Here is a 69,613-nt window from a genome sequence, read left to right as displayed (position 1 = left end):
TTTTAAGATTTTATTTATTTATTTGACAGACAGAGATCACAAGTAGGTAGAGAGGCAGGCAGACAGTGAGAGGGGGAAGCAGGCTCCCTGCGGAGCAGAGAACCCGATGTGGGGCTCGATCCCAGGACTCTGGGATCATGACCTGAGCTGAAGGCAGAGGCTTTAACCCGCTGAGCCACCCAGGCGCCCCGTGCTTTCTTACTGTTAATAATATCACGATGCCTGAGATACTGTTTTAGCTTTTGTCTTTTACTACATATCTGTGTATCCATACACCATATTTGGGTGTCTTTACTGGCCTTTTATCTTCACTTTTTGAAGTGTGTGTGGGGGGGATGTCCTCATCCCTGGGCGCCCTGCCTGACGTGACACCCGACTGGGAAGACACATTAAGTGGGATGAAAACATCCCAGTTTCAGCAGCTGGCTTTGGAATTCTCATCGGGCAAGGACCGTCTTGTGGGAGGAAGTTTGAAGAAGGGCGGAGGACAAGCGTCTTAAGAATTGATTGGTTGGAGCCCCGTGGCCAGGGAGTGAGTTTAGAGGTTTCGGATTCCTGGCGGGCTCAGTGGGTAGAGCATGTGACTTTTGATCTGGTCCTGAGTTCAAGTCCTACCTAGGGCATAGAGCTTACTTAAAAAAAAAAAAAAAAAAGGAACAGGAAATGTTTGGGGAGGGGGTATGGTGTGGGAGGACAGGGAGTTTTGGAGGGAACCTCTTGGAACAGGAGTCAGCCAAATGCAACTTTGACCTGCCCCTGCCATGTCTCTGTGTGGTTTCTGCCAAGTTAGTCAACCTCTCAGTTTTCCCCACTGGTAAATGGGCTCATAACTGCACCTAACTCCCAAGGACGTAGTACCTGTACAATGCCATAAGGGTGCTACTCTGCGCCGAAACCCAAATACAACACACCACCTTTTGGTAAGCCCGTGAGGGTAGTGGCTGGGTTTTCTGCTCACCTTTGAACTGGCAGGCTTTAAAGTCTCGGTAAGTCATTAGTAAGTTCCAACTCCTCACTCCTCCCAACCACTGGCTGCGTTAAGGAATCCCCTTGGAGCGCCTCCAACAAAAGGCACGAATCCTGTTATCCTCACCAGGCTGCTTTGAGGGAGGTGCTAAAATATTCCCGACCTCAGACGAGGAAATGGGCGCCCACTGTTCTGGGTTGTTTCTCCATTCCAACCCGTCTCTCCTTGTCCCCTCCCTGGCTTTGAGAGGACTGTTTCGCTCCATCCCTACTCCCGGTCTGCCGGGTACAGACACCTATGGCTCTGGCTGGAGATGAAGAAATGAACGAGTGAGCCCAGGGGGCCTTTCCGTATCCTGATGGGTCGCCGCGCAGCTGCCTCCGCCGCTCCACCAGGGGGCGCCCTCTGCCCCACGGGTCACTGCTTTGGGTTGGAGGTGAGGCGGGTGTGGAGGAGCTGACGGGGACTGACCGCTCCCTGCCCGGCTCCTCCTCTTGACTTGCCTTGTGTGGCCAGAAGCTACCTGGGTTCGGAATCCCGCGCTGGCCTGGAGCTGTATGACCTTGGGCGGGCGACTTGACCTCCCTCCGTTCTAGTTCTCAGTAGATTGGGGACAAGATGTTAGTGCCTCCCTGAGAAGATGAAGAGCATCGCCTGATTAATGGCCAACCCTGGCAGCCAGTCAGCGGGGTGCTACAGTCCGCCGCTGTCTTGCTCTGGGTGTTTGCTGTGAGCCGGGCGTCGCGCCAAACCGCCGGACAGCCAGCCTGGATGCAGTGCCTTTATGTCCTCTAATTTTTCATAGGTAGTCAATTATACACGTAGTAGAAGATTATGGGCTCATAAAAATTTCCAAGACTGAGAAAGGAGTCCCTTTCTCCCTTCAATTCGTGGCTCCCTCTTCCTGCCCGAGTTCCTAAGGTCACTGGTTGTCTCAGTTCACCTGCAGGAACCACCCAGGTCTGGTTCCATTGCTTTCTACCTCCCCACAAAGTGAGACCCACCCTTGGAGAGCTGACAAAAGGTGGAGCCCAGGGTCATGGGGTTACTGGCTCCTGGTGTTTGGGGAAGTCACATTCCCCTCCATGCATCCTTGTCTCCAAATCTGCAGTAAATTCCATCTGCACGTAAATCCCTGTTTTATTTCTTCCAGAATTAGTGGAGGTGATGAGAAGGTGAGGATACGGAAGGCCCCTCTGCCCCTGTGCTAGCTGCTGGAGGCCCTGGAGAACCCCGGGCTCAGCTCATTACATCCAGACTTGATGCCAGCCAGCTCCTGTGTCCAGGCCTGGCCGGATGATGCTGGGATCACAGTGGAGACAGACACAGCCCTGCCTTCATGGGGCCCACAGTGCAGTGGGAGGACAGATCAGTTACCATTTACTGCCCAGTGTGGCCAGGACTGTGATTGGGGAGCACAGGGGACTGCAGGAACCCAGAGTAAGTGCCTGCTAGCCTAGGAAGTGGGGGTGTCAAGAAGGGCTTCCTGGAATTAGGGCATAAATGAATCCAAAGAACGAGCAGAGGGAGATCATGGGCAGGAGTGTTCCCTGCAGAGGGAACAGCCTATTGGGAGGCTCAGAGGGTAGCGCTGGGGGATTAGAGGAGCTCAGGGTTGTTGAGGGTGGTTCCAGCACAGTGCGTTGGGGGCAGTTGGTTTCTTGCCTCCAGGGAGGGCAGGGCTTGGGCAGAAAGAGGGAGTGAACATTCCAGATGGGAAAACAGCTTGTCCTGAGACCTGAGAGGTAGCCTGGAGGCCCAAGAAGGCCTTTGTGGCTGGAGTGGGAAGGGAATAGGCAGGAGCCAGATGATGGCAGTTCTGGTCAACAGGCATAGGATTGGGGGTCCTTAGTATAGAGCCTGCTTTTAGGCAACAGGCTTGAGCAATGAACACTTGAGCAGGGCAAAAGGGCCCACAGGGACCACTGAACTAATGAAAACAGGCTCATTAAGCCATAAGCCCTCACCGGCCAACAGGCTACTTAAAACCAGGCACAGTTCCTAAGATTACCAAAAAAAGGGAAAATTCTACATATTTCCCATACTCCTCCATTGGACCCTGTAACTATAGCCCCACACCACTGCCACGTGGCACACAGACAGTCTCTCTTTTTCTGTCCTGCCCGCTGCTTCCTTGCAGTGTATCCAATAAACTTCTGTCTCCTTTGCTCTGCCTGGGTTGAATCCTTTCACTGCCTACACCACTGGTGCAGTGGGGATGCCCCACATTTAGTGGACAGAGGTGGCATTTGAAGGCTAGGAATGGCTAGACTCACCAGGGGAGAGAGAGACCCTGGGGGTTCTAGCCCGCAGGGATCCTAGCTTTTGGAGGTGGGTCAGAGGAGGAAGGGGGGATCAAGGAACATGGATAAGGGCCTAGGGGAGAGGACGGCCACCTGCCACCACCAGATAGAGAAACTTCTCAACCAACGCCCCAACAGAATTTACATTTTATAATATTTTTCAAAAACGATGTGTGGCTAATATTTATTTTGCATTCAAATTTATCTTTTTCAGGATTTTGTGGCAGCCTTGGAGATCACTGGAGATGCTTCTACCTTCATTTACTATTTTCAAGGACGTTTTTAACAATACTGTAAATTTTATAACCAGAGTTGAATATTGTTCAAAACCATAGCTTTGGGGATCCTGCTCTGTGAATCCCTGAATTTGATGCCACAATTTTGCCCGAGTTCCTTTTCAGATACCTGAAAAGCAATAGTCTTCTCACTGTTTTGCTTATGTAGTACATAGAATTCTTTTTAAAATTTTGTATCTTCACACTTTCAAGTGGATGGCAAACTTTTCCCCATCAGTTTAAATTGTTACCATTGGTGTATTGTAAATACGGACAATTTAAAAATAAAAAGTGTGCCACTTTTTAAAAATATAGCCAGTGGAGTCTTCGAGAAATGAGTTCTACTATTAACCATTTACAAAAAGATGTAAGCACTTTTTTCTTTAATTTTACATGTTCTTTTTTCTCTTTGAACTTGTATTTCTTTTTTAAAAAATATATAAATAAATATATATATTATATGTGTTTAGATTTTTATTTGTTTGAGAGCGTGAGCAAGAGAGAAAAGGAGCGGGGGTGGGTGGGAGGAGCAGAGGGAGAGGGAGAAGCAGACACCCCGCTGAGCAGGGAGCCCAACCCCAAGACTCAACCCCAAGACCTGGAGATCAGGACCTGAGCAGAAGGCAGACTCTTAACTGCCTGAGCCACCCAGGCGCCCCTCCATTGTGTTTTTAATTTGGGCTTCCCTTTTGGCTAATGAGGTTGACTATCTTTTGATATGTTCATTTACCACTTAAACTTCCTCTTTTGTAAATGTCTGTTGTAAATTTTGTTCAGTTTTCTTTTGGGTTGTCTGTCTCTTTATGACTGATTTCTAGGAATTCTTTTTTTTTAAGATTTTATTTATTTATTAATCAGAGAGAGAGAGAGAGAGAGAGGGAGAGAAGGAGCACAAGCAGGGTGAGGGGCAGAGGCAGAGGGAGAAGCCGGCTCCGCACTGAGCAGGGAGCCTGATGTGGGACTCGATTCCAGAACCCTGGGATCATGACCTGAGCTGAAGGCAGACGCTTAACCAACTGAGCCACCCAGGTGTCCCAGGAATTCTTTATACTTTCTGGATCTGAGCTCTTTGTTGGTTATTTATTGCAAATGTCTTCTTTACCTTATGGCTTATCTTTTTGCTCTTTTCATGGTGAACTATCTTTGAATGTTATCTCAGTTATCAATTTTTCCATTATTGTTAGTGCTTTTCTGTGTCCTAATTTGGAACGCTCTCTGTTCCTTGATGTACTCCAATATTATCTTCTAAAACCTTTATTGCTTTGTCTTTCATATTTAGATCTACAATCTACTTAAAGTTGATATTTGGTGTCATGCCAGGTAGGTATTGAATTTTCTTTTTCTGCATTACTTTATTGTCTCAGTCTGATTGAAAAGACCATACCTTTCCCATTGCTCCATAAAGCCATCTCTGACATCATCCAAATGTGGGTCCCTATTTTGGGCTGCCCACTCTCTTCCATCCATTGGTCTCTGTTCCTGCTTGTGGCAATGCCCCACCATCCTAATTACTATAGCTTCATATTAAATTTTAAAATCAAATAGAATAGATCTTCCCAACTTCTTCCCATTTAGGAGTGTCTTGACTTTTCTTTTTTCGTTTTTTTTTTTTTAAGTTTTTTTCTTTTAATTTTTAAATAATCTCTACACCCAATGTAGGGGTCGAACTTACAACCTTGAGATCATGAAGTCATGTGCTCCACCAACTGAGCCAGCCAGGCACCCCTTAAATGTTATTTTAAAATGCCATCTCTGGGGCACCTGGCTGGCTCAGTCAGCTGAGTAGCCAACTTTTGATTTCAGCTCAGGTCATGATCTCAGGGTTCTGGGATTGAGCCCTATGTCAGGCTCCCTGCTCAGGGAGAAGCCTGCTTCAGGATTCTCTCTCTCCCTCTGCTCCTCCTCACCATGGCTGTACATCTCCCCCCTCTAAAACAAATAGATACATCTTTAAAAATAAAAAAAAATACCATCTGCTAATTGTTGCTTTCATTTAGAAACAAGTATATTGATTTTGTATCTAACAATCTATGTTCACTTATCAATTTTTGAATTTATATGTACAAATTACATCATCTGTAAATAATGGCTTGTTTGTTTCTTCCTTGCCAACTCTTAGGCCATTCATTTTTCTATTTGTTTTACTGCACAGGCTAGGTGACCTAGCACAGTGTGGAAGAAAAGTGGTGAGAGGAGGTACCCTTTTCTTGCTCCCAATCTCAAAGGGAACAGTTGTAATGTTATTTATATTATATAACATTAGTTATGCAGTTTGCTACAAAAAACTTTACCAGATTAAGGCATTTATTCTTAGTTTGCTAGGAGGTTTTTTGTTTTGATTTGTTTTCAATAAAATCATGAATAGGTGTTGCATTTTTTTTTGTCAAATACTTTTTGGATCCATTGACATCATCATATAACTTTTTCCCTGTTAATTACATTAAATGATTTTCTAATGTGAAACCATCCTTTCTGGGACAAAGGCAACTGAACTGTGATATATTGTCCTTTTTATATTTTGCTAGATTCTATTTGCTCATATTTTATTTGTGACTTTTATATCTAAGTTCATTAGCGAGATTGACTTGTAAATTAATTGTCTTATATTGTCTTAGGCAGGTTTTGGTGTCAAGTTTCTGCTGACTGCATGGAAGCTACTCTTTTTGTTTTCTTTTCTTTTTAAAAGCAGGCTCCATGCCCAGTGTAGAGCCCAGCACGGGGCTTGAACTCATGGCTCTGAAATCAAGACCTGAGCTGAGCTCAAGAGTCAGATGCTGGGGCGCCTGGGTGGCTCAGTGGGTTAGGCTGCTGCCTTCGGCTCAAGTCATGATCTCAGGGTCCTGGGATAGAGTCCCGCGTCGGGCTCTCTGCTCAGCAGGGAGCCTGCTTCTCTCTCTCTCTCTCTCTCTCTCTCTCTCTGCCTGCCTCTCTGTCTACTTGTGATCTCTCTCTGTCAAATCAATAAATAAAATCTTAAAAAAAAAAAAGAGTCAGATGCTTAACCAGCTGAGCCACCCAGGCACCCAAGCTGCTCTTTTTCTATTTCCTGAAAGTCTTTGTATAAGGTTGGCATTATTTCTTCTTTAACTGTTTGGTAAAATTGACTAGTAAGGCTTTCAGAGACATTAGAGGGGAAAATGTCTAATTATAGATTCATTTTCTTTAATCATTGTAGGACTATTCATGTTTATTATTTCTTCTTATGTCAGTTTTGGCAAGTTCTAGTATCATTATTATTATTTAAAGATTTATTTATTTATTTTGGGGGCCGAGGGGCAGACGGAGCGAGAGTCTTAAGCAGACTCCACTCTGAGTGCAGAGCCCGACACTGAGATCGTGATCTGAGCTGAAACCAAGAGTTGGCTTCTTATGACTATGCCTCTCAGGCACCCCTTATTATTATTATTTTATCAGGAATTTGTCCACTTAGTTTATTTTCAAAACTTTTGGCTTAAGATTGCTCTGGTATTCTTTCTTATGTTTGTTTTTGTTTTAAAAACATTTCTTCCTTTCTTTCTCTCTCTCTTTTTTTAAAAAGATTTTATTTATTTATTTGACAGACAGAGATCTCAAGTAGGTGGAGAAGTAGGTAGAGAGAGAGGAGGAAGCAGGCTCCCCACCAAGCAAAGAGCCTGATGTGGGGTTTGATCCTAGGACCCTGGGATCACGACCTGAGCTGAAGGCAGAGGCTTAATCCACTGAGCCACCCTGGTGCCCCCCCCCCTTTTTTAAAACAGAAGAAAAACAAACAGAAGATTATTAATAGGTATATCTCATGGATATACCCCTTTCTCTCCCTTTTCAGGCAAGCGTGGAGAAAATGTGTTCACATCATTAAATAAATGGGAATCCAACACATATCATAAAGCAGTGTCCCTTAATTCTTTGAACCCTTAAACTGTATGCCAGAAATCAATTCTGATCCATCTCCAAAACGTAGTTTCATGATTTCTCAGCTGACAGTTTGTCCAGTCCTCCCCCAATTTTGTTGGATGCAAAATGTTGGAAGCAAAAACCTGAAAAGCAAAGATTTGCACAAGGATTCATTAACTAGTCATTAGAGTTCCTCCCTTTCTCAACACCAGTGTGAGTTCTAAACCTCTTTCTTTGGTCACCAGAGGATTTTCTGTCCCAAGAGCATGAACTGAGGATGGGAAGAAAGTCAGGTTTTTTCTTTTGTATTTTAAGAAAGTGGGTGAAGGATGGAAATAGGAAATGGCTAAGTCCTACACAACCAGGGACTTTCTCAGGCTGATGTGTTTAGGGCATTGTCCATTGGGAAGATGAGGATCTGGGCATTAATTTCCTTTCATTTGTCCCTGCGTCTGCCTGTTGGGTGGAACAGCTTCAGGGACCCTCAAGTGTGTATGGAGCCCAGATTAAGGACCGGTCTCCACCTTGAAGAGCAGTCAGTGTTTTCTGTTGTGCACTCTCTCTGTTGTGTGTCCTGGGTTGATAAAGAGTTGGCCACACTTACTATATCACAACCCAGAGCGTCCAGGACTGTGTGTGCTGATGGGGCCCCAGGTTGCTGGGCAGCGCCAGCACAGACCTAATTATAAATAACCATTACAAAGGATAGCAATGGCATACAAAGAGGGTGTGGTGCCAAGTACCCTGTTGTGCACTCAAGAGGCATTGCCTTCTTTAATCCCCATTTTACAAATGAAACTGATACTCAGGAGTGTGCAGTCACTTTCCCAAGAACACCCAACCAGTAACTGGCAGGCTTAAGGCTGGAGCTGTGGTCTGAACCCAAAGCCTATGCCATACTGCCTGGGGAACTCAAGGTTCTCACAACTGTGGAATTTTAATCTTAGAACCCCATTAGAGATGCTCTCACCCATCACCTTAGTTTTGCAAAGGAGAGCCTAGGACAAAGGAGAGTCCGAAGGCGGCTTGCACAATGTTCTCCACTCAGGCACTAAAAGGTACCCGGAGTTGGGGGATGGGAGCTGGAGGAATGGGTGGGAGCCTCACCCTGTTGACATTCTGATACCGAGGGCTTTGGCACAGTTTCTTTTTGAAGATAAATGCTTAATGGCAATAGCTGAACGAGTTCCTTAATCTCTTGGGAAATTCCTCTGAGAGGCAAAGGCATGGCTGAGGGGACTTCAGGGAAGCCCAAAGTAGATACTACAATAGCTTGGCTTCTCTTCCAGGGACTAAATGAGCAGGGGCTGGATAATCTTATCATCAGTGGGCATTCCAAGAGGGTAAAAGTTAGCAGAGTCCTGACCCCGAGGACAAACTAACTGCTGATCGAGGTCTCAGAATGAATCTGAATCCTAGATCTTCACTGAATCCTCAATCAGGCACGAGGGAATGGGGAGAGCCTGGGCAAAGGCCAGGAGGTGAGGCATATGCGGTCTGATGTAGGGACTAGGCTGTTTAAGCCAGAGGGACTCCCCATCTCTCTGTGGCCACAAAAGTCCACAGTAGGGTTATGGAAGGGAGGAGCTTGAGGCTGAGGATCCTTCAGATCTCCTCTTTCATCCCCTTTCAGAAAGATTTGATACTTGGGTGTATTAGTTTCTTATTGCTGCTGTAACAAATGACCATGAACGTGGCTTAAAACATTTATTCTCTTACAGTTCTGGAAGTCAGACCTCTGAAATGAGTCTTAGGGCCAATGCCAAGGTGGGAGCAGGGCTGGTTCCTTCTGGAGGCTCCAGGGAGAATCTGTTCCAGCCTCTCCTAGCATCTGGAGGCTGCTTTCATTTCTTGGCTCCTGGATGTATCCCTCCCCTCTGACTCTGACCTTCCTGCTACCCTCGTATGAGGACCCTTGTGATTACACTGGGTCACCAGGATGATCCAGAATAATCTCCCCATCTCAAGATCCTTAATTTAATCACATCTGCAAAGTCTCTTTCACCATGTAAGGAAGAACATTTGGGGATGAGGGCGTGGGCATCGAGAGCGGATATCGCCAGCCCTCCACACCGGGACAAAGCAGGTGCAGGGATTTCAGTCTTCTACGGAATTCCTTCTGGGACCACAACGGAATTCCTTCTGGGACCAGTGCTTGCCTTTGCAAGCACTCCTTCCCCTCCCCACAGTCCCTCAGTTGAATTTATCTCCATCTCTAGCTAAATCAATATTCAGTGTTTACATTATCATGACTGTGTAACAGAGTTCACGGATGGGCTGTGTTGTGACCTCCAGCTGCATTTTCCTTATCCTACCGGCTGTTTTTTCCCCAGAGTTAATAACTGCCTTGTCTTTCCTTTGCTTACCTTTCTAAGCCCTTGTTTGTATTTCCTCCCTAGATTCTAGATATGACCATACAACTCTAACTCTGATCAAGCGTATCAGAGAATTAGCATCCTCATCCTCAAAAGAACCTCACAGGTCACCTTTGAAGGGCGCCAAGGAACCAACTCATTATTTGAAAGTTGATAAAGCAATAGAAGAATCAAGTGTGTCTCTGGCTTTTTCAGGACCCCCTTTCTCTGAAGCTGAAGATCTTGGTTCTTAATGGGATTAACGCAGTTAACGGCTTTATGTTCTCAGAATCCCTGTATCCATTTATGCATCAGTATCGTATGTCTGTACTGTATTCACACCATCTCTATTTAAATTGTCTACCTCTATGTCATCTCCATCTACATAATTTATTCTTTTATGTACATTCTATGTCACCTTTATACTATATATGTCTATACCATCTATCTATATCAATACCGTCTGTATATACCTATGCTAATATTATATATTCATACCCATAGTCTGTATTTGTATCTATTATTATTATATATTATAATATTATTATGATATCATTAATAAAAGCCACTTAAGATGTTTTGCATTTCTTTTTGCTTTCAGGGAAGTATTTGGTCACAGCGTCCCAACAACACAGATATGAAGCTGGGGCCCAGACCCAGCGTTAATACTCCCTCTCGGAGAGACTTGCACACACCTGTCTTTCAGACTCAGAAACCTTCAGGTAGGTCTCAGGCTTTTCAAGGGCCCTTCACATACTACCTTACGGGGACACACCCACACGTTCACCGAGCTCCGACCCACGGAGACTCAGCACAGCGTGCACAGGGGACACCCTCTGTCCCACTCACATACCGTGGTTTCTTCCAGCAGTAACAGGTAAAGAACGTTCCAGGGCCCTATAAACCCTCTGCAGCCCAGCGCCCTCGAGTTTAACCGCACCGCGTCTTGCACTTGCCCCAAGTGCATCCGGACCACCAGATGGCGCTGCAGCCCACAAAGGAAGGCTCCAGGTGTAGGGCTGAGGCGGGAAGGTGGAGGGATGGGGGGCGGTAAAGTGGAGACAGAAATGGTCGGAGAGGTAGAAGGCAAGACACGGAGGGAGAGATAGTAACAATAATAAGAGGATCCCGTTTAATTCTCATAAAATCCCACGGGAATTACACTCATGACTCCGTCCCATCCTACCAAGAAGGAAATTGAGGCTCAGAGAGGCAATGTCTTGCTAAATCTTCACGTATTCCTGCAAAGTACGGAGCATTTTATTTGAATTTGCAGTAGAGAAAGTAAAAATTCAGCTCCTAATAAAAAAGTAAAAATCCGCGGGACAAAGCCAGCTGCAGTGTTAACAGGAAACAGTATTCTCTTAAGGTCACCCTGCAACTGGAAATGTCACAATGACTCCCCTTCTTGAGTGACTACTGCTTTCTTACTGAGAAAACCTTGTCCTTTAAGTCATAGATGATTGCAAGTGTTGCCGTTTGAAGTTAAGACGGGAAGAATGAAGCATTCCCCCCTGCCTTGTCTGGTAGATCTAAGGCACTCTGATATTGGGGAACAACTGTGGTTTCCAAGCCAAGTGCAGAACTTTGGGTAAGGAGTTTCTGAATACACAATTCTACATCTAACTTTCAGAGTTTCAGGTCAATAAAATCCTTCTGAGACCCTTCTCAGGGTCTCAATTTTTTTTTTAAGATTTTATTTATTTATTTGACAGACAGAGATCACAAGTAGGCAGAGAGGCAGACAGAGAGAGAGGGGGGGAATCAGGCTCCCTGCGAGCAGAGAGCCTGAAGCAGGACCCGATCCCAGGACCCTGAGATCATGACCTGAGCCGAAGGCAGAGGCTTAACCCACTGAGCCACCAGGCGCCCCTCAATTTTTTTTTAAAAGATTTTATTTATTTATTTGAGAGAGAGAGAGAGAGAGAATAGGGGTGGGAGGAGGGTCAGAGAGAGAGAGAGAGAGAGAGAATCCCAAGCAGACCCTACACTGAGCACTGATCCCATCGTGGGGCTCAATCCAGGACCCTGAGATCATGCCTGAGCCAAAGGCAGACGCTTAACAGACTGAGCCATCCCAGTGCCCCTCAGCTGTCTATGTGGGGCTTGATCCCAGGACCCCAAGAACATGACCTGAGCCAAAATCAGGAGTCAGCCACTTAATCGACTGAGCCACCCAGGAGCCCCAAATGCAAAGCTTTTAATTAAGCACACAGCTTAATGAGACACATTCATAATAGAATTTGTGGGGGTACCCTGAATGACTGTGTTTTGCCCTGTTTCCAACCAATACCCACCAAATGGAACCTCTTTACAGACCTCTGTTATCTAGAGTACTTCTGCCTGTTTGAAAACTTCACACCTATGGAATCATATACTATGTATAGTATGCATTCTTTTTCTAAATTCTAAACCTTTTGGGGTGCCTGGGTGGCTCAGTGGGTTAAGCCTCTGCCCTCAGCTCAGGTCATGATCCCAGGGTCCTGGGATGGAGCCCCATATCTGGCTCCCTGCTCAGCAGGGAGCCTGCTTCCCCCTCTCTCTCTCTGCCGGCCTCTCTGCCTGCTTGTGATCTCTGTCTGTCAAATAAGTAAATAAAATCTTTTAAAAAAAATTCTAGGGGCGCCTGGGTGGCTCAGTGGGTTAAGCCGCTGCCTTCGGCTCAGGTCATGATCTCAGGGTCCTGGGATCGAGTCCCGCATCGGGCTCTCTGCTCAGCAGGGAGCCTGCTTCCCTCTCTCTCTCTCTGCCTGCCTCTCTGTCTACTTGTGATCTCTCTCTGTCAAATAAATAAATAAAATCTTAAAAAAAAATTCTAAACCTTTTGAGAGGAAATAATTTCAAACACGCAGAAAATTTCAAGAATATATACGGTACAAATAACACCCATCGTACTCTTTACCCAGACTCACCTTGGGATAACATCTTATACCATTTCCAATATAATTTGTTCTGTCTCTCTCTCATCCATCTTATACTTTTTCTGAATCATTTAGGGTCAGTTACACACAACATGGCTGTTTACCCCTAAATCCTTCTGTGTTGTGTTTCCCAGAAACAGAGATGTTCTCTAACACAGCTGCCACAGTTATCAACTTGAGTAGAATTAACATTGATACAATACTTTCATCTCTATTCTTTTTTTTTAAGATTTTATTTATTTATTTGACAGAGAGATCACAAGTAGGCAGAGAGGCAGGCAGAGAGAGCGTAGGAAGCAGCTCCCCACCGAGCAGAGAGCCTGATGTGGGTCTTGATCCCAGGACCCTGAGATCATGACCCGAGCCGAAGGCAGAGGCTTAACCCACTGAGCCAGACAGGTGCCCCTTCATCTCCATTCTTTGTATTCTTTTTTTTTTTTTTTTAAGATTTTATTTATTTATTTGAGGAGAGAGTGAGAGAGCAAGAGAGCACAAATGAGGGGTGGGGCAGAAGGAGAAGCAGACTCCCGGGTGAGAAGGGAACCCAATGCGGGGCACAATCCCAGGACCCTGAGACCATGACCTGAGCTGAAGGCAGAGGCTTAACCGACTGAGCCACCTAGGCTCCCTCTACTGTTTGTATTCTAATTTTGGCAATTTGAGAAGCAATTTGACAACTTTGAAAAGAAATGACAGAGTTTTATTGTTGTCTGACTGATAGCACACTCCAGAGGCATCACCATAATTAAAAGTGAGGTCTCCTCACCGAGATCCCTGGGGTTTGATCCAACCTCTGCACCCCATCACCAAAGAGACCTTGGCCAGGTCATGTAACCTTTTGATGCCTCTGTTTCCCTAACAGTAAAATGGGGATACTTCTAAGGCTACATAACTAAAAATATTTATAGGCGAGTTGATACAATGTCTGGAATTTGTTTCAAAATAATCTGTGTTTTGGGGGTGTGTGGGGGAAGGGGCTGTGGTGAGAACGAGATTGGCCATGAGTTGATCATTGCTGAAATGAGTTGATGGGTATATTTTATATCTACCTTTGAATACGCTCTAAATCTTCCACAATGAAAATTTTTTTTTCAAAGAAAGAAAATAAAAAGAAATGTGGGGGAAGGGTGGAGATTATTATTAATCACCTGCCTTCGGGTAATCAATAACTGGGGTTAGGAGGAGGTGTTAAACAATTTAAATTTAAATTAAGCATTTAGAACACTGCTTGGCTAATGTTGTTAGCTAGTACTTTTTGTTTTGTTACCACCTGGTAGTGCTGTCTCCCACCTCCACAGACAGCCGGAGGTGGGGAGGGGGGAATGATGATTATTAGTCTTGCGTTTGAATTCTGCTCTGCCACTTCATAGCTGAGATCTAAGCATTGACTATCTCTGAACCTTTATTCATTTATAAAACGCGGGCAATCGTAGTATCAACTTCCAAGTTGTTAGGATGATTCAAAGACAATAATGTAAAATGCTTGATGAAGGGTCTGGTACCTTTCTTTCTGGACACCTGTTTCTGGGGCTGGATCTCCCTCTGGGCACAGGTTCCTTGTTTTTCCTGTGGAGATTCTGCTACCTGTCCAAGTCACTGCGAAAATCTGGAGAGGCTACAAAAAGGGTGAGAACTTTCTCCATTCCTGTTGCAGATTAGTCCCCCAGCCGTGAGATAGTGGTGGTCTTTCTAGAAGACGGGAACTTTTAGAAATCCAGCGTTCTTGAGATAATGGTTGAGACTTGAGATCCCGTGAATCAGACTGAGTTAGAATTCCCATTCCATTACCTGTAACCCACCTGACCTTACCAGTCTGCCCTTCAGTTTCCTCCTTTATAAGGAGGAATCATATGACAGTCATATCATGAAGACTCAATGTGATATTATAGGGGAAGCATTTAATGCAAGACTTGGTGAACAGATAGTGGCTCTTGGGGTGCCTGGGTGGTTCAGTGGGTTAAGCCTCTACCTTCGGTTCAGGTCATGATCCCAGGGTCCTGGGATGGAGCCCCACGTCGGGCTCTCTGCTCAGCAGGGAGCCTGCTTCCCCCTCTACCTCTCCCTGCCTCTCTGCCTACTTGTGATCTCTCTGTCTGTCAAATAAATAAATAAAATATCTTTTAAAAAAACCCAGATAGTGGCTCCTATCAACGTGAAAATATTAAGATAACTAAGCTAACATTTTGAGGGCTCATAGGTGTAAGGTATCTAATAACACCATGAATTCTCATGGTAACACCGGGAGATATGGTGAGGGAGATGGAGATGGATATGGTGATGGTGATGGTGATATGGTAATGATTCCCCCATAGGATCGGAGAGGGTCAGCGAAAAGTCACTTCCTGAAAGTCACACAGCTGATACATGGCAACTTTGGGATTTATTTTATTTTTATTTATTCTTTGAGCTGGATCTACGGAGAGAGAGCATTCCAAGCAGAAGAGCTAGCCAGTGCAAAGGCCCTGAGGCAGCTGGGCATGGTGTGTTCTCAAACAGCAAGGGGGCCCCTGCAGCTGGATTTGAGTAAGCAAGAGCGGGGAGAGGTAGGTGAGGAAAGAAGCCTCCCTCATCCAGATCTTTGCTTAAATACTCTCCTTCTCAAGGAGACCTCCCTTCTGCCCAGCATTTCCTTTGACCCCCTCCCTACTTCATTCTTGACCATAGCACTTACCACCCATCTCATGTACCATATACTTTGCTTGTTTATTTGTCATCTGTTTCCAAACACTCCAGACTGGAAACACTTGAAGGCAGGAAATTTGTCAGTTTTATTTGTAGCTCTTGTCCTAGGTACATAGTAGGTACCAAGTAAATTTGTTGAGTGAGTGAATTAATAAAACTGATGGAGGGGATGGATATTAAACAAAGTGTGGTCTAGCCATTCAAGAGAGTATGATTCAGCCTGAAAAAGGAAAGGAATTCTGCTCTCTGATCAGCGGGGAGTCTGCTTCTCCCTCTACTCTTCCCTCTTCTCCTCCCCCTGCTTGTGCTATCTCTCTCTCTCTCAAATGAATAAATAACTCTTTTTTAAAAAGATTTTATTTATTTATTTGAGAGAGAGCGAAAGATCACAAGTAGGCAGAGAGGCAGGCAGAGAGAGGGGGGAAAGCAGGCTCCTGTCGAGCAGAGAGCCTGATTCAGAACTCAATCCCAGGACACTGAGATCATGACCTGAGCCAAGGGCAGAGGCTTAACCTGCTGAGCCACCCAGGCACCCCAGTAAATCTTTTTTAAAAAGGATTTTATTTATATGAAGGAGAGAAGGAGCAGGGTGAGGAGCAGAGGGAGAAACAGACTCCCTACTGAGCAGGGAGCCTGATGTGGGGTTTGATCCTAGGACCTCGAGATCAAGACCTGAACTGAAGGCAGACGCCTAACTGACTGAGTGTCCCAGGTGCCCCTGAGCATTAGTTTTTGACATCAGTAAAGCTGAAATGTTAACTGTACCTCCTTCAAAATTAATGCACATAAGAATTAGTATAAGATACAGATGTGATGAAAAGAATGCACCCCAATTTCATAACAGCAATGTCTACAATAGTCAAACTGTGGAAAGAGCCAAGATGCCCTTCAACAGATGAATGGATAATGAAGATGTGGTCCGTATACACAATGGAATATTACGCAGCCATCAGAAAGGATGAATACCAAGCTTTTGCATCAACATAGATGGGACTTGAGGATATGGTGCTGAATGAAATAAATCAAGTAGAGAAAGTCAATTATCATATAGCTTCATTTACTTGTGGAACATAAGGAGAAGAGAAAATGAAGAGAAAATGAAAAAAGAGAAAATGAGAAAAATCAGAATGGGAGATGAACCATGAGAGTTTATGGACTCTGGGAAACAAATTGAGGGTTTTAAAAGGGAGGGGGGGTGGGCGGTTGGGTGAGCCCAGTGAGAGCAAGGATTGCATGGAGCACTGGGTGTTATACGCAAACAATGGATCATGGAACACTACATCGCAAACAATAATGTACTGTATGGTGACTAACATAACATTTAAAAAAAAAAGCCATAACTTTCTTAAAGATCCATCCAGGCCACATGCTCATTTCCTCTGATATACCACAGATGCTGAGTTCCCTTGGCTTTCCTCCGAATGGGGCAGAACTAAGAAATGGCATTTCTGCCACTTGGAAAAGCTGACAGGGTTACAGAGGCCTCTAGTGAGAAGGAAAGGGGAAAGGGCAGGCAAAGGCTCCCAGAACCACTGATATTGGTGCTGGAGTCCTCCCTCTCTTCCCTTGGACACTCACTGCCTGGCCCCATGCCCATCCTGCCATGGCAGTGACCACTGCTAAGGCTCACAGTGAATGAAAACCACTAAGGTGAGGCCCATTTCCTGGGTGCAGCAAAGGGCCTGGTCTAGGGGTCTGTCATTCCCATGACCGTAGTGACCCCAGGGACTTCTTCATTTCTAGCCCTGAAGGGGCCCCCCTGACACTGAGTCCAGAGAATTGTTTTTACAGAGGGCTCCCCCTAATTACAGGGCTGCACTATTACATTTTTGGGGCGGGGACTGCCAAAGCCATCCCAAAGGCCCTAATCTCCTAGGAGGAAATGTGCATTCTTTCTCTAGTTCCCTTGAAGATCTGACATCTTACTGAGTCTTTGAAATGTAAGCATGCTAGGAGGTGCCTAAAATTCTGCCCACAATGGGGCCTGAGGCAGAAGGAAAGAAAAAAAGAGGAAAAGAGGCCTTTTAAAATGCACACTGCTGTAAAAACTCTCTTACACGGGGACACCCCCGGGTGGCTCAGTTGGTTAAGCATCTGCCTTCAGCTCAGGTCATAATCTCAGGGTCCTGGGATCAGGCTCCCTGCTCAGTGGGGAGTCTGCTTCTCCCTCTCCCTCTGCTCCTCCCCACCCCCTACTCATGCACGCGAGCTCTCTCCCAAATTAATTAAAAACAAATTTTATTTTTTAAAGATTTTGTTTATTTATTTGACAGAGAGAGAGAGATCACGAGTAGGTAGAGAGGCAAGCAGAGAGGCGGCAAGGAGCGGGGGGCGGGGAGCAGGCTCCCCGCTGTGCAGAGAGCCAGATGTGGGGCTCGATCCCAGGACCCTGGGATCATGATCATGACGTGAGCCAAAAGCAGAGGTTTTAACCCACTGAGCCACCCAGGCGCCCCAATTAAAAACAAATCTTAAAAAAAAAAAACCTCTTGCCCAAAATCTAGTCCACAGCTTCCTTAAGATTGCTTGTCAAAAACAAATGCAAATCTTAAAAGTCTTCCACACAAGTACTAGTAAAAAAACGCTTTAGCCATTGAAGTGGATAGGCTTAACTTCTTGTTTGCCAGACACAATGTGGATTCAACTATAATTAACAAACTAGTGAGTTTTCTGTTGTACCTGATTTGTGGCTGAAATTTTGTAATGAAAGCTGTAATCTCTGTGTCTATCTGCACATATCTGTATGGATGTATGTTGTGTATAGGGTTTTTTTTTTCATCTCTACCTCTGATGGTATTGCCGATATTATTATTATTATTTTTGGAGAGGGAGAGAAAGAAAGAGGGGTGGGGAGGAACAGAAGGAATGGGAAAGAGAGACTCTGAAGCAGGCTCCATGCCCAGTGCAGAACCTGATATAGGGCTTAATCTCATGACCCTGAGATCATGACCTGAGCAGAAATCAAGAGTTGGACGCTTAATCAACTGAGACACCCAGGTGCCCTGCCAATATTAATTTGTAAAAGAGTGCTGTTTAATTGGCTTAAAGATAAGCACTTATGAGTTAAGTATTCCTAAAACTCAGAAATATAGAAATAACCTAAATGTTTTCCAAGTTCCTGCACTCTGGGATAATCTTCAGTGAATAAAAGCTAGTTTAAGGTTGTTTGTTTAGGGACGCCTGGGTGGCTCCGCTGTTGGGCATCTGTCTTCGGTTTAGGTCATGATCCCAGCGTCCTGGGATGGAACCCCACATTGGGCTCCCTGCTCAGTGGGAAGCCTGCTTCTCCCTCTCCCACTCCCCCTGCTTGTGTTTCCTTTCTCACTGTCAGATAAATAAATAAAATCTTAAAAAAAAAAAAAGAATTATGGGTGCCTGGGTGGCTCAGTGGGTTAAAGCCTCTGCCTCTTTGGCTCTGGTCACGATCTCAGGGTCCTGGAATTGAGCCCCACATTGGGCTCTCTGCTCAGCGGGAAGCCTGCTTCCTTCTTTCTCTCTGCCTGCCTCTCTGCCTACTTGTGGTCTCTGTCTGTCAAATAAATAAATAAAATCTTTAAAAGAAAAGAATTAACTCTATAGGCCTGGATGGAGTGATGAGGATGATTACAATATTTTATGACATTTTGAAAAATAGCTGGTTCTTTATTCTTTTGTTTTCCAGATTTAAGGACCCTTTTCCTCTTAAGCTAACTATGACCTCAGCAATTTGGTAAAGTATACTTTTGGGAACAAAGATGAGATAGTTATTTTTTCTGCCTACCTGTTCGCTCCAGAATTTGGAAACTCTCCGTGAACATTTTATTTTATTTATTTTATTTTAAATTTTTTAAATATTTTATTTATTTGACAGAGAGAGAGAGATCACAAGTAGAGAGACAGGCAGAGAGAGAGGGAAGCAGGCTCCCTGCTGAGCAGAGAGCCTGACTTGGGGCTCAGTCCCAGGACCCTGAGATCATGACCTGAGCTGAAGGCAGAGGCTTTAACCCACTGAGCCACCCAGGTGCCCCGAGTATTTTATTTTTATGGCAATATAGTTATTTACCTAAGTTAAGAATCTCTTCTTGTGGGACGCCTGGGTGGCTCAGTTGGTTGGACGACTGCTTTCAGCTCAGGTCATGATCTCGGAGTCCCGGGATCGAGTCCCACATCGGGCTCCCAGCTCCACGGGGAGTGGGCTTCTCCCTCTGACCTTCTCCTAGCTCATGCTCTCTCTCACTGCCTCTCTTTCAAATAAATAAATAAAATCTTAAAAAAAAAAAAGAATCTCTTCTTGTAACAGGACACAGTTGGAAACATTGGTTATATTACCAAAGCTTTTCTGGAATGTCATATTTGAGACACAAATGTATAGACTCAGATAGGACCAGATAGTCTTTTTTTTAAAAAATATTTTATTTATTTATTTGACAGACAGAGATCACAAGCAGGCAGAGAGGCAGGCAGAGAGAGGAAGGGAAGTAGGCTCCCCGCTGAGCAGAGAGCCTGATGCAGGGCTCGATCCAAGGACCCTGGGATCATGACCCGAGCTGAAGCCAGAGGCTTTAACTCCCTGAGCCACCCAGGCACCCCAGGACCAGACCGTCTTAAGGAACTAAGGTTGACTTTGTGGAGCCAACGAAACCCCTTGGAAAAACAGGCAGGTACTTTGCTTACAGGGTTCCCAGAACCTAAGGAAGGTCACTTCTTGGTCAGCCTAGGAGCCTCAGGATATTTGGGGGATCTCGAGAAGAGAGAAATTCACCCAAATGGATAGGTATTGCAGGCAAGTTCTGATGAGCCCTTGGCTTGGCTTCTTAGCCTCCAGAGACTTCTTTATTTTGTTTTTAAAATTATTTATTTATTTACTGGAGAGAGAAAGAGAGAGAGAGAGACTGAGTGAGCATCAGTGGGGGAGGGGCTGAAGGAGAGAGAGAAGCAGGTCTCTCCACTGAGCAGGGAGCCCAATGCGGAACTCAATTCCAGGAACCCGGGATCATGACCCGAGTGGAAGGCAGACACCCAACTGACTGAGCCACTCAGGTGCCCTCTTTTCCTTTTTGTAATGCAACTGCTTGACAAAAGATTTCATTTCTGAGGCAGCCACTTCAATATCTCTCAAATAAGCACAGTGCCAGCTACATGCCTAGAGTTAGGCCACCTTCCCCTACTCAGGCCCCTTGGTTTTAGAGATCTTGGTTGATTTTGATAACTGGCCATTTGGGCCACTTGGTTTTTCTCTCTTCCTATGCTTTAAATTTCTGCTCTAAATTCATCCAATAAAGACTGAACCCACAAAACCCTAGGCCACCACTCTTAGAATCCCCAATAAAAGTAGAACCCTAGGCCTATGGATTCCCTCTTTCTTCTTGCAACCTTGCTGTATGGCCTCAGGTGTGCTGTGTAATTCCCAGGTCCTGTAAGCAATACCTTTTTTTTTTTTTTTCAAAGTTTCCTCATGGTTACTGCTGAAAGGCATCTTGCAATCCTAATAAAACCCACCAGGGCCAGTCCAACCACAACACTGATTATTGATTGGCCGGGATGGACAGAGAATAGCAGGGCATTTCAAGTCCTGGCTTCCCCACTTGCCAGAGAGTAATCTCTGTGCCTCAGTTCCCTCAACTGCAAAATGGAGATAGCAGTATTCACCTCTTGAAGCTGTGGAAGGATTGAATTAATAACTGTAAAATATTAACACTGCCTGGCCCAGAGTAAGTGGTTAATAAAAGCCCCTTATTTTGGTTGTTCAAAGAAGCCCATGGTTCAACCTATGTATGATGTTAACTATTTACTCTTCTAGCCCCTAAATTCAATATTTCTCCCAGATAACTGGGCTGTAAAATCAAAGTACATTTAAATCCGAGGCCATATAATTTATTGTCTGCACCAGGATTGTTTTGAGAGCCAAGGAGATATTATTAATAATTAAGCCAGGGGATAGCTGGCCCGCTCAGTCAGTGGAACATGACCTTGGGGCTGTGAGTTTGAGCCCCACGTTGGGCTTAGAGATTGCTTAAAAATACGACCTTCTTTTTTTTTTAAGATTTATTTATTTGAGAGAGAGAGTTGGGGGGGGGAGAGCAGAGGGAGGGAGAGCATGGATCTTAAGCAGTCTTCCCACTGACTGAGGAGTGAGGAGCCCAAGGTGGGGCTCCATCCCACGACCCTGAGATCAGAACCTGAGCCAAAGCCAAAAGTCCGGCACTTAACCGACTGAGCCACCTGGGCGCCCCTTAGCGAAATCCTTCCCGATTTCCTTCTTGAACATATACCTTTGTTTCCCCTAAGCCAGGAGGCCACCTTCTCTTGTCTAGCTGTGAGGGCAAGTGGACAGCTCTGTCTGAGAAACGAAGCCGTGCCTCCTTCCAAGGAGGAGCCCACCAGTGGCACTTCTGCTGTCTTCCAAGAGTGATCACAGTTGAAGTGCTGTGGCTTCCAAAGACCACAGACAGACTCAGTCGTGTTTCAAATATGCTACAAAGTCACATGGGATACTATGGATTCGTGGCTACTGCTTTAGATCATACTTGGGTCTGAGTCCTTTTTCTTTCAATAGTGGTCTGTATAAGGAGGCAGTGGCTTCTTCAGCCAAGGGGTATGACCCAGATATCCTAGCCATTGCTCCTTCAGTAATACTCCCAGTTGTGACCCAAGTCCCATGCAGAAGGAGGTACACTGGACCAGGGGGAAACAATCAGATATCCACAACCAGGGGAATGAATGGATACATTATGGTTCATTCACAGTAGAAGGCCTTCAGTGTTAAAAATGGGTCAGAACTCTACGCACTGCCATGGTACAATGTCCAAGATGAGTGGTTGAATGAATGTTTGTAAAACACGTATTTTCAGGGCACCTAGGTGGCTCACTGGGTTGAGCTTCTGCCTTCAGCTCAGATCATGGTCTCAGGGTCCTGGGATTGAGCCCCACATCAGGCTCCCTGCTCAGCGGGGAGCCTGCTTTCCCCCCGCCCCCCGCCACTCCCGCCTGCCTCTCTTCCTACTTTTGATCTCTGTCAAATAAATAAATAAAATCTTTAAACAAAACAAAAACACACGTATTTTTGTATTTATGCTTGCATTTGCTTAGGCAAATTCTAGGATACACAAGAAGCCATTAACCGTGCTTATTGGTAGGTTGTAGGACTTAGAATTTAGGGAATAGGACAGGATCAAGGAGGAGGACTTTCCTTCCCTTTTATGTTCTTGCTCTACTTGATGTGTTTCTTAGCAGGTGTTTGCCTTATAAACACTTGAAAATCATTTAAATAAAAATATTAGCCAGTGTTTTCATAGCTTCTCAGATAGCTATAATAGAGGTGATCATTTGAAAGCTATTTGTTATTTTGGATTAAATGTGCCATTTGTTTTCTCTAGAACTTGGAGGATTAGACTTACTTTTTTAAAAGTTTCTGTTTTTAGCAAATAGAAAAACTTTTAAAGCTTTTTTTTTTTTTTTGATGTTTCTCACAGGACTGGTAAAATCCACAGTTGCATCTGCCTTCCATAACCTAGCCTGGCCTGTAGCATCTGCCTTCCGAACAACTTGCTTATGATAACGAGAGGGAAGGTATCTTCCTGAGAGCCACACAGCAGCCCCACCACCCCCAGGCCTGGGAACCTCTAGGGCTGGAAGGGAAAGGAGGGAGTCCTGGGCTTGATCCCAGAGGGCAGAGTGGAGCAGCAGGAACATCATGGAGCCCTGCGGGAGGGGCTGGTCCAGATGTTTACAGCTGCCCACCAGGGAGAGCCCCCAGAGGTGTACCTTTGGCACTGATGGCCCAAAGCTGCCTGGTCTAGTTGACCTGAGGAGCAGCAGGCAGTGAGGGGGTGGGGGGACTGCGGTCTCTGAATCCCAGCTCTGTCACTTCCCAGCTTGGTGACTGGGCAGGGGAATTCTCTCTAAGCCTAGGTGTCTTTGGCATGACAAGTACAGGGCGTAGCTGAGGTTTGAGACTAAGTCTGCCTGACTCTAAAAATTAGTGCTTTATTCTATCACATGAGCGCTTCCTAGAGTGTGTCCGTCAGAGTCCTAGACCTGGAGAGGATAATGCGTCTTCCGGCTCTCACTGTCTGCTATCTCTCTCTGTGTCTCTGTGTCTTTGCGTCTTTCTCAGAAAGGCAGTAGACGGAAGTGGCTGGATAGCATGTTCTGGAATGAGATGGGATTTGACACCTGATGCTACTTCTAGAGTGATATGTTACCTTGGGCATGGTCTTAACCTCTCTGGGTTTCACTCTCCCCATCTATAAAATGGGGATAACAGCAAAACCCACCCGAGAGGGTGAGGATTAAGTGAGTTAGTCTGTGTGAAGCACTTCACGCCTCCCTATCCTCGACTCCTGGGGCTGAATGAGGTCTCAGGCCCAGTGCTATATCACACAGCACAGCAGGAGCCAGGACATCAGGTCATGAAAGTTCACGGTGGGACCTCTCCAAGGTTAAGAAAGTACAGGCTCCACCCTTGAATTCAAGGTATCAGGATTGTCAGTCCCCTCCTCCTGGGTTAGAGGGATACGGTGTGGAGATGGCCCTGGCCGTTTTGACTTTCAGACCCAAATAAAGCATTGATCTTGCCTCACTCCCGTGCATGTGGGGTGACTCAGAAACACAAAGGTATATGCACTTCATAACTGAGCTTCAAAATACATTAAGCAAAAACAAACAAACTGCAAGGGGGCATAAACAAATTCCAGTTACTCTCGGAGAGTTGATTACCCCTCTTTTAATAACGTATAGAACAAGTGGGTGGAAACTCCACCAGGATATAGTAGCGGTGAACAGCACTCTATCGGCCAGTCTGACCTGAGTAACATTTATAGGACACCTATAAATATGTACGACCGCAGAGTACTCATTGTGTCTGTGCTTCGGCTATTGTAGATAATGCTGCAATAAATGGTGTGTGTGTGAGAATGTGTGTGTTTAGATATCATTTGGAGTTATTATTTTCATTTTCTTTTTTTTTTTTTTTTTAGATTTTATTTATTTATTTGACAGACAGAGATCACAAGCAGGCAGAGCGGCAGGCAGAGAGAGAGGAGGAAGCAGGCTCCCCGCTGAGCAGAGAGCCCGATGCGGGGCTCGATCCCAAAGAGCTTTCCAGCTCTTTCTACGGCCAGGTGAAGCCAAAGGTTCCGTGGGGGGGGGCGTAGGAATTGGGGTGGGTGGACCCTGGGCAAAAATCAGATGCTTTTGGGGCGCCTGGGTGGCTCAGTGGGTTAGGCCGCTGCCTTCGGCTCGGGTCATGATCTCAGGGTCCTGGGATCGAGTCCCGTATGGGGCTCTCTGCTCGGCGGGGAGCCTGCTTCCCTCTCTCTCTCTCTCTCTCTGCCTGCCTCTCTGTCTGCTTGTGATCTCTGTCAAATAAATAAATAAAATCTTTAAAAAAAAAAAAAATCAGATGCTTTTTGTCTTAACACTGATGCAAGAAGGCACCAAAGGTGATGAGTCAGGCTGGAGGTAGGAAATAGACCTTAGGAAAGGGAGGCCTATGAGAGAGGAAATCCCAGTAGAGGTAAGCATGATTGGGCCAGGGTGCACTCGTTCACACACCACTGAGTGTGTACATGTGTGCTTGTTTGCCCAACTGGGAGGCGCGCCATTCCCCAAGGCCAGGGGGGTGAATTAAGCCCTTTAGTTATTGCTGTGCCATGCAGGGCACAGCCTCAACCCTGCAGTACCAGCCCAGAGGCAACAGACTCTGGGAACTCCTTGCTTCCCTGCAGATGTTTGAAGTCTTCTCCGGCATCCTGAAATACTCTCCGGGCATCCACAGGGACGTGTACAGCAAAGTCCGAGAAATTGAAGATTTTGTCATTAAGAATATCCAGAGGCACCGGGAAATGCTAGATCCCAGCGCCCCAAAGGACTTCATCGATTCCTTCCTGGTCCGCATGGACAAGGCAAGGGCCAAGCTGGATGAGGGGTGGGTGGGAAAGAGAGCGATGGGCACACTACTGATTTCGAGCTAATATGTTTGGGTACGATGTATGTGATGTTTAAATGTTGAAATACTTCCCTGCGAATTGGTAAGAAAGCCACTAGTCCACCCTCCCTTCCCATCTCCCAGTCCTTCCTCAGCTTTCCCAGACTCTCCTGGAACGGTGGTCTGAGGTAGCAACTAAAAGAGCTAGCGAGCACCGGCCTCACACAGGGGGTCTTCAAGACCCTTCTCCACCTCCTCGCGTTCTAAATAGGCAGAGGCCTAGGTCTGTTCTGATTAGTCAGAGGCCAATTTCTGTTCTGATTGGTTGGAGGCCTGTGTCTGTTCTGATTGGTCGGAAGCCAGTTTCTGTTCTGATTGGTCAGAGGCCCGTGTCTGTTCTGATTGGTCTGGCAAGTGCGTAGCTGGTTATTAAGTATTTCAGTATCACCCCTGGATAGACAACTGCAAGGAAAGAGAGACACCCAAAGAAAGGATAACAAAAAAAACAAAACAAAAAAAATTAATCCCTAACATGTATGGAGTACTTACAAACATAATATCAAAACAACCCCAGACAACGAACTAAGGCACAGAGAGGGTTAGCTCCTTACCCAAAGACTCCTAACTAGTGAATGGTAGGACTTTAGTTTGAACGTAGGCAGTTTGGGTCCAGAGCCCACACTTTTGCTCCACTGTTGGCCTCGAATAGAGAAAAAAGGAAATACCAAAAAGAAGAAAGAAAGAAGAAACTGGCACAGAATAACATGGAGGTGGGTTGGAAGAAAAGATCTAGAAGCTGAGAATCTTTGCAAGGGGAAATGTTAAGGATTGTCTGTCACTATCCCCAGGAGAGCTCTGATCCTGAGAGCGAATTTCACTTTAAGGACCTTGTCTACACGGTCGTCTCGCTGTTTCTCGCCGGCACAGAGAGCTCCAGCAACACTCTCTTGCATGGATTTGTACTCCTTCTTAAGAACCCTGATGTTGTAGGTGAGCTGGGCATTGGTGGTCGAGGGCCAGAAAGAGCTGAGGGTCTTGCAGCCATACTGGAAGGTGGTCGTGTGATGGGTGAAGACAGACCACTGTGGTCAGCAAAGATCCACCCCTGGAGGGACTGGTAGCTTATTATAAAGTTTTGCTGAGAACAAAGCACTTTGGAGTTGACAGGGTAATTTGCAGTTTACAAAATGTTTTCCATTCAATGAAGCCCCTGTGGCTTGAAAGGTACTTTACTTTTATAAAGTACATAAGGTGAATTGTAAAATGCTTCATGGTTTAGGAGGGGTGCTTCAACCAGGGAGTATCATTCACAAAGCATTTTGCAGTCTACAAAACCACATGGCTCTTGACAGAAAGCTTTGAGGTTAACAAAGAACTTGACTCTTTGAAGTATATTGCTGATTTATAGCTAATTAGAAAGGCCCTCATTCAGTTCTCATGCTGACAGTCTGCAGATCAGACTTGGAGAAACTCTTATCTAATCAAATTCCCTTATTTTACAGGTAATCAGTTTGAGAGCCAGATTGGGGAAATGGTTTATTCAAGATCACATAGCAAGTCACTGGGACAAAATGATATGACACCAGTCCCAGCCATACCCATTATTAGTTAAAAAAGAAAAGAAAAGAAAAGAAAAGAAAAAGATAGCCTTAAGTGTTGAGTGAGTTTCCACCCTCCCATCATTACTCAACTGATCTCCACTCATAACTAGCGTGGAAACATCAGACAAGACTTCCCCACAATGAAGCCACTGACTTTCATTCATTGAAAAGTCAATGAATGTTCCTTTCATTGAGAAGGAACAATAACCCAACATCTGAGCAAATAGTTCATAAGACACCCCTTCTCCCCAGTCTGCAGATCATCTTCTGTGTGACTTTGTTGAGCCCACTATTACTGACATTCATTGATGTTACCCCCTCCTTCCATCCTTACCATTTTTAGAGAAAGTCCAGGAAGAGATTGACAGAGTGATTGGCTCACATCATCTCCCAGCCCTTGAAGATCGGGCAAAAATGCCTTACACAGACGCCGTCATCCATGAAATTCAGAGATTCAGTGACGTCCTCCCCCTTGGTCTTCCGCGTTGTGTCATCAAGGACACTCACTTCTGGGGATATCATCTCCCTAAGGTGAGACCACAGAATCTTGGTGTAGCCTTATGGTTCATGTCTCTGGTCAATGGATCACAATGAGAATTATTATTTCCAGATTTCTATGGGAAGGAGACAGATTTTTGAAATGTAGAAAAATCTTCTCCCTTCTGTCCTTTTTTTTTTTTTAACCTTTATTAGATGTTGGATACACTGGGGGGAAAGCATATACTTACTGAAGTATGTATTACAATAGAGCTGTTTTTTTTTTTTTAAAGCATTTTGTCATCTCCCCTACCTTCCTCTTTCATGAGAAGACATTCAAAGCTTTGTTTCTCTTTCTATAATTTCTTTAAGTTTACATGAACATGCACTCCATATATACACATAATAGATGAGCTTATTTTTTTAAGGGTTTATTTATTTATTTGAGAGAGAAAAAGCACATGGGGGGAGGGCCAGAGAGAGAGAGAGAGAGTCTTTTCTTTTTTAAAGATTTTATTTATTTATTTGAAAAAGAGAGAGAGAGAGAGATCACAAGTAGGCAGAGAGGCAGGCAGAGAGAGAGGGGGAAGCAGGCTCCCCACTGAGAAGAGAACCCAATGTTAGGCTTGATCCCAGGACTCTGAGATCATGACCTGAGCCGAAGGCAGAGGCTTAACCCACTGAGCCACCCAGTCACCCTATATTTTCATTTTCTTCAAATAAGTACCCAGAAGTTGGATCCTATTGTAGTACTTTTTTTTTTCCTTTTGCTTTTTGCTTTTTGCCCTGTTACTATTGCCCCTGAGGAGGCGCACCATTCCTGGAAGTACTACAATACCAGGTCGATGCGTGGGGTAGACAGAGCAAACTCCTGTTCCAGGTAGTTCTATTTTTAATTATTGGAGGCACGTCCATACTGTTTCCCATGCTGGCTGCACCAACTTACGTCCTCACCAATGGTACACAAGAATTCCCTTTTCTCCACATCCTCACCCCTCACCAGCACTTGTTGTTTCTTGTCTTTTTTTTTTTTTTTTTTTTAATAAGTAATTTCTATACCCAACGTGAGGCTCAGATTCACAACCCTGAGATCAAGAGTCGCATGCTCCACCGACTGAGCTGGGCAGGGGCCCTGGTTTCTTGTCTTTGTCATAACACCCATCCTAACAGGTGTGAGGTAATAACGTCATTGTGGTTTTGACTAGCATTTCCCTGATGGTGAGTGATGAGTGATGATGACTGGGGAGCTCATGTACTTGTCCTTCGTGTAACCGGCTAAGGGATGATGTCATTGGCCTACTCCCCATATGACCCAGTCCTTATTTTAATCCCATCTACAAAATGCCTTCTACCATATCAGGTAGCATTGACAGGTTAGGGGGATTAGGACAAGGACATATTTGGGAGGCCACTATTCAGCTAATCCCAAACTTCAAAATAATGATACAGAGTGGAAAGAAGACAGGCAAAAAAAAAAAAAAAAAAATAGTGCATACCCCATGACTTCACATAAAATTGAGGAAGTGCAAGCTAATCTCTAGTGACAACAGACCAGTGGTTGCCAGGGGAAGGGATTAAAAATGGGGGGAGGTGTTAAAAATGTCGTGAGAAAACTTTCAGGTGATTGTTACGTTCATCATCTCGTTTGTGATGATGGTTTCACAGGTGCGACATGTTTCAAGCCTGACCAAATTGTACTTTACATGTAGCTTATCGGATGTCAATTATATCTTGGGAAAACTATTAAAAATGAAAAAAAAGTAAGCATACTTTCACATATGAAAACCAGCTCTTTTCACCTACCCGGGTCTGCTTGCATCCCCCACAGACCCTCTCCTTGTGTCTGCATCTCTGCCTCTCTCTCGCTCTTCTGTTCTCTCACTGTCTCTTTTGTCCCCTCCCTTTCTCTGCCTCTAACCGCATATTATCATCCTCCTCTATTTCTTGGTTTCTCCCTGTCTTGCCTCTGCCTCTTGGCATATCTCTTCTCATTATAAGTCTTTGTAATCTGATGTGTACTTTGCATTTATGGACATCTTTGTTGAGACTCTGACTTCTCTTCGGAAATACTTGATTTGCGTTTAGATTTCATGAGATTTATAACTGAAAAAGTGGATTCACATACCCAAGTTGTTCCAAATGTACTTAGAAGTTCTCCAAGAACTCAACTACCGGTTTCTACTTAAAATTATTTTTCACATTTTCTCCTGGGCATATTTTGAGTGCTTTATAGTTGCCTATGGCAAGTGGGTACCATACTGAGCAATGCAGCTCCAACCTGCTGTGTGACTTTGGGTAACACTCTAAACCTCTCTGTGCCTTACTCTCCCCATCTATAAAGTAAGGATGATAGCCATACTTACCTCAAAGGGTGAGAAGTGAGTGAGTTACTCGATGTAAAGCCCTTCATGGGTCCCTGTCAGTATTCTCTGGAGCTGGAATGAGGCCCAGGCTCAGGACCAGGCCACAGGGCACAGCAGGGGGCAGGACTTGGGTCAGGAAAGTCCATAGTGGCACCTCTCCCAGGTCAGAAAAGTGCAGGTTCCACCCCTGAATTCAAGATATCAGGACTAGCAGTCCTTTTCTCCTAGGTCAGAGGGGTATGAGTCAACTGCTAGGGTCAGGGTCCTGGGTCCTGCAAAGGGTTTACCCAACATTGCAAGACAGTTGCTGCCTCATCTCCCCCATTCCCTTTTGAAGATTTACTCATTTATTTTAGGTTGAGAGAGAGAGAGCGCACGCACAGTGGGGAGGGGCAGAGGGAAAGAAAGATCTCATGCAGATTCCCCGCTTAGCACAGAACTATCTCAGACCCTGAGATTAAGACCCGAGGTGAAATCAAGAGTCAGACGCTTAACCGACTGAGCCACCCAGGTACCCCACCTCCCCATTTCCTCTTGAAGAAGAGGGACAGAGACAAGTGGAAAGCCAGGCCCAGGGCACGACCAGTGGATGTGGCCACTTTCATTCACACACTGGGCAAATATGGGACCAAGCCTACTAGACATCCAGAATGATGATGGAGAGCAAATATGGGACCAAGCCTACTAGACATCCAGAATGATGATGGAGACAGACAGGAGCTCAGGGCACGTCAACCAAAATGGACCAGTCTCTGTGCTCCTGGAGCTCAGGGTCTAAAGGCAGAAACAGAGACACCAAGACAGACAGAGAGAGCAAGAGAGAGACAGTCACAAAGAGAGGGTCAGAGAAACGTCCTGCCTTGTGAAGGCAGAGTCGGGGTCCCGGAGAGAAGCGCCTGGCTCTGCTCAGAGCCATTAGAGAGCCAATGGATGGCGGGGGGCTCTGAACCTTGCACCTGCAGGGCCTCAGTCTCTGTCTCTCTGTACCTCTGAGTCTCCCCAGTTCTGTGCCTCCTCCCCCCAACCCCATCCTGTTGCCCCATCACTCCCATCTGTGGCAGTCACCGAGGGAGGGCGAAGGATGGAGGGTGGCAGGTGAATACGGAACCCCGGAAGGCCCCCAGAGACAGGGACAGGGGGACGCACAAACACGTGGGCACACACGGACTCACACACAGGGACACACACTGCCATCGCCACCCAAAAGTAAACACACGCTCACGTATGAAGCGACATAAATACACATAAGCCCACTCACGCACAGAAATATGTACACGACCCCAGGCAGATTCATACGTGGAAACACATCAGCACGTTCCCGTCAATGCAAACAGCGCTTCACATACAAAATCACACGATCCCACAGGTGCAAGGAGGCATGGGGGAGTGATTGCTGGTGCATGCACACAGGGGGACAGGGCATGCCCACCGTGCCTGCGAGACAAATACAACATGCGGGCCACACACACACTCTCGAGGACTTTGGAATCGCAACCATATCATCTCCCCAGACCCATGGGGTTGCCCAAGCAGGAAGTATGGGTCTGTTAGTACCACTCTTTCTTTCAAGTTCTTGGCCGTGATGAGAGGAGAGGCGGGGAGGGGATGAAGTTACATAACGTGGTGGGGAGGCAGGCTCGGGATAAAAGGCTGCGCTCTGGGCTGCAGTAGGGAGGAAGGCAGCTGGACCCAGTCATGGAGCTCAGCGTCCTTCTCCTCCTTGCTCTCCTCACTGGACTCTTGGTTCTGCTGACCAGGGGCCACCCGAAGGCCTATGGCCGCCTCCCGCCGGGTCCCCGTCCTCTGCCCTTCTTGGGGAACGTTCTTCAGATGGACAGGAATGGCTTACTCAAATCCTTCCTCAGGGTAAGATACAGATTGGATGGGGTCTAAGGGCGGGTCCCTGTCTCTGTGCTGGGGGATCACTCACCAGAAGGCGTGAAGGCATCCTTTCAGGCTTGAGGGTGGAGGGAGGAAGGGGCATGGGGGTGCAGCACACTGGACGGTGGTCAGAGAGTCGGATGTCCCTGCTCAGTTGAAGTGTGTGGGTATGGTCCCTGGAGTGGGCAAGGGGGTTTGAAGAGGTGTCTGGGTGTGAGCCATGGTGTAGAATTTCATGTTTCTGCCACCCCTCGGTGGAGTCTCCGGGTACCTGCCGGGCCCTGGAAGAGAGAGAAAAGGGGGTGGTGTCACCCATCAAATAGATCTCTCCTCTGCCAACAGAAGAGGTCAAAGTCTGGTACAGGTTGGGGTCGGTGTCCGGAGGAGGAGGGGCAAAGAGTCCAGGAGGTCGGGCACGGAGTGCAGCAATAATGACCTTGAACGAGCCATAATAGCTAACGTGGGAGTATTTACCAGGCTCTGGATCACTGCTTTCCAGGCATGGTTTCTAGTCTGATGATCCATTCATTTATTAATAATGTTGTTCACACCCACGAACCCACTTCCCAACAGAGGAACTGAATGACCAACAGTAACTTCCAGCTGCCCCATGCTCCTCTGTCTGCTCCTCACGCCATGGCGACCACACTCCTGAATCTTGGCCTGCCATCCCTTTGCTTTTACTAAAGAGGATTTCCCCACATTTACATATTATGTAGTTCTCATTGTTTTCTACATATTATGTAGCTTCATTGCATCACAAGGGCACCGTGCTTTCCCGTAAACTCCCAGACTTGATGTCCTCGCTCAGAATTGTGAGGCTAGGGGCGCCTGGGTGGCTCAGTGGGTTAAAGCCTCTGCCTTCGGCTCAGGTCATGATCCCAGGGTCCTGGGATTGAGCCCCACATCGGGCTCTCTGCTCAGCAGGGGGCCTGCTTCCTCCTCTCTCTTTGCCTGCCTCTCTGCCTATTTGTGCTCTCTGTCAAATAAATAAAATCTTAAAAAAAAAAAAGAATTGTGAGGCTAGAATTTATTGGCATTGCTGTGGGAATTCGTCAGGGGCTTTCCGCATCCTCGAGGTATGGACTGTGAGGACACTTGTCTGCAGTCACACAGCTGGGATGGCACAGAGGGAACACTGAGCTCCAGCATGGAATACCTTCATCTCCAATGGCCTCTTGGGCTGAATGGCCAGCAATGTGGGGATGACAAAATCCTTTGAGAATTTAAGCTGTGGGCTCTACCCCCTTCAAAAGCCCACAAATATTTTTGCATATGATTTTCAGAGTTCCGAACCCCCTACAGTTCTTCTGTGGTTCTCCCTTCTCGTATCATCTTTGGAGATAGGAAAGGAGAGAACGGGCTAGTGGGTGTCATGATGGTACAGCTTGCCAAGGGTGGCCTGGCTCCCAGATCTTTCTGGAGTCAGACAGAGGTGGATTTTGTGTTCTAGATTCAGCTCTGACTCATTGGGTCTCAGTTCTCTCCTCTGAAAATGAGATGGTGATAAGAGCGTGTGTTTCATAACATTGTTGAGAACTGGGTGGCGCGATCCACTCATTCAGTGGATTTGATTCACTCATTCAGTATCATTTACTGGACACCTTCTGTGTGCCTGGGAATATTCTAGGCATTGATGATGTGACTTTGGACAGGGCATACAAGACCAACAAATAAGGAGATGTGAGGTAGACAAGCTATGACTAAAAGAAAGTGGGGTGCTATTTTAGAGAGTGATGGAGCTACTTTCGATTGAATAGCGAAGGAGAGGCTCAGTCCGTCTCGTTTTGTGAGCAGGGACCCTGAAAGATGCAGGAGGAAGGCACCAGCGAGAGGCAGGAGCAAGCCCAGCATGTCTGCGGGAGCACATGGAGACTGGATCGAGAGGATCCGGGGAGGACAAGCGGAGGGGTCATGGGGCCATGGTGGAGAATTCAGATCTTACTCTCAGCACAGTGGGAGCACTGGAGGATTTGGAGTAGTTAGGGGTATTAACTAATTTACATTTTCATGGGATTATTCTGGCTTCAGGGTAGGGTGGGGTGGGTGGTGATCCAGATTGTAGAGAAATGGGAATGAAAATAGGGATACCAGTAAGGAGGCTTTGCAGAGATCAGTGTGAGAGATTTTGCAGTAATCTTAGCCTTTTTGTGATTTCTTAAAAGCTTTAATTTGTTTGAGAGAGAGAGAGAGAGCTAACATGGCGAGGGGCAGAGAGAGAGCTAACATGGCGAGGGGCAGAGGAAGAGGGAGAGAAAGAATCTTAAACAGGTATCATGCTCAGTCCAGAGCTGACTTGGGGCTCGATCTCACGATGATGTCAGATCATGACCCGAGCTGAAATCAAGAGTGGGACCCTTAACTGACTGAGCCACCCAGGGCACCCCTAACCTGTTTTATGATTTTAAGTCAACTTTTATTGAGGTTTAACATCACCCCTAAAAGGGCACAAACCCTGTGTTCAGCTCAGTGAATTCTTTCAAAGGAACATACTCATATAATTGACGTACAGATAAGTAACAACACATTCTGTCCCCAGAAACCCACTTCCAGTCCCCTCCCAGTCACCACCCTCCCACTATCCTGACTTCATATAAACAGAATTATGGCCAGGGCGCCAGGGTGGCTCAGTCCTTAGGGCGTTGGACTCTTGATTTTGGCTCAGGTCATGATCTCAAGGTTGTAAGATAGAGCCCTGGATTGGGCTCCACACGGGGTGTGGAGTTTAATTAAGATTACATCTCTCCCTCTAAGCCCCCTTCCCCTCCTCCTCAAACCACCCCCCCGCCCCCCGCTCCCTCCTGCTTGCACCCTTAGGCTCTAACATAAACAAACAAACACATAAATAAATATATAAATAGAATTATGACCCATGGACACCTTCATGTCTTGTTGCTTTCACTTAACACTACCCTCTGACTTTCACTTATACTGCTGGCTGTAGCTCCCCTTCTTTTTAATTGCTAGGTAGTATTCCACAGCACGACTGTATCACTACACACTTATCCTCTAGCTGGGTTGCTAAGCTTCCAATGTTCCTGTTTGTATTTTGGCGAGCACGTGGGCACATTTTTGTTGGGCGTGAGCCTGGGAGTGGAGCTGTTGAGTCACTGAGTAGACCCGTGTTTGGTTTCAGTAAATACCGCCTAGCAATTCAGCAAGCTGCTCACTGACTTTATGGCTCCTCAGATTTCATGATCATCCCGAAGCCATTGTTTTCCCTTCATGTCTACCCAGTGGGTGATTCCGGGTAGCTCTGCAGGGAAATCAAGTCAGGAGGCAGAGAGCAGGTTGATGTCATCGGGTCACAAGAAGAATGACCCTTCGGTTTCAGTGCGGGGAGATCTAGCTGGACTCAGAGGTGGGGGCAGGAGGAAGGGATATTAAACCACCTGTACTGCTTAGGGCGCTGATCAGGCAGAGCCTGGCTGGGTCATGGGTTAATCCTTTAGTTGGTGGGTTCTGGGAAGGGGAAAGGCAGCCTGGGGCAGAGGGTCTTGGGGGGCGACAGAATCAATCCATACATATGTGTCTTTATGCTTTAGCAACTGGGAGGGCTGCATCAGGGCGAATGGACTAATTGCAACCCCGGGTGTGGATATGCTTCACAGCTCCGGGAGAAATACGGGGATGTCTTCACGGTGTACCTGGGGCCAAGGCCCGCGGTCATGCTATGTGGGATAGAGGCCATACGGGAGGCCCTGGTGGACCAAGCTGAGGCCTTTTCCGGCCGGGGGAACATTGCTATTGTTGAGCCGGTCTTCCAGGGCTACGGTAAGGGCCGCGAAGGCACCTGGAGGGGAAGGATGGAGAAGGGGAATTGGGGAGGATGAATCCGGGAAGAGAGGATAAGGGGGTGCAGAGGGACCCCGGGTCTCCTTCCAGTCTCCTCGGCAGCCCAAGCCTTCCTTACACCCCCAGGTGTGGTCTTTGCCAACGGGGAACGTTGGAAGGCCCTTCGCCGATTCTCTCTGACCACCATGAGGGACTTCGGGATGGGGAAGCGGAGTGTGGAGGAACGGATTCAGGAGGAGGCTCAGTGTCTGGTGGAGGAACTACGGAAAACCCAGGGTGAGTCCCGGGCAAGGCACGGTGTGTAGGGTGGAGAAACAGAGGTACAACTAGAGAATGATCCTGAGAGATCATTGGACAGAGGGACACACAGGGACGAGTAGGAAAGGAACCCAGGGAGCCAGAAGAGATGCAGGGTGTATGGTGTCGAGAATAACTCAAAGGCATAACTTAGATATTAGCATGCTATTTACTTGGATTCAGGGAAACCAACTCATGGATTAATTACATCTATCAAGGATGAAAATACGACTTAACCAAAAGAAGGCAAAGAGAGATGGGGGACATAAAGAGGACAGGGTCCCTCCACAAGAGATATTTTGAGACATCAGTATAGAGGCTGGGAGGGAGAGGCAGAGACATAGGGAGCAATAGAGGAATAGGGACAGACGACCAAGACAGATGGGAAGAAACAGAGTGACTCAGATGGAGAGATAGGGAAGGTGAAAGAGGCAGAAATGGAGGGACCAAGACAGAGAGAGACTGGAAGAGCCTGCGAGAGGCAGAAAGAAACCAAGGCAGAGAAAATTAGACAGATAGACAGGCTCAGGGAAGGGTCTGCTGGGGACAAGAGAAGATCGACAGGTGAGATCCGCAGAGAGAGGCTGATGCCATGTCGCTCCTGGACACACAGTCAGGGAGGCCAGGATATAGACAGACCTCAACTAGCAAATACAGAACAATTCCCCGGACACCTCGAGCCCTAGAGGCAGAGAGAAGAGATGAAGGGGGAGTGGCAGACAAAAGATAGGGAGAGCAGAGCTTTCTAATCTGCCCTTGGGATTTAACTCCCTGCTCCCAGGGTCAGAGCCAAGACCAGAGAGGGACTAACAGCACAGCCTCTGGAGCTGGGCTTCCCGGGGTCTGAAACCCGATCCTAGGGATGAGAAGCTGAGTTAACACTGATCAAATCACACAACCTCTCTGCCCATCTGTGAGATGGAAATAATAACAGAACGGCACTTTCCTCCCAGGGTTGTGGTGGAAATTTTTTTTTTTTTATAGATTTCACTTTTTTTACAATTTATTTTCAGATTTCACCCTTTTTTTTAAAAAAAAGATTTTATTTATTTATTTGACAGATAGAGGTCACAAGTAGGCAGAGAGGCAGGCAGAGAGAGAAGGGGAAACGGGGCTCGATCCCAGGACCCTGGGATCGTGACCTGAGCCAAAGACAGAGGCTTTAACCCACTGAGCCACCCAGGCACCCCTTGTGGTATTAATAAAATAATACATGAAGTGCTTAGAATAGGGCCTGGCACATCGTCAGGGCTGGTGTATGTTAGCTGTTCTGTCCCCCTTTCTTTACTGTCACTGGACGAGGGAGGGCAGACACGCAGAGATGGGGCAGTCGCCAAATGTTCCCAAGGCCTCTGTTTGAATCTGTGTCCCATGATCCATGCCTCCTCCTCCTCCTAGGAGCCCTCCAGGACCCCACCTTGTTCTTCCACTCCATGACCGCCAACATCATCTGTTCCATTGTCTTTGGAAAACGCTTTGGCTACAAAGACCCTGAGTTCCTGCGGCTGCTGGACCTGTTCTACCAGTCCTTCACTCTCATCAGCTCCTTCTCCAGCCAGGTCAGAGAGAGGGTGTGGGAGGGTGGACATGAGGTGGGCATCCAGGGCAAGGGAGAGGGGCAATCTGCTTTGGGGGCGTAGCAATGCAGCTTCGGGCTGGAAGGGGGGCAGAGACAACCGGAAGGGACAGGGACACTGAGAGCTGGAGGGCGGCGGGACGGGAGACAGGGACTAGAAAGCTGAGTATGATGAGACAGGGGGACAGACTATGAGTCAGGCTGTCAGCTGTCAGGCTCTCTCCTCTTCTGTCCCGGATTTCTCCAAACCTTCACCTCTGTCTTGAGCAAAGCTCCTTGCCTGAAGCAATTCAAAGGACACGTGAAAATAAGGAATGACGTTTCTTTGTGTTTGCCACTTCTCCTTCCTCTTTTTTTTTTTTCTTAATGTCTCCTGGATTATAAAGTAACATGCTCTGCTTTAATTTTTTTTACTTTTTAAAAAAGATTTTATTCATTTATTTGACAGATAGAGATCACAAGTAGGCAGAGAGGCCGGCAGAGAGAGAGAAAGGGAAGGAGGCTCCCCACCGAGCAGAGAGCCCAACTCGGGGCTCGATTCCAGGACCCCAGGATCATGACCAGAGCCAAAGGCAGAGGCTTAATCCACTGAGCCACCCAGGTGCCCCCATGCTCTGTTTTTAAAACAAAATAGTGTAGTTTCTCTTTCTCAACGAACCTGGAAATACCCCCAATTGTATATTAAGTTTAAAAAAATCATACTGAAAGCGTACCTGAGTGGCTCAGTTGGTAAAGTTTCCAACTCTTGATTTCGGCTCAGGTCCCGATCTCAGGGTTGTGAGAGGGAGCCCAGCTCAGGCTTGGCTCAGAGCATGGAGCTTAAGATTCTCTTTCTCCCTCTTCTTCTGCCCCACCTCCACTTCTCTCTCCCTCTCTAAAAAAAAAAAAAAAAAAAAAAAAAGAAAGAAAATTAAACTTCAGAGCACTATGCCTGTCTATGTTGGATATGTGTGTAGGACACAAACACAAATTCGTGTGACTTTCCTACCGGAGAGTCTGCTCCACAAATCTGGCTTGGGGCCCAGGATGAGTATTTTCTGAGAAGCCCAGCAGGTGATTTCACTTTTCTCCTCCTACAGAAAATCACAGAGAGAGAAAACTCTGGAAGGAGATTCACCAGTGTTACTGTTATCCCTAGAAAGAAGGATTAAGAATTTTATGTTGTACTCTCTCCTTTCCCACATTCTTTGCAATTATTTGCAACAAGTTAGGTGTTACATTAATCCTCAGATGATACTAGAAACATGTTTCAAAATAAATATCATCCGTCCTCAAAATAAATACCGTCCGTCCTAAGGAGTCAGTAGGCTCATCTTGCAGAAGCAACAGGTTCTCAACGTTGGGCACAGCAAGGGAGGTGAGGCAGGTGCACAGAGTCAGAGAGGTCTGAGCTAAAGAGATCAGCTGGCTGAAGTAGACAAGACAGGTGCAGAGAGGGCACCTGGCTGGCTCAGTCGATCGGTAGAGGCTGGGACTCTTGATCTCAGGGTCGTGAGTTAAAAGAGACCCACGTTGGGCGAAGAGGTTACTTGAAAAAAGAAAGAAAAAGGTCAGGGTGATTAAAGACATAGTAAGGCGAGGCACAAAGGAGAGAGTCGGAGAGGTGAGGCAGGGACCTCGTAAGATGTGATGATGAGGAGGAAGATGCCGAAGGAGAAAAATGGGAGAATGACGAATGAAAGGAAACTTAGAATCAGTGAGTGAGAGACAAAGACAGAGGGCAACAGAGACAGAGAGAGACACAGGGAGAGGAGATCCCCTCCTCCACCCCAGGTTTTAGGGACCTGGACAGCTCCCCTCCCTGGGACCCACAGCTCAGCCCCAGGACGACCTCACAGCCCCTTCTCTCCCACAGGTGTTCGAGCTTTTCCACAACTTCTTGAAGTACTTTCCTGGTGCCCACAGGCAAGTCTACGACAACCTGCAGGAAATCAGTGCCTTCATTGGCCGCGTTGTGGAGAAGCACCGTGAAACCCTGGACCCCAGCTCCCCCCAGGACTTCATTGATGCCTACCTGATCCGCATGGACAAAGTGGGGTTTGGGGGAGGGAAGTGGGAAGGGCGGGGAGGGAGGAAAAGATGGGGGAGGGAAGGAGAAGGGAGAGGTGAGAGGGAGGGAATGGGGAAGAAGGAGGGAAGGACACAGGGTAAGGATGGAGATTGGGAAAAGGGAGGGGAGAGGCAGAAGGGAAATGACAGGAAGAGGAAATGGGAGAAAGTCGGGAGCAGAGAGAGAGAGAGAAATGGGAAAGGCAGGACACACGAAGGACAGCAACAGATGACAAGACTCACAGAGGCCTGAAGTGGCTGGGAGCCAGGGGGAGACAAACATAGCAGAGAGCTGGGAAATGCACTGGAGCCGGGACAGAGTGAAGAGAGACGGGGAGGGATTCCTGGTTGCACGCACAGAGGGCACAGAAAAGTAAACTGGACCAGACCTTGTGAGAGCCTCAGAAGCGGGGGAGGGCGTCCCAGGGCACGAAGGCCCCCACCCACACCCGCCCCATGCTTCCCCTTGGATTCAGGAGAAGGCTGACCCCAGCAGCGAGTTCCACCAGCAGAACCTCATCCTCACGACACTCTCCCTCTTCTTCGCGGGCACAGAGACCACCAGCACCACGCTCCGCTACGGATTCCTGCTCATGCTCAAATACCCACACATCACAGGTGGGCAGGTGAGGACAGCCCATGGAGGGGGTCTTCTGACCCCTTTTGGGGCTGCAGGAGTTGAGGCTGGCGTCCTTCCTGAATGAGGCAGGCTGTGTCCGGTGTTCGTCTCTTATACCAGGGGCACTGCCCGTATTGAGTGAGCCCCTAACGAAGCCAGTCCTGTGAATGAACACAGGATGATGGATGGTCAGCGTGCTCTCCCACTGTTTCCTCCCATCCCGTAAAGGCAGACTCATCTATCCACCCCCATCCATTCCTTTACTTACCTATTCCTTTGTTAATTAATTTATTTACTTACTCTTCTATAGATCTAGCCTGCCATCCATTTATGTGATTTACTGGTTAATCAGGTTTGTCTATGGGCCATTTATTAATCAATGATGAATGATTCATTAATTCACATATTGAGTGATAAGCACATACATACACGCATTCATTAATGTTCTTCCATTCATCGATCTTTCCACTCATAAACTGATTGATTTCTGTATTCATTTATTTATACAGTTGTTCACGGGTTAGTCTGCTGATCTATTCCACTGTTTCATTCCTGAGGACCTAGCTCTGTGTGTCATCTCTAATACACACACAGTAATTATTAGCTCATTTTCAACTCCTTTTAGAGGGAGAATTTTGGCAGGCTTATAGTCTTGAGTTCTTAATCTGAAATTCTATGCAAAATTGTGGGGTGTGTGTGTGTGTGTGTGTGTGTGTTTATCTGTGCCCTGTCGGGAGAATTCAAAACATTCATTAGATTTCAAAAGGGGAGAATTCTTGCTTCCCCCTCCACTTCTTCCCCAGGCTCGTTGCTCTGAGGGATATCAATGACCTAACCATTTATTATGCCTTTTCTCTGGCTCACTGGGCCATAGAAAGCAATGTCCCTGCTGGAAGGTCTTTTTAAAATGAGGTTCCCTGATCCCACTCATCTGTGCAGAGAGAATCCACAAGGAGATTGACCAGGTGATTGGCCCACACCGCCTTCCATCCCTTGATGACAGAGCCAAAATGCCATACACGGATGCCGTCATCCACGAGATTCAAAGATTCGGGGACCTCCTCCCAATTGGCGTGCCCCATATGGTCACCAAAGACACTTGCTTCAGAGGGTACATCATTCCCAAGGTGAGGTCAGCTGGGCTCCCGCATCTCTCCAGTGTGGCTCATCTCTGCCCTTGACCTGTTTTTGTTTTGGTTTGCATTGGTTTTATCACTAGGACCCTCATTTTTATTTATTTTATTTTATTTTAAAGATTTTATTTATTTATTTATTTGACAGAGAGATACACAGCAAGAGAGGGAACACAGCAGAGGAAGTGGGAAAGGGAGAAGCAGGCTTCCCACAGAGCAGGGAGCCCAATGTGGGGCTCAATCCCAGGACGCTGGGATCATGACCTGAGCCAAAGGCAGATGCTTAACGACTGAGCCACCCAGGCGCCCCTTTTTATTTTATTTTACTTTTTTACGGGGTGCACTGAGGAAGGGAATGGCAGTATCTTTTGACCTTGTGACCCTCCCTCAGGGCACTGAAGTATTTCCCATCCTGCACTCTGCTCTCAATGATCCACGTTACTTTGAAAAACCAGATGTCTTCAACCCTGACCACTTTCTGGATGCCAAGGGGGCACTGAAGAAGAATGAAGCTTTTATCCCCTTCTCCATAGGTGAGCCTGGCTTCCACTCCCTTTCCCAGACCCCAGAGTGCCATCCCCACGCTGAGACAATCAGGGGGAGATCTTTGCTTTGTGAGCATCAGCGTGTGTGTGTATATGTATATGTCAGTTGCTTTACCCACTTTCATCTGTTCCATCTTTACTGCAACCCTAGAGGGGACTTAAGAAGTAAGATCATGTCCCAAAGGCACATCTTGGTGAGCTGGACCAGGGAAAATATTTTAACCTCTTTATACCTTGTATAAAATATCTATCAAGCACTGCTCTGAGCTCAGTGCTCATCTGGGGGCTGAAAATAATGTGCGGGACAATTCACGTTCAGACAATTCACACAGTTCCTGCCCTGGGAAATTTACAGTCCAGCAGGGAAGATGGGCATTTATAATCTGGCCACAAAAATAGTCCCTAATGAAATGAGTCGGTGCTTGTAATGTGCTTAGGGCTGCTTGCCACAAAGGGAGTGGTCACAGAGGTGGTGATTATTATCACGATGAATGGATGAATCGTGATTGTGATAAGTGCTCTAAAAGGGCCTTTGGAAACAAAATAGGAAAGACTGACTACTCTTGATGATTCATTGGGGAAAACTTCCCCTGAAGCCCTGGCCTCTATGCTAAGACTTCAAGGATGAGTATCAGTTGGCCTCTAGAAAGAGTGATCGAGGCAGAGGCAACAGCAAGGTCAAAGCCTGCAGGTGGAAACATGATGGCATATTTGAGAAACTAGATGAACCCTGTGAGTTGGAATGTAGATTATAGAAGGGGACAAGGGTGAAGAGCTCAGCTGGGGGGGCATGAAAGCTGGGGGTGTTTGGATTTATCCTGCTGGTGCTGGGGAACCAGAGAGGCTCTTGACATGCTCTGAATTGTCTCTGTCCACATTCTCCATCTTTTGGCCCCTTCTAGAGACAACCCCAATGCCCAGGGTCCTCATCCTTTGGGAGAAAGGAGGACCCTAGAGTCAAGACAGAGATGTAGAAAAAGAAGGACAGATACAGAAAAAGAAGGAGTGAGTGAGAAACAGAGAGAGGGACAAGGAGAGACAGAGACAGTAACAGGGGACGTAGGGACAGAAAGAGACAGAGTGAACATGAGACAATAGAGCGAGGAAGAGGAGAGAGAGAGACAGAAAAGGGGAGAGAGAGTGTTTCAGATGGAATCAGATGCAAATGGACAGAGACAGGGAGATTAAAATGGAAGAAAGTGGGCAAAAGAGGAGGGAGACAAGATACAAACAGAGCAAGAGACTGGGGCAATTTTGCCATGGCAGGAAAGAAAGACAAGCCAAGGCAAAAAGATAGTCAGACAAAAAGCATGCAAAGGTGTCCCAATAGACAGCCCAGGGGATGAAGAAGACAGGGTGGGAGTAGAGAGTAGAGCCAGGCTGTTCTGGAAAGAATTGGGTCAAAGAACCAGGTGTAGGAGAACTAGCCCCGAGCTCTGCCCTCGGTATTCCTAAGTTCGTATTTCCTAATTTCTAATGTGCAAAAAGATGTGGACATATTCCCCAGAAACCTCCACACAGGCCCAATGCAAGGTCTAGGAAACGTCTGGAATGGCCTTTCCAAGGTGGCCAGCTTGCAGATAAACAGGCCCTGACATAAAGGACAAGGCTTTCAGTGTCTCTGCCTGAGGGCTCCACTCCATGTGTCCTCATTTCTCATCAAGCCCATGCTCTGTAACCTACTGGGGAGCTCTCACGCCTCTGAGAGTCTGCTGGAAGCCGTAGACTCCCCTCTCACAAGTACCAGTCCCACTCACAGTTTTAGGTGCAGTTTGGTTTTTGCCCCAAACTCTTGAAGCCGGTGGCTCTCAGACTGAGATAAGATGACAACCCAGAGATAGGGAAACACGCAGTGCCAGATACACCCCCCCCGCTCCCCAGCAACCTCACACTCCCCACCACACACACACTCCATGCCACATACACCCAGAAGGAAACACAAAGCAAGAACCTTAGCATCCTTAGCAGAGGCCAAGTGTTAGTCTAGGAATTTTTACAAATATTCATTTCTTTAACCTCACAATATCCCTATTTGATGGGTACTCTTCTCCCCATATTAGAAATGAAAGACGTTAAAAATGTCAGAAATGTGCACACACCTACACAGTGGAGGCAGACAGACAGACAGACACACATACACACACACATCCAACCAGAAATGTGTCTTTATTCTCTGGGGGGACTGCTGGACCCTCTGGAAATCTAAGAAAAGAACTCTCTCCTGGGGGAAAAAAAAATGTGCAAGGCCTAAATGTTTACACTTTCAGAGGGCCCGGGAACCGCCAGGAATTACACCCTGAATTGCAGGTTAAAGGCTAATCCCATACACATCTGTTGCAATGGCCACAGATGTCTGGGTTTGCCATGTGAGAGGGCAAGGAACATGCATTGGCTCCGTGCCCATGCTGGTGATCTTGTGTGTCCACAGGGAAGCGCATCTGTCTTGGTGAAGGCATTGCCCGCATGGAATTATTCCTCTTTTTCACCACCATCCTCCAGAACTTCTCCGTGGCCAGCCCCGTGGCCCCTGAGGACATCGACCTCACACCCCGGGAGATCGGCGTGGGCAAAGTGCCCCCTGTGTACCAGATCAGCTTTCTGTCTCATGGAGGGTGCTGAGGGAGGCGGGGGGAGTCAAAGAATCCCAGGATCATGAAGTATCCCACCTCTGCAGAGTACAGCTCCTTGCCTCTCTCTGGGTCTTCCTGCCACGAAGAGACCCACAGCCAGCCAGCGCCCTCCCCTCCTTGGTGCCACCTCCCTGGGAAAGTCCTCTTTGCCACCTCATCTCAGCCCATCATTCTGCAGCTCTTGTAAAGACTCACTGGAAATGTTTTCTCTCCTTTGTTAACAGAGTTCTGGATGAACTGCATATATAAAAGCTGGGGGCTAAGAGGGGAGACGTGGCTCCCTTCTACCTCCCAAGCCACAGCTTCCCCCAGTGACTCCTCCCTTCCTCAGAACTACCACCCTCTCCTAGCAACTGTTTGCGCTCCATGATCTGTGCATACACGATCTCACTTGAATCTTCCTTCCAGGGTTTCCATGGGGGTGGGTGTGATGATCGCATCCATCTTACAGATGAGTAAACAAAGGCCAGGCACTGGCATCCGTTGTCCCAGGTCGTATGGCTGGGAGTGGAGGAGCAAGGTTCACACTCCATCTCCCTGGCTCTCAAACTCAAATTCTTCAGCTGGTCCCGCCCAACTGCCCCCAATATATTTTCAAATTGTGGTGAAATTAACATAACCTAAAACAAAGCGTTTTAAGGTGTATAATTTCATGGCATTGAGTTCATTTCCAATGTGGTACAACCACCACCACTATCTAGTTCCAAAAATTCTCATCTCCCAAGAAGAAAACCCTGTACCCATTAGCAGTCACTCTCCATTCCCCCTTCCCCTCAGCCCCCAGTAGCCACCAATCTGCTTTTAGCTCTATGGCTTTGCCTTGTCTGTGTATTTCATATAAATGGAATCATATAATATGTGCTCTGTTGTGTCTGGCTTCTGTCACCCAGCATCATATTTTGGAAGTTCATCCACACTGTAGACCATTGCTGTCCTTGTTCCCAAAGACTCTCCCTACTGCTTCCCTCAGGGCAAGGGTCTCCTCGGCCCACAACCCCCTGAGCTGCATGATTCTACACTGGGGCCTTGGATTCCCTGATAGTGCCCTTCAATCCCCCTGACACTCAAATAAACATCCAAAGCCTGGTCAGATGGGGATCCATGACATTCTATGTGAGACCCATCTATTGCCAGGTCACTAGGGATCTTTCTGGAAGGTGAGAATTTCTTCACTGCCAGGTCAGTTCCAAGAAGGCAAAATATTTGCTGAGGAATGAATGAATGAATGAATGGTTGAATCAGGCAACCCAAAGGCACCCCCAACATGGAGCTAGACTTTCCCCATCAGACCTTGTCTTTGTCTTCATATCTCATTTTCTTCTGATGACCAGAATAAGTTCCTATTCCCAAAGAACACAGGATGTACCAATTCTGCCTTCTAGCTATTCTTAGTCTCTCATGATGCAATGCCACCCTTTGAGAAAACTGGCCAAGAGCCATCCTTGTGGTGCAACCTCCCCTCACCAGCCTCTACATGTTCCACAGGCTAATGCCACTACCCTTCCTTCAGGAAGGTATTCCAAGTTCAAGGGCATTGTCTGCTAAGATATCTCTAGGCAGCCAGAGCCCAATAGAAGGCTAGTTTTGGGACCCGTGTGAGATGCTAAACTTCCTGGCTTCAGCAGCACCTGCCAACTTTGGGCTCCCTGTTGCTAGAGAGTTCCCAAGAGCTCTTCCAAGGTAGATTTATGACCCACCCGCCCCCACTAGCCCAAAAAAATGACAAACAACAGAGCAGCCTCCCTTTAAAGAGGGGCAGCAGGATGGAAGGCAGACACAGCCAGAACCATGGTGCTGTCAACCCTCCTGCTTCTCAGTGTCCTCATTGGCCCCTTGCTACTCTGGGGTCACCCAACCTCCCGGGGATGCCTCCCTTCAGGACCTTGGCCTCTGCCCTTCCTGGGGAACATTTTGCAAATAGACACCAGGGCTTTCTCAAGACCTTCCAGTCGGTGAGTTGGGGAGGGGGAAGGAGGAGGATAAGCAGGAGATGGGTGGACAGGTAAGAGATCACAAACAGCAAGGCAGTTGGGGTTCAAACTGTGGTTGAGACTTCTCAGGCCAGCTTGGGGATTATCTTCTTCCAGCCTCGATCTGTCATCTGGCCCAATATGTCCACGAGAGAAGCTTCTGGAATTCCTATAAGAAGGAATGCAGGGAAGGTAGACTGGAGGGAGAAATTATGATGGTAGACATGAAGCTTTGAGCTGTGTCCTGCAGGGTTTGGGAGGGAGAGGTACTAGAGCTTACATATGAGGAGTCACTGTCATTTTTTAAAAAGATTTTATTTATTTATTTGAGAAAGAGAGCAGGGGCCAGGGGAGAGGCAGAGGGAGAGGGGGAAGCAGACTCCCTGCTGAGCAGGGAGCCCGATGCAGGGCTCTATCCCAAATAAGCTACCAAGGTGCCCTGAGTCTCTGTCATTTTTAAAATTTGAAGCTGGGAGAGTTCTTGGAAAAGCTGAGAGATGAGAACATTTGGGGCAAGGGTGTATGAGGGAGGCTTGAAAGAGGCCACAGAGTTCGGGTCTCCCTTCTTCCTTGATAGGGATTCAATGGGGACCAGTGGTGGTGGTTAGGCTAGACTGGAGGGTGTGACCCAGGTATAAGGATGGAGACTCTTCTCTTGAGTGAGAGAGTGAGAGCTAGACCCCACCTCCACAGCTGCAGAAGAAATACGGGGACGTCTTCACAGTCTACCTGGGACCCCAGCCTGTTGTCATCCTGTATGGGTACAAGGCAGTGAAGGAGGCTCTGGTGAATCAAGCTGAAGCTTTCTCTGGCCAAGGACACATCGCCAGCATCGATCCCTTCTTCAAGGGGAGAGGTGAGTGGGGCACGGGGGTGGGGGTTGGGGAAAAGACTAGGGGATGCCTCCATGTGTCCTCCCAAACTTCCCTCCATGCCCCCCCAATCAGATTTGGTCTTTGTCAATGGAAAGCCTTGGAAGGTCCTTCGGCAGTTCTCTGACCTCACCATGAGAGAGTTCGGGATGGGGAAGCAGAGCATTGAGAAGCAAATCCAGGAGGAGGCTCAGCATCTGGTAGAGGAGCTCCAGAAATCCCGGGGTGAGCCCAGGAGCAGGGGCAGGGGGTGGATGGGCAGGCAGGGGGTGGGTGAGATGGGGACAGAACGACCCAGAGACAGAGACAGAGAGATGCAGAGACAAGTTCAAGGAAAGAGAGAAGTAGACAGACAGAAAGAGAAAGAGAATGAAGAAAACAGGGACAGAGAGAGGAAAAGGCAGAGAAAGCAGACAGAGAAGCAAGTCAGAGGGAAAACCCAGGACCCTCACAAAGACTGATCCAGAAGCAGAAACTGTAAGGAAAGGACATAGAAAGAAAAAGGTAAAGAGAATAGAGTCAGGGGAGAGGGCCAAGAAGATGGGCATGGGAAGAGAGGACAGAGAAGAAGGGGCTGAGTCTCAAACAAAGAGTCAGAGACAAGACCAGAGAAAGACAAAGGTGCACCAAGAGAGTCAGATCCAGGCAGAGCCCAAGAAAACCATGAGACAAAAGCCTGAGATGTCCAGGAAAAAACCATCAGAGACCCAGCAAAGGCACGCTGGCCAAGGGAAAGAGAAAGAGACCAACCAACCAAGCTGAGATGGCACTGCCCAGGTCAGAGCCTCCCAGAAGCACCATGTAGGGCCCTACCATGAGGGAACTCCTGTTCACAGGGGCCTATCTGGATCCCACCTTCTTTTTTCACTCCGCCATGGCTAACATCATTTGTACTATCATCTTTGGCCAGCGCTTCAATAACCAGGACCCTGGATTCTTACGGTTGCTACATTTAATGAATGATATCTCTGATCTCTCCAGCTCTTTCTACGGCCAGGTGAAGCCAAAGGTTCCGTGCGGGGGGGGGGGGGGGGGGTAGGAATTGGGGTGGGTGGACCCTGGGCAAAAATCAGATGCTTTTTGTCTTAACACTGATGCAAGAAGGCACCAAAGGTGATGAGTCAGGCTGGAGGTAGGAAATAGACCTTAGGAAAGGGAGGCCTATGAGAGAGGAAATCCCAGTAGAGGTAAGCATGATTGGGCCAGGGTGCACTCGTTCACACACCACTGAGTGTGTACATGTGTGCTTGTTTGCCCAACTGGGAGGCGCGCCATTCCCCAAGGCCAGGGGGGTGAATTAAGCCCTTTAGTTATTGCTGTGCCATGCAGGGCACAGCCTCAACCCTGCAGTACCAGCCCAGAGGCAACAGACTCTGGGAACTCCTTGCTTCCCTGCAGATGTTTGAAGTCTTCTCCGGCATCCTGAAATACTCTCCGGGCATCCACAGGGACGTGTACAGCAAAGTCCGAGAAATTGAAGATTTTGTCATTAAGAATATCCAGAGGCACCGGGAAATGCTAGATCCCAGCGCCCCAAAGGACTTCATCGATTCCTTCCTGGTCCGCATGGACAAGGCAAGGGCCAAGCTGGATGAGGGGTGGGTGGGAAAGAGAGCGATGGGCACACTACTGATTTCGAGCTAATATGTTTGGGTACGATGTATGTGATGTTTAAATGTTGAAATACTTCCCTGCGAATTGGTAAGAAAGCCACTAGTCCACCCTCCCTTCCCATCTCCCAGTCCTTCCTCAGCTTTCCCAGACTCTCCTGGAACGGTGGTCTGAGGTAGCAACTAAAAGAGCTAGCGAGCACCGGCCTCACACAGGGGGTCTTCAAGACCCTTCTCCACCTCCTCGCGTTCTAAATAGGCAGAGGCCTAGGTCTGTTCTGATTAGTCAGAGGCCAATTTCTGTTCTGATTGGTTGGAGGCCTGTGTCTGTTCTGATTGGTCGGAAGCCAGTTTCTGTTCTGATTGGTCAGAGGCCCGTGTCTGTTCTGATTGGTCTGGCAAGTGCGTAGCTGGTTATTAAGTATTTCAGTATCACCCCTGGATAGACAACTGCAAGGAAAGAGAGACACCCAAAGAAAGGATAACAAAAAAAACAAACAAAAAAAAAATTAATCCCTAACATGTATGGAGTACTTACAAACATAATATCAAAACAACCCCAGACAACGAACTAAGGCACAGAGAGGGTTAGCTCCTTACCCAAAGACTCCTAACTAGTGAATGGTAGGACTTTAGTTTGAACGTAGGCAGTTTGGGTCCAGAGCCCACACTTTTGCTCCACTGTTGGCCTCGAATAGAGAAAAAAGGAAATACCAAAAAGAAGAAAGAAAGAAGAAACTGGCACAGAATAACATGGAGGTGGGTTGGAAGAAAAGATCTAGAAGCTGAGAATCTTTGCAAGGGGAAATGTTAAGGATTGTCTGTCACTATCCCCAGGAGAGCTCTGATCCTGAGAGCGAATTTCACTTTAAGGACCTTGTCTACACGGTCGTCTCGCTGTTTCTCGCCGGCACAGAGAGCTCCAGCAACACTCTCTTGCATGGATTTGTACTCCTTCTTAAGAACCCTGATGTTGTAGGTGAGCTGGGCATTGGTGGTCGAGGGCCAGAAAGAGCTGAGGGTCTTGCAGCCATACTGGAAGGTGGTCGTGTGATGGGTGAAGACAGACCACTGTGGTCAGCAAAGATCCACCCCTGGAGGGACTGGTAGCTTATTATAAAGTTTTGCTGAGAACAAAGCACTTTGGAGTTGACAGGGTAATTTGCAGTTTACAAAATGTTTTCCATTCAATGAAGCCCCTGTGGCTTGAAAGGTACTTTACTTTTATAAAGTACATAAGGTGAATTGTAAAATGCTTCATGGTTTAGGAGGGGTGCTTCAACCAGGGAGTATCATTCACAAAGCATTTTGCAGTCTACAAAACCACATGGCTCTTGACAGAAAGCTTTGAGGTTAACAAAGAACTTGACTCTTTGAAGTATATTGCTGATTTATAGCTAATTAGAAAGGCCCTCATTCAGTTCTCATGCTGACAGTCTGCAGATCAGACTTGGAGAAACTCTTATCTAATCAAATTCCCTTATTTTACAGGTAATCAGTTTGAGAGCCAGATTGGGGAAATGGTTTATTCAAGATCACATAGCAAGTCACTGGGACAAAATGATATGACACCAGTCCCAGCCATACCCATTATTAGTTAAAAAAGAAAAGAAAAGAAAAGAAAAGAAAAAGATAGCCTTAAGTGTTGAGTGAGTTTCCACCCTCCCATCATTACTCAACTGATCTCCACTCATAACTAGCGTGGAAACATCAGACAAGACTTCCCCACAATGAAGCCACTGACTTTCATTCATTGAAAAGTCAATGAATGTTCCTTTCATTGAGAAGGAACAATAACCCAACATCTGAGCAAATAGTTCATAAGACACCCCTTCTCCCCAGTCTGCAGATCATCTTCTGTGTGACTTTGTTGAGCCCACTATTACTGACATTCATTGATGTTACCCCCTCCTTCCATCCTTACCATTTTTAGAGAAAGTCCAGGAAGAGATTGACAGAGTGATTGGCTCACATCATCTCCCAGCCCTTGAAGATAGGGCAAAAATGCCTTACACAGACGCCGTCATCCATGAAATTCAGAGATTCAGTGACGTCCTCCCCCTTGGTCTTCCGCGTTGTGTCATCAAGGACACTCACTTCTGGGGATATCATCTCCCTAAGGTGAGACCACAGAATCTTGGTGTAGCCTTATGGTTCATGTCTCTGGTCAATGGATCACAATGAGAATTATTATTTCCAGATTTCTATGGGAAGGAGACAGATTTTTGAAATGTAGAAAAATCTTCTCCCTTCTGTCCTTTTTTTTTTTTAACCTTTATTAGATGTTGGATACACTGGGGGGAAAGCATATACTTACTGAAGTATGTATTACAATAGAGCTGTTTTTTTTTTTTAAAGCATTTTGTCATCTCCCCTACCTTCCTCTTTCATGAGAAGACATTCAAAGCTTTGTTTCTCTTTCTATAATTTCTTTAAGTTTACATGAACATGCACTCCATATATACACATAATAGATGAGCTTATTTTTTTAAGGGTTTATTTATTTATTTGAGAGAGAAAAAGCACATGGGGGGAGGGCCAGAGAGAGAGAGAGAGAGTCTTTTCTTTTTTAAAGATTTTATTTATTTATTTGAAAAAGAGAGAGAGAGAGAGATCACAAGTAGGCAGAGAGGCAGGCAGAGAGAGAGGGGGAAGCAGGCTCCCCACTGAGAAGAGAACCCAATGTTGGGCTTGATCCCAGGACCCTGAGATCATGACCTGAGCCGAAGGCAGAGGCTTAACCCACTGAGCCACCCAGGCGCCCCAAGAGAGAGAGTCTTAAGCAGACTCTAGGCTGAACACAGAACCTGACACGGGGCTCGATCTCACTACCCTGAGATCACAATCTGAGGTGAAACCAAGAGTCAGACGATTAACCGTGCCACCCAGGTGCCCCGATTCAGTTCATATTTTATCTATCACTTTGAAACTTGTGTGTCCAGTGTGTGTGTGTGTCTCCTTCTCCTCATGTCTTCATGTGCAAATCATTGCAATGTGCAACTTATCTTTTATTGTTTTTGTGTCTGTGTCTTTCTTTTTATAATATCATAATAGTATGCTATATGCACTGGTTAATCAAAAAATTCATTTGATCCACTTTTTGCGTTACCCACATTAATGCTGTGGTCTGGAACCACACCTGCAATATCTCTGAGATGTGCCTGTAGATCCTGGTTCTTGTTGAGTTGGTTCCTTGGAGGCTTCTGCTGAGCCAAATGTGAAACTTTCAGTCAATGGATTATGGAGAAGTCCGAAGGGTCTTGGGGGAAGAGGGGATTAGGTAGTTGGTGGGGATACCTAGAAGGCTTGGGACACAACTATTAACCAACTGGGGCAAAGTTACTCAAAATATCAGCCACCAACTATAGAACCATACAAAAGATGAAGCTATTGTTAATCCATTGTGGATGTACCATCATTGATTCAGCCACTCCTTGTTCATGCCCCTTTGGGTCCTCTTGGCTTTGACACCCTCTTAGGGCACCACTGTGTATCCTGTCTTGAGCTCCGTCCTCCATGATCCATGCCACTTTGAGAAGCCAGAAACGTTCCACCCTGGCCACTTCCTGGATGCGGAGGGCAACTTCAGACGCAGGAAACCTTTATCCCATTCTCCCTAGGTAAGCTGAGATCTTTCCCACATTTTGAGAACTCCTGCTCACCACTTCCCCTTTGTGTGACTTTCTCCCTTTGTCCAACCCCAAACACACAATGAAGATTTTTGAAAAAGATGAGGATTCAGAAGAAAAGAAAAAGCAAGAAATCTACAGAGACATAGAAGGTGTGGGAGAAGGAAAAGAGGGGGTATAATAGGGAAGACAGAGACTAAGTCAATGACGGAAATGAAGTAAAAGACAAAGACACATACATGCTCGCACATTCTCACACAAAGAACAGACAAATGAGGGATCCAATATTGAGCGTCTGCCATGTGCCAAGAACTGAGAAAGGCATTTTAACTTTTCTTTCAAAATAAAAAGAATCTTATTGTTTTTTTTTTAAGATTTTATTTATGTATTTGACAGACAGAGATCACAAGTAGGCAGAGAGAGAGGAAGGGAAGCAGGCTCCCCAAAGCAGGCTCCCTGCTGAGCAGAGAGCCTGATGCGGGGCTCGATCCCAGGACCCTGGAATCATGACCTGAGCCAAAGGCAGAGGCTTAAACCACTGAGCCACACAGGTGCCCCAAGAACTTTATTGTTTATTTCTAATTTTTATACAAACAAGGAGGCAATAAAATTAAAGTAAAAATCACCTGTAATTCACTGTCAAAATCAGACTTTAACAAAAAATTGAATAGGCTTTATTAACAGATTCATGAATTGGGAAGCATCCCATTTAGCAAGTAGAGAGGAGCTCCAAAACCCAGACTTGTTAATATCACAGAGGATATCCTTCTATATTTTCTGTTAAACATATGCACACACAAAAAGGTAGGTGATGGGTAGACAGATAGATAATAGGTAGGTAGATAAAAGGAAGGTAAGATGAAAAAGAGAGCACAGGGATGCCTGGGTGGCTCAGTCGGTTAAGCCACTGCCTTTGCCTCATGTCATGATTCCATGATTCCTCTCAGCAGGGAGCCTGCTTCTCTCTCTGCCTCTGTCTGCTTATGTGCTCTCTCTCTGATAAATAAATTAAATCTTTAAAAAAAAAGAGAGAGAGAACAGTAGGGAAGGGAGAAGAGGAAAAGGAATCGATTTATTTCTTATTTGCCAGTTGTTGAAATCCAAGCCCCAGACTAGAATGAGGCCCCGGGGAGACCTAGGGCAAAAAATATAAGGAATATTCACTCACTGTGATAGTTGTACAAGTGCCTTCATTCACCTATCAATTAATTCAATTTTTAGCCACTGACTTGAAATTTATCATAGGCTAACATTTTAAATCTCCTTAGGTCTATTCCTGGCTTACTTTTACTGACCCATATCCACACTGGTTCACGAATGTGTCTTTTCTAGCTATACCATACTATTTGGATTATTATACCTGTGTAATAAGTTCCACTATTTTACAGGGTCTAACTCCCTCTGTTACCCTTCTTTCCCACATAGTTACATGGTCCTTGTAACACATTTTATTTTCTTCCAAGTACTCTTTAGAACTTTTTTTCAAATTCTCAAAAAATCCCCCTGGCATTTTATTGGGCTTAACTTAAATTTGCAGATTCATCTGGACAGCTTTGACAACTTGAGAAATTTGAGATATCCCAGACAAAACTAGAGTGTATGTCCACTGAAGCAACTCTTGTATGATTTGGTGGCATCTCCGGCTTTTGTTTTCTTAATCAAGTTTTGCATATTTCTTGCTAAATTTATTTCTAAGACACTCGGGAGGAGATAGTGGCTCTTGTTCACAGAGCCACTTTGTCTCCCTCAGCTCAGTCTTCCATAACAAAACGACATAGACTAGCTGTATTCTAGAAAATTTGCTGCAGATGGGATCCCACCCAGGCTCCAACTGGATGGGACACTTCTGTGGTGGTTGACCCCAGCTTGCAGGAGAAAGGAGAGGCAGGGGTGATTTTCTGAATGTTTATCAAGCATGACGGGGCCCACCAACCAATTGAGACTGTCACTGGTTGGAGTGTGGGGATTAGGTCTAGGAGGCTCACGTCGTTAGTGCTGATTGCAAGTAGGTCTGGGGGCTTGGAGGAGACCAAGTGCCCAGAAGAGTGGGACACTTAGAAGGTTAGAGCAGTGGCTGCACATTGAGGGCTATATATATATTTTTAAGATTTTATTTATTTATTTGACAGAGAGATCACAAATAGGCAGAGAGACAGGCAGAGAGAGAGGGGGAAGCAGGCTCCCTGCTGAGCAGAGAGCCCTATTCAGGGCTCCATCCTAGGACCCTGAGATCACAACCCTAGCGGAAGGCAGAGGCTTAACCCACTGAGCCACCCAGGCGTCCCCCAGAGTAGTTCTACATTTTAATAGCCTGTTAAGTAGTAGGGCCCTCCAGTAGGGGTGAGATTGGGTTCCTGGCACTAGTCTCATGGGGAATCAGTGGGAGTGGAAGATGGAACAGAGAGAGCCAGGTAGAAACTACTGCCTTTTAGGACCTTGCCTTGGAAGTCTGGTATGCATTCCACCAGCCAGGGCAACTACAAATTCCACCCAGATTCCAGAGGAGGAGAAAGAGATGACATTGGATAACCAACACTTCACATACTTAACAAAGCAGGAGACCATCAACAAACATGCACCTATTTACAAATTACTACTTAGGGTGCCCAGGACCTTACATTGTCTCAGAGACTTTGCCTCTTGTCAGTTATTTATTTTAAATTATGTATCAGTCTATTTATCTTTCCAAAATGTAAAGTGTTTTGCAGTTGAAGAGCACTTTATAATTACAGAGGTATTTGATATAGACAGATTATTTTGCACTTAAAAATATTATTTGCCTTTAGCAAAACTCTTTGAGGCAGAGTGCTCTGTAGTATACAGAACTCCTTGTTGTTTACAGAACATTCTGTAGTTTTTAAGTAGTTTGACATTTACAAAGCACTTTACCACTTACAAAGATTCCAAATGGCACATGGGATAGAGTATTTGGAAACACTGCACGTGGTCTGTACAGCATTTTGTAATATAAAAAATTTTCTGTTTCAAAAGATCTTAGCAGAGTGGCAGGGTGCATTGTAATAAAGTGATTTTTTTCCATTTGACAAAGTGCATATTTATTAATTCCTTTGTAGCATTCACAGAGAAGTTGTCATTCACAAAGGGCTTTATTTCTACCTATAGTACAAGTCAAAATAGAACAGCATTTGATCAAGGTTTAAAAGGGGCACCTGGGTGGCTCAGTGGGTTAAAGCCTCTGCCTTCAGCTCAGGTCATGATCCCGGGGTTCTGGGATCGAGCCCCACATCGGGCTCTCTGCTCAGCGGGAAGCCTACTTCCTCCTCTCTCTCTGCCTACTGTGATCTCTGTCTGTCAAATAAATAAATAAAATCTTGGGGTGCCTGGGTGGCTCAGTGGGTTAAAACCTCTGCCTTTGGCTCAGGTCATGATCCCAGGGTCCTGGGATCGAGCCCCGCATTGGGCTCTCTGCTCAGCGGGGAGTCTGCTTCCTCCTCTCTCTCTGCCTGCCTCTCTGCCTCCTTGTGATTTCTATCTGTCAAATAAATAAATAAATCTTTAAAAAAAATAAAGCCCTTGGGCAGTTTACAAATCCTCCAGGTTTCATCTGATGTTAGGATGCTAAGATGGTGATTAGGCAGCAAATCAGGGAGATGTCTCTGCCCAATGGGAACTAACATCAAGTCGGGGAGAAAATAAAAAAAAACAAAATCATAGCAGACAGTGACGAGCGCTATGAAGAGAGCTCAGAACTGGTGAAGATAGGAAACGAATAGGAAGAGGTGGGGAGCTAATTTAGAGCAACAGTGTTTAGTCACAGAACACTGCAAAAGACCTCCCCCACCAACCAGCTATTTATAAGGTGCTTTCCTGCTTACAAAGCACTTTTGAAGTCACCATCACACTTGATTCCTCAGATAGTTTTGGGAGATGAGTAAATATTATGAGTAAATATCATAAACTATTTTTTTACTTATTTTTTTTTAGAGAGGGCGAGGGGAGGGGCAGAGAGAGAAGGAGAGAGAGAATCTTTTTTTTTTTTAAGATTTTATTTATTTATTTGACAGAGAGAGATCACAAGTAGGCAGAGAGGCAGGCAGAGAGAGAGGAAGGGAAGCAGGCTTCCTGCTGAGCAGAGAGCCCGATGTGGGGCTCCATCCCAGGACCCTGAGATCATGACCTGAGCTGAAGGCAGCGGCTTAACCCACTGAGCCACCCAGGCGCCCAGGAGAGAGAGAATCTTAAACGGGCTCCATGCTGGGCATGGGGCTCAATCCCACGACCCTGAGATCATAACCTGAGCCAAAATCAAGAGTTGGACACTTAACCAACTGAGCCACCCAAGTGTCCCATAAGTTGCATTTCTTTTCTTTTTAAGATTTTATTTATTTAGGGCAAGATTTTATTTCTTTATTTCTTTATTTCTTTAGGGTCCCCTCCCTCCTTGGGATCTTTGTATGATCACTTTGTTGTCACTCAAAAAACCTTGCTTTGTTGCTGCCCACCAAAAAATATATAGATATAGATATAGATATATTTACTTACTTATTTGAAAGGGAGAGAGAGCGAGCACAAGCAGGGGGAGTGGCAGGCAGAGGGAGAAGCAGACTCCCTGCTGAGCAAGGAGCCCAATGTGGGCTCGATCCCAGAACCCTGGGATCATGACCTGAGCCAAAGGCAGATGTAAAACCAACTGAGCCACCCAGGCACCCCTGGAAATTGGGTTTAGGTGAGGTCATGTGGGTGGAGCCCCCAGGGTGAGAGAGAGCACTTATAAAAAGGGGAAGTAGAGCACCTTGGTGGCTCAGCCAGTTAAGTGTCCAACTCTTGGTTTTGGCTTCAGGTCATGATCTCAGGGTTGTGAGACTGAGCCCCATGTCCGGCTCTGAGCTCAGTGCAGAGTCTACTTAAAGATTCTCCCTCTCCCTCTGCTTTCCTCCCCGTGTGTGCCCTCTCTCTCTCTCTAAAATATATAAATGAAATATTTTTTAAAAAGAAGAAGAAGAAGAAGAAGAGGAAGAGATAGCAGGCACCATGTACCCTCTCCCCACCATCTGACAATAGTGGGAGAAGGCAGTGTCTGCAAGCCAGAAGCTGCTCACTGAGAAAAGGATACGCCAGCACGGATCTTGATCTGGGTGGGGCTTCCTATCCTCCAGAACTGTGATAAATAAATGTGTTTAACCCACAGGGTATGTGGTTTTTTTGTTATGGCAGGCGGAGCTGACTACAACATGTACCAGCCTCATACCTACTCTGATAAAATAGGCTATACCCTTGAGGTTTGACTGCACCCAAACGGCTCGCTTGTTTGCATGGCCACGGTCAAGGTTCCACCTGTATCCTAGCTACCCAGTTTACCTAGTCTCCACTGTTTCATACTTACTATGGCTTTACCGTTTACATGGCTCAAGTTATGAGAACAGAACAACACAGAAGGGACCCCCTTAGCAAGCTTACCTAAGCTCACCTGAATGCACTTGGACCATCACAGTCCAGGCCAAGGAAACTGGAGGCATGTGAAGTCTTAGAAGCTTGAAACGGTACCAGCTCTCAGACTTTCTGTCCAGATTCCTCGCATGGTTCCCTCTGTGGAGGAGAGGATGGGGGCACATTAACAACATGAAAGATACAGGACCTATAGCCAGCAGTGGGAGGCAGGTCTTAGGTGCCCGTCCAGTGGAACACACGGTTAACTTCTATCCACTTGGATGACTATCTTCACGCAGCTCAGGGCTATTGCAAATTGGATTCTTCAGGAAGCAGACTCTTGGGCAGCCCCCACCCACCAGACCCAGACTTACCTCCCCAGCCTCCCCGCCCCCTCCCGGAGACCCGGACCCTGCGGTTGCAGCCCTTCTCCTGCAGGGGGCGCATGAGCCGCGTTACCGGCCCCACCGCGCGCTCGCACGCGCGGCGGTCCTCCCGCGGGATCTGCCTTCCCCGCACCGCACCCTGTGGCTCCTGAATGCGCTCTCTTCGCGGAGGGGCCAGATCTGTGTGTGGGTGGGGAAGGTTGGCAGCAGTTTTGTTTCTAAAGGAAACAGTGTGAACAGCAAGAGCCAGAACTGAGATTATGAAATCAGAGGTCCTGCCTTGTCGGTAATGGGCGAAGATGGCGGGGTGAGGGAGAGATTGGGGCGGGGGGGGGGGGGCAGTGAGAGATAAAGGGGTGTGAGAGAGCAGGGAGGAGGAGCAAAGGGAGGAGGGGGAGGAGGAAAAGAGAGGGTCAGCTGCCTTCACCCCTGCCCATCTCTCCAGCCCCTGCTCAGGCCTCCTCACCTCTCCCCTGCAATGTTCCCAGTAGCCTGCTGTCTGCATTTAAGTTGTCTGCTCTTAGTATTTATTGTGGAGCGGCGGGGAAACAGCAAAAACTGACTGCCGGGTTCATGCGGTCACAGAGCACACAATCGGGTCGGAGAGAGAAACCCGCAGTCAGGAGCAGCAGTCCAGTGGGGTCAGGGCTGGGATGGGAGGCAAGGCGGAGGGCTTGGGCCTGGATGGTGAGATGCCAGGGCATTTGGACAGCCAGCCGCTCTCTGTTCCTCCATCCCTCCTGTCTCCTGTCACTGTCCATGCCTCCCCCCCGCCATTTCCTCAGAGGTAACTCCTGAGCTGAGCGGCAGTCTCACTCCCAACCTCCCCAAGCTGAGGGCTGGGATGAGAGTCCATGAGCTGTGTCAGTGGGAGCGAGACCTGGACAGAGGGCCACCTGCCTGGGGAACATCTGTCTCCCTCATCAGGCTCTTGATGTCGGCTCAGGTCATGATCTCAGGGTCATGAGATCAAACCCTGCATCCGGCTCTGTGCTCAGCAGGGTGTCTGCTTGAGAGTCTCTCTCTCTCTCCTCCCTCCTTCCTTCCTTCCCCTGCTCACACACATGCACGCTCTGGTTCTCTCTCAAAAATAAATTTAAAAAATGGGGGGGGGACACGAAAATCAAATTCTCTCCCCTCGTGAAGGCTGTGAATGCTGACAAAAAGCAAGCAGCCCACTAAATAAATACGATGACTTCAGTTGGTGATAAGCACCATGAAGAAAATTAAACTAGGAACTATGGAAAATTAAACTAGGAACTATGCTGGATACTGCCTGATGGCGGCTGCTGGAGATTGGGTGGTCAGGGAGGGCTTCTTGGAGGAGGTGACTTCTGAGAGTCAGCCGTGGGAAGATGTGAGGAGAAGCAGTCCTGGCAGAGGGCACAGCAAGGGCAAAAGGCTTGAGGCAAGCGCTCACGATCAATCCCTCTTCCCATCCATATAGCATCTCCAGGGACAGAGAATCTCATTGTTTTGTTGTGATTGTTTGCTTCGTCTCTGTGGAGTTCCATCCTTTAGAACAGTGCCCGACATGTAGTAGGGTTCATAATAACCATGTTGGCAATAAATTAGAACTATGCCTCCCCACTATACCTATCCAAAGACATGAACTCAGCTTCTCCCAGGGGGCATGATGGAGCCTCATGATGCAAGATCATTTGGGGATTTTCAGAAGCTCCTGCCATCAATCTTTGGACTCCAGGCTAAGAACTCTCACTTTCAAATTTGGGGGCCACGTCTTTACGGTCCCCAGCTCTCTCTTGGGAGTGGAGAACTTAAAATGGCAGATTGGAGGGGCGGGGTGACTCAGTTGGTTAAGAGTCTGCCTTCGGCTCAGGCCATGATCCTGGAGTCCTGGAATAATGTCCTACATTGGGCTCCGTGCTCAGGGAGTATGCTTCCCCCTCTGACCCTCTCCCTTCTCATGCTCTCTCTCTCTCTCACTCTCTCTCTCTCAAGTAAATAAATAGAATCTTTTTTAAAAAATGGCAGATTGGGGCCAGATGGTCTGGGTGCCGGCCCCTGACTCTTAGCTGGTGACCTTGACTTAGCCCTCTGCATGCCTCAGTCTCTTTCTCTGTGCAGTGGAGATTGTAGTTGTCCTTACCGGGTGGGGTTGCTTTGGGGTCGGGTGGGTGTGTGCCCAAGTGCTGAGACCATCCTGGGACATAGTCAGTACTCTGTAAGTGTCAGCTGGGGCCCTTGTCATTGAGGCTTGTGGTTGGGATTCCAAGAGATCTGCTCTATCAAGGCCCGACGGATAACACAAACTAGAAAAATAATGTCTCCTGTCTGCTGGCTGCTCACAAGACTTGACCAGCTCTCCAGCCCTTTGATGGGACCATCTCTTTGGTCCCTGACACCTCTCTGTTTCTGCTTCAGGCAGGTCCTGGGCTCCTTCCCTGGACTCCTGCAGCTTTCTATGTCTCTGTGTCCCTCTCCCTGACCTTCTGTCTCAGGCTCTCAGCATGTGTGTGACTCCCTCCTCTGCAGCTCTATTTCTTGTTTCTCTAGATCTCTCCTTGTGTCCAGCTCTCTCTCTCTCTGTCTACACATCTCTGAGTGAGTGTCCCTTAGGTCTGGCTCTTCCTTTCTCTGTGTCTTTCCCTCCAGGGGTCAGTCTCTATCTTGTATGTTTTTCTGATTCCTTCTCGCTGTTGCTCTGGGTCCTAGTTGACCCCTCCCTCCTGTCCCTTCCCCCCAGTCTCCCTCTGATACTCTGTCTCTCTCTTTCTGTCCCATGCCACTCTTTCCCTCTTTTGTTTTTTGTCACCCTGAGATCACTTTCTTTTCTCCCTTCTTACTGACACATGTCCTTTGCCCAGATCCCTCTCCTTCTGGCTCCTGCCGAGCTGGAGGGGGCTGATTATGTAATTGTTTGTTATGCATAGCGGCTGGCTGTGGGGGATGAGGAAGAGGCCAGGAAGAACATTTTCTTTCTTCTCACCTTTCTTAGTACTCTCTTTTTTTCTCAGTCCACCAACCCAGCCTCACAGATGCTCTCCCACCTCATTCTTCCTGGATTGGGTACAGAGATCAGATAACTGCCCCCCCCCAACCTAGAAACAGAATAAACAGGTCAGAGGCTGCAGTCATGGGGAGCTTCCTGGAGGAGACAGGCACCAGGGCTCTCTCTCAGCTCCTAGGAAAAGTGCCAAGCAGTGCAAACAAGGTGGTAATGGAAACTTTGGGGAACCATCCAGTTCAGCTCAGTTAAAAGTCTGAGCACAGAAGGAAGGATGGTGGAGGCTACCCCAGCCCACTGATTTGGGGCTTCAGCAAGGGAGACAGTGCTTTGCGTTCTTAGCTCTTCCTGGAGACTCTTGGTCACCATGGTGCTCCTGAAAATTCGGTAGGTCTCTGCTTCACCCACTGAAAACAACAGTAAGTAGCTACCCTCCCAAACCTCCATTTCAGCAACAGGGACACCCCCTCCCCACACTCCACTCACAGTCTCCCTCGTTCTTAGATACCTACCAGCTGGTCCCATTCCCAAACCTTCCCCAAACAGAGGACCCCCAGGCAAGTCACTGGTGGGAGAGAGTTTCTGGAAGGGCAAAGAGGCATGCTAATCCTAAGTCTGCCCTTGAGAGCCCAGTAACCTGGGTGAGTCTTAGTCTGTTTGTGTGGAAAATGGGAATGATGCACAAGGACGTGGAGGTCCATCAGAGTATGACAGTCACGAATTTAGCACAGTGCTGGTGCACAGAAGAGGCTCAGGAATGGGCAGTCACCACCTCTTCTCCCTGCTAGCCCAGCACCCAGCGACAGTCCTGCCCATGACCTGCCCCCTACCATAGCCTGTCCTCAGCCTTGCTCAGCCTCCCTGCCCTAGCCATCTGCCACACTTACAGCAAATTCCTCCATGAGAACAGATTTCAAAGGGCTGAGGAGCCTGGGTTAGAAAGTAAGTTGGTTGTTGAATGATAGTACTGGCACCGTGCTGATGGCTTTCAATACATTTAGTCCATACAAACCTCCAGGTTTGGCAAGGTAGGAACTGTTATGGGTATTCTCATTTTATGGAAGGGGAAACTGAGGTTCAAAGAAATTAGGTGTCCTGTTCCAGAACCCACTCACCACGAAAGGAGCAGAGGCAGAATGCAAACCTGGTTCTCCCTGACCCTAGAACGTCCATGACCTTGGACATGTTCTCAGAGGACAAACATGGAGGATGCCTACGTTAATGAAGGAGGACTGCAGGGTGAAGACACCGCACTCAGCGGCGAGCTCAGAGGAGACTACAAGTTACATAAGTTCTACAGCCATGGCAAGCTCCCACGTGGGATCCAACCCCCAGGGATTTTAATCCAAAGGTATTCAGGTTACCAAAGAAGCTGAGTCCCAAGATCTCTGTAGCCAGGGCCCATGGCCAAGGACGGTTCCTTGTTCCTGGGGACCTGGAGATCTGAGACAGCCTCACCCTCTTCCTGTTTACCGCGTATCCATCCTGGTGAGCTTTATCTGGAAGCATGTGAACAAAAGCAGCACGATGCCCAAAGGATTCACCTCTGCTGTGTCCGGGAACATGTCTAGGACCCCACTTCTTATCCCAGACCTTCCTAAGGATGAGTGCATCTGCTGAATATCAACTCTTCTGTTTGCTGATTGCTTTTCTTTTGTTTCCTTATTGGTCCTGGGTTGATCCCCATGGCAGATGCCATGTTTATTGTTAATTGTTCCCTTACATCCATTTATCCCTTCTTTCTTTAGTAATGGAATCTCTGAATTTGAGCTCAGCTCAAGCCTATCTATGGTAAATCAATTGGGCATCCAACTCTTGGTTTAGGCTAGGGTCGTAAAACCAGGGTGGTGAGATCAAGCCCCATGTTGGACTCTGCCCTTAGTGGAATCTGCATGAAATTCTTTCCCCTCCATCACCCATCCCACCTGCTCCTCTCCCTGCTTTCCTTCTGTCACTCTCTCTAAAAATAAATAAATAAAATCTTAAAAAAGAAAATAAAATCTTTTCAATTGAGTTATTTCTTTTGCTATTCTAAATCTTCATCATACTGTATTTTTAAAGAAATTGATTAGTTAGGCAATGAGAAAGGAGTCATCTTTGTTCTTTACCAAGTCTTTATAAAACAGTATGGTTACCCTATTATTGACAGATTCCAGAAACTGAGGCCAAGAGGGTTAGGTGACTTGCCAATGGAGAAAAGGTGGAGTGGAAATTTGAACCCAGATTGTCTGATTCCTAATGCAGTAGTCTAAAAATGATGTTCAGCTGCTCCCACATCCCACCAAGACGTGTCAAACTAGGAATTGAGCTGAGACTGGAAATATGAAGAAAGAGGTATGGCCCCAGTGGATTTCCCTGGGTGAATTCAATCCATCTTTATTCAGGTGGGAGATTAGAGGTTATATAACAACCCCCCAGATAAAGCAATATCCTCTCTAATGGAATCCATACCCGGAAAACTTAAATCTCAGGGTGTTCAGGTTTCTGCACAGCTGATTTCCCAGAATATATTTAAGCAGAATCTGGTTCCCTGGACACAACCCTTCAACCTGACACCATGGAGCTAGGAGGGGCTTTCACCATCTTTCTGGCACTCTCCTTGTCTTGTCTACTCATCCTCATCGCCTGGAAACGGAACAACAAGGGGGGAAAGCTGCCCCCTGGGCCCACACCAATACCCTTCCTGGGGAACGTGTTGCAAGTCCGTACTGATGCCACTTTTCAGTCTTTCATGAAGGTAAGTCTGACTACTCCTCTCACAGAGCTGGCAACAACTAATTCTGTAGACACATGTATAACTTCATAACATCTAAAACACAGACTCTTAGAAACATAGACCTTATAAACCTTAGACTACTAAAATTCCAGAATCTTAAACTTGTGGAAACACAGACTCCTGGCACACTGGAACTTAAGACTCTCATATCTGAGGACTTCAGAATCATAATACCTTACACCCTTAAACACAAGAACTCGTGCGCTGTGATGGACTTAGAATTTTGACACTCAGTATCATGAAATCTTAGGGTTCCAGAAATTGAGCATTGCAGAGAGAGAAGCATAAATCTTGGAGTCCAGTTCATCCAGGTCCACCATTTTACAGATGAGGAAACTAAGGCTTGTGGAGGCACTGGGCGGGGAGGTCTTGCCCAGAATCACAGGCCTCTGTACCTTTTGCTCAATAGTCTAAGCCCAAGACTCACCTTTATCTGTTATTCCTACAACTGTACCCTCCTGAAATTTCCACCCTAAAGTCCTTGATTGATCTATACTTGGTCCTCCACTCAGCTCCCTCCACTTAGGTCTTCCTTTGCTCCCAGCTCAAGGAGAAGTATGGTCCAGTCTTCACTGTGTACATGGGTCCCCGGCCAGTAGTTGTTTTATGTGGACATGAGGCAGTGAAAGAGGCCCTGGTAGACCGGGCAGATGAGTTCAGTGGCCGCGGAGAACTGGCTTCGATAGAGCGAAACTTCCAAGGTCATGGTAAGTAACAACGACAAAATGAGGATAATATACTTCCTATGTCCCGGATTCCTTGATAAGTCCTCTGCATGAATGACTGCATTGACTCCTTTGAGGGAACTATTAATGTCTTACTAATTTTGCAAATGAGGAAACTGAGGGTGAGAATGTTTGGGTAATATCACACAGTAAGTGAAACAATTTTGTTTTGAACCCAAACCATCTGACTCTTGAGTATCTGCTGCATTACTTCTGTTTTGAATGGATTAGTGACACTGTATACCCACTGAAGCCCTTACAACCAACATTACTTCTTATCTCCCTGTTCATACATACACACCCAACCCATAGGTCCCTGCCGCCTCCACTTAGGGATATGCCTTTCTCGTATGTCCTATACATCCACCTCTAACTGTTCACACTCTTCAATTCCAAACAGCCTCATGCTATTCTTTCCATATTTCCATCCATCCATCTATCCCTATCTATTTCCTCCCACTTATCCACTTCTCCATTGATCCACGCATCCTCCAAAAACATCCATTTATTAATTAGCCTTTCTATACAAATATCTTTCTATCCAATTTATCTGCATCTATGAATTAACTTTCCATTCACCCATCTATCCACCAACCCATCCATCCATTCACTAACCCTTCTATTATTCACCCATCAATTAACATTTCAATCCATAAATCTTTCCAGCCATTTATCCATTCATCTCAAAACCCTCTACTCATTAACACTTTACTCATCCATTGAGTCTCTTATCAATCATCTACCAGTCATTCCAATCAAAACCCTTCCTTCCATCATTAATCCACTGAAATAATTTCATTAAATTTCTAAACATTAATTATCAATCCACACACATCTGGTCATTTCAAAGTGTTACTTACTAGAAGGTGGGTATATTGATGTACAGGTATGAGCTTTTGTGTACATGTATGCATATATCTAGAGAACCCAAATGGTGTACAGAAGATAAAAGTAGTTCTCCATTCCAAGATACCGTAAATGCCATTCTCTCTATACCCCCTCCCCCTTCCTATGCATCCAACCAGGTATTTATCCAGTTCTAGGTCTTTATCGTGTAAGAAACTCTCCGTGATCTCCCTCAATCATTCCTAGCCTGATTTCCTTTCCCTCCATCTCAATCCTAGACTGTTTTTGAGGGTCCCGTAGGGAGGGAACCACAGTCTCTCCATCAAGCCTGGGAGGTCGGGAGGGGCTTCCCTGAGACCAGAGTCCAGAGCTTTCATAATTTGTTCCCATCCTTGTGTAGCACAGAGTTGGACACAGGAAGGGGAGGGGAGGCAGGAGGCTGACACAAAGATTCTGGCAGGTGTAGCTCTGGCTAATGGAGAACGATGGAGGATCCTCCGACGCTTCTCCCTGACCATTCTTCGGGACTTCGGAATGGGGAAGCGGAGCATTGAGGAGCGGATCCAGGAAGAGGCTGGCTTTTTACTAGAGGAATTACGGAAGACCAAGGGTAAGGGGGAGGGGCAACAAGGGGGCAGGGCTAAAAGATGAATGGTTATTATAAAAAGTTCAGTCATGAGAAGATGGGCCTTGGTGGGAGAAGGCTCTAGAATGGGAGAGGATGAAAAAGACTAAGGGTTTACTGAGATTTCTAGCCAGGCTCCATGTTAAAAGTTAACGTGAAAGCCTCTCAGAGACCACTTGTTCAGAAGCTTTAATCAGTGGATCTCAGGGATTTTGTGAGCTCCTGAAAGCATGTGCAAACTTTTGCAATATGTAAATTCGTGCCTTTTTCCAGTGACAGGATCAAATTTAATTACATATATATGTATACATATAGTACATACACCCAACCCATAGGTCTCTGCCACCTCTACTTAGGGAATACAATTGTCATAAATACATAAATACATAATACAATTGTCATAAAACTACATAATGTGTAAAATTTGACCATCCTAACCATTCCTAAGTGCCTGTTCCAGTGTATTTGCATTGTTGTGAAACAGATCTCCAGAATCTTTCATCTTGCAAATCTGAAACTCTATACCCATTTGATTATATTTTTTAAGGAATCCAATCCCTGCCCTGAAATAAGGTCTGGAACCAATAGGATTTAGAGGGGAAAAAAAGAGACAGCAGCTTAGAAGTACAAAGAGGAATAGATAAGATATAGCAAGAGAGAGAAATTTCTCTAAATCAGAGTTTTCCTTCTAGGCTTCATGGATGCTAACTAAACAGTCTACATGAGGCTTTTTTTAAAATTTTATTTATTTATTTGACGGACAGAGATCACAAGCAGGCAGAGAGGCAGGCAGAGACAGAGAGAGGGGAAGCTGCTGAGCAGAGAGCCCGATGTGGGGCTCGATCCCAGGACCCTGCGATCATGACCCGAGCTGAAGGCAGAGATTTTAACCCACTGAGCCACCCAGGCACCCCCACATGAAGGCTTTGAATGTCCATTGTGCCCCTAGAAATTATTTGCAAAATTGTGTATTTGTGAATATGAGAATTGTTCTAGAAAAATTGTCCCCAGATCTGGTATCCTGTTTTAAATGGTGCAGCTGAGGCCAAGGGAAGAATTTTCTTAATGTTCAAATGGAATCATTGCTAGAGATACACAGAATCCAGCCTTCCTTTTTTTTTTTTTAAATGTGTCCCATACCATGACTTCTTTCCCAAATCTGTGACTCTACAGCACAAACACAGTTAAATAACCAAAAGTAACGATTAAACTCCACCAGCACTTTTTGGGTGCTTATTCCATGGCAAGGACAGTGCTAAGCATTTCACATGGATAATTATATTGAAGCCTCAGGTTTTAGTGGTTACTAAACCAATTTGCATACTGGGAAATCTAGACTTGAAACACACAAAAAAATGAAGTAACTAACGTGCTATTACGCCGTGGAGCCAAGACTTGTATCCATGATTGAATGATTCTCCATCCCATGCTCCTGTCACTGTCACTAACCTAGTGACACTAATCACTAATCACTGTCTCCAACCTAGACAATTTCCCCCATCCAGGTTCTCCCATCGAACCCACCTTCTTCCTGAGCCGCACTGTCTCCAACGTCATCAGTTCTGTCGTCTTTGGAAGCCGCTTTGACTATGAAGACCAGCAGTTCCTGAAGCTGCTGCAGATGATCAATGAGAGTTTCATTGAGATGAGCACACCCTGGGCACAGGTGACCACTAAACACCTCCCTGCCCACTCCCAATCTCAGTGAACTAAGCACCCACCGATACCACACTTAGTCCTCCCCACAACCTTGGGAGGCAAGGATTGATACACCTGGAGTCTCCAAGAAGCAAATGGACTCACCCAATCCTCAGATGCAGATCTGGGTGTTGAGCCCAGCTAGCTGACCCCAGACTCACCCTACATTGGCCCCAGGTGTCCATTGCTGACAAACTCCCTTTGTTTATTCCCCACAGCTGTATGACATGTATTCCGGGATCATGCAGTACTTGCCAGGAAGACACAATCGCATCTACTACTTGGTAGAAGAGCTCAAGGACTTCATTGCCTCTAGGGTGAAGATCAACGAAGCATCTTTTGACCCACAAAACCCTCGGGACTTCATTGACTGCTTCCTCATCAAGATGTACCAGGTACCTCTCCTCCAATCCTTTTCTCTCATCATCCTATTCCCTAGCACCTGCAAATTTTACCTGCAAACCTGTTGGAGATAAAAGAGCAAGCATTGTTTTACATGGTTGGCTCTTATTTATAGATGAGATATAAAACTGTAAAGGCATACATACACTCTTACGCTTTCATTTTTTTTTTAAAGATTTTATTTATTTATTTGACAGAGAGAGGTAGTGAGAGAGGGAACACAAGCAGGGGAAGTGGGAGAGGAAGAAGCAAGCTTCCTGCTGAGCAGGGAGCCCGAGGTGGGGCTCGATCCCAGGATCCCGGAATCATGACCTGAGCCGAAGGCAGACGCCCAACGACTGAGCCACCCAGGCACCCTACTCTTACACTTTTACACTTTTAAAATAAACTTTGAATCTAGAAATTTTAGGAGCAAGGATACTTAAAACTTATACCTTTCAAATCATTTGTGATTACAACTACCAGAGACTTACAAATACAGAAAGCCAGAATGAGTCTTTACAGTCTTAGAATTTGAGAAGCTTAAGAGTTTAAGCTTCAAATTTAAAAGTCTTAGAGATGTAGAAATTTAGAAACTTAATACTTCTATATCATAAAGTCTTGGAATTTTAGAAATTTATGTATTTTTTAAATTACACTCAGCACTTGGAATTTTACAATTATATAGCTTAATGTCCTAGAACTTTCAAATTTCTAATTTTTCTCCTCCCATTTTCCCCACTGTCCACTCCAATCACACTGGCCTCCTTGTTGTTCCTCTATACACGGGAGACACTTCCGCCCCAGGACCTTTGCTCTGGCTGTTTCCTCTCCCAGATAGTCACTTGGTTTAACCATCTATTGTGTTTCCACAAAGAGACAAAATAAGAAGATAAACACAGAAGATGGTGATTCTGTGTCCTATCCCTCTCATTTTCAGGATACAAATAATCCCCACACAGAATTTAATCTCAAGAATTTGGTGCTGACCACACTCAACCTATTCTTTGCTGGCACAGAGACTGTGAGCTCTACACTACGTTATGGATTGCTGCTAATGATGAAGTACCCTGAGGTGGAAGGTGAGTGTTCACCTGAGCTGCTTACCTGGTGACCCCCACTCCCAACAGGGAAGAAGACATAATCTTAAAACCTTAGAACCCCACGGTCATACACTCTTCACACTCTGGAATCTCAGTGTACAGAATCTCACCTCTGACTTAGAAGGCTATTTAACTAATCTTCTACTTGGTGCCTGTGTTAGTTTCCTCTGGTTGCTGTAATAAATTACCAGAAATTTAGCACCTTAAATTAGCATAAGTCTATTATCCTACAGTTCTGGATTTCAGAAGTTTACACAGGATTTCACTGGGTGGAATCAAGGTAGAATCAGTTTCCTTGCCTTTCCAGCTTCAAGAGCTGTATTCCTTGCATTCCTGGGCTCATGACCCTTGCTTCATCTTCAAAGCCAGAAGCATAGCATCTTCAAAT

The 69,613-nt window shown here is 46.6% G+C and overlaps 4 protein-coding genes across 7 annotated transcripts in view; all 4 read left to right on the top strand.

Annotated features, from left to right (window-relative positions):
* Positions 1-24,449: 24,449 nt before the first annotated feature.
* Positions 24,450-27,504, top strand: LOC116857576 (cytochrome P450 2B11-like). Of its 3 annotated transcripts, none has more exons than XM_032841813.1 (5): positions 24,450-24,543; positions 24,758-24,871; positions 25,083-25,259; positions 26,131-26,272; positions 27,227-27,504. In XM_032841813.1, exons 2-5 carry the CDS (start codon positions 24,848-24,850, stop codon positions 27,475-27,477), a joined length of 594 nt encoding a protein of 197 aa, XP_032697704.1. In that variant the 5' UTR covers positions 24,450-24,543; positions 24,758-24,847; the 3' UTR covers positions 27,478-27,504. The 3 variants fall into 3 exon arrangements, with proteins under 3 accessions (XP_032697704.1, XP_032697703.1, XP_032697702.1); XM_032841812.1 differs by having other exon boundaries at positions 24,500-24,545; positions 24,789-24,871; XM_032841811.1 differs by lacking the exons at positions 24,450-24,543; positions 24,758-24,871 and having other exon boundaries at positions 24,959-25,259.
* A 3,880-nt stretch (positions 27,505-31,384) lies between these two features.
* LOC116857575 (cytochrome P450 2B11) lies at positions 31,385-44,881 on the top strand. 2 transcript variants are annotated; one of them, XM_032841808.1, is made up of 9 exons: positions 31,385-31,589; positions 35,216-35,378; positions 35,526-35,675; positions 37,095-37,255; positions 39,128-39,304; positions 39,798-39,939; positions 40,880-41,067; positions 41,465-41,606; positions 44,047-44,881. In XM_032841808.1, the coding sequence occupies exons 1-9, from the start codon at positions 31,419-31,421 to the stop codon at positions 44,235-44,237; spliced, it is 1,485 nt and encodes a 494-aa protein (XP_032697699.1). In that variant the 5' UTR covers positions 31,385-31,418; the 3' UTR covers positions 44,238-44,881. The 2 variants fall into 2 exon arrangements, with proteins under 2 accessions (XP_032697699.1, XP_032697701.1); XM_032841810.1 differs by lacking the exon at positions 31,385-31,589 and adding an exon at positions 34,773-34,965.
* A 1,094-nt stretch (positions 44,882-45,975) lies between these two features.
* On the top strand, positions 45,976-52,588 carry LOC116857668 (cytochrome P450 2B11-like). Its single transcript, XM_032841963.1, is given in 10 exon segments — positions 45,976-46,166; positions 46,169-46,200; positions 46,912-47,074; positions 47,166-47,315; positions 47,927-48,087; positions 48,489-48,665; positions 49,538-49,679; positions 50,634-50,821; positions 52,180-52,285; positions 52,288-52,588. Coding segments are annotated over 10 exon segments (1,377 nt in total). The 5' UTR covers positions 45,976-46,036; the 3' UTR covers positions 52,416-52,588.
* Positions 52,589-63,628: 11,040 nt separating this feature from the next.
* Positions 63,629-69,613, top strand: part of LOC116857569 (cytochrome P450 2G1) — a 9,087-nt gene continuing 3,102 nt past the window's right edge. Inside the window, exons 1-6 of the mRNA XM_032841800.1 lie at positions 63,629-63,808; positions 64,392-64,554; positions 65,879-66,028; positions 67,549-67,709; positions 67,960-68,136; positions 69,063-69,204. Of these exons, the coding sequence (XP_032697691.1) occupies positions 63,629-63,808; positions 64,392-64,554; positions 65,879-66,028; positions 67,549-67,709; positions 67,960-68,136; positions 69,063-69,204 (973 nt within the window). The remainder of the gene's footprint in view (positions 63,809-64,391; positions 64,555-65,878; positions 66,029-67,548; positions 67,710-67,959; positions 68,137-69,062; positions 69,205-69,613) is intronic.

The sequence above is a fragment of the Lontra canadensis genome, unplaced genomic scaffold, assembly GCF_010015895.1.
Source record: "Lontra canadensis isolate GAN:19392208 unplaced genomic scaffold, GSC_riverotter_1.0 scaffold125, whole genome shotgun sequence".
Taxonomy (NCBI): domain Eukaryota; kingdom Metazoa; phylum Chordata; class Mammalia; order Carnivora; family Mustelidae; genus Lontra; species Lontra canadensis.
This window is presented reverse-complemented; position numbering and strand designations above follow the sequence as displayed.

Coding starts and splice junctions, on each gene's coding strand:
- LOC116857576 (XM_032841811.1), top strand. CDS start 25,008: ATGCAGGGCACAGCCTCAACCCTGCAGTACCAGCCCAGAGGCAACAGA. Junction 25,260..26,130: donor TCCTGGTCCGCATGGACAAG/GCAAGGGCCAAG, acceptor CACTATCCCCAG/GAGAGCTCTGATCCTGAGAG. Junction 26,273..27,226: donor TAAGAACCCTGATGTTGTAG/GTGAGCTGGGCA, acceptor TACCATTTTTAG/AGAAAGTCCAGGAAGAGATT.
- LOC116857575 (XM_032841808.1), top strand. CDS start 31,419: ATGGAGCTCAGCGTCCTTCTCCTCCTTGCTCTCCTCACTGGACTCTTG. Junction 31,590..35,215: donor TACTCAAATCCTTCCTCAGG/GTAAGATACAGA, acceptor TATGCTTCACAG/CTCCGGGAGAAATACGGGGA. Junction 35,676..37,094: donor GGAACTACGGAAAACCCAGG/GTGAGTCCCGGG, acceptor TCCTCCTCCTAG/GAGCCCTCCAGGACCCCACC.